General features: G+C 36.2%; 4 protein-coding genes across 9 annotated transcripts in view; 2 read left to right on the top strand and 2 right to left on the bottom strand.

Annotated features, from left to right (window-relative positions):
* The window catches only part of LOC122299105 (THO complex subunit 5B), a 4,076-nt gene extending 2,586 nt beyond the window's left edge, over positions 1–1,490 (bottom strand). Inside the window, exons 1-2 of one of the 2 annotated variants that reach the window (XM_043109038.1) lie at positions 1,187–1,490; positions 552–842 (exon numbers count right to left, since the gene is read on the bottom strand). In XM_043109038.1, the coding sequence (XP_042964972.1) occupies positions 552–842; positions 1,187–1,405 (510 nt within the window). In that variant the 5' untranslated portion in view covers positions 1,406–1,490. The remainder of the gene's footprint in view (positions 1–551; positions 843–1,186) is intronic. The other variant, XM_043109037.1, reaches the window with a different exon arrangement.
* Positions 1,491–13,451: 11,961 nt separating this feature from the next.
* On the top strand, positions 13,452–38,859 carry LOC122299179. 5 transcript variants are annotated; one of them, XM_043109213.1, is made up of 12 exons: positions 13,453–13,625; positions 13,757–13,808; positions 13,960–14,014; positions 14,159–14,244; positions 14,599–15,686; positions 15,817–16,005; positions 16,127–16,296; positions 17,326–17,557; positions 35,903–36,038; positions 37,789–37,883; positions 37,969–38,092; positions 38,509–38,859. In XM_043109213.1, the coding sequence occupies exons 1-12, from the start codon at positions 13,543–13,545 to the stop codon at positions 38,590–38,592; spliced, it is 2,394 nt and encodes a 797-aa protein (XP_042965147.1). In that variant the 5' UTR covers positions 13,453–13,542; the 3' UTR covers positions 38,593–38,859. The 5 variants fall into 5 exon arrangements, 4 of the variants coding, with proteins under 4 accessions (XP_042965147.1, XP_042965148.1, XP_042965146.1 ...); XM_043109214.1 differs by having other exon boundaries at positions 13,957–14,014; positions 14,602–15,686; XM_043109212.1 differs by having other exon boundaries at positions 13,957–14,014.
* Positions 38,860–43,223: 4,364 nt separating this feature from the next.
* Positions 43,224–48,333, top strand: LOC122299900. Its single transcript, XM_043110382.1, has 8 exons — positions 43,224–43,600; positions 43,779–43,899; positions 43,981–44,067; positions 44,175–44,843; positions 45,469–45,820; positions 47,025–47,106; positions 47,249–47,500; positions 47,983–48,333. Exons 1-7 carry the CDS (start codon positions 43,400–43,402, stop codon positions 47,453–47,455), a joined length of 1,719 nt encoding a protein of 572 aa, XP_042966316.1. The 5' UTR covers positions 43,224–43,399; the 3' UTR covers positions 47,456–47,500; positions 47,983–48,333.
* Positions 48,334–58,348: 10,015 nt separating this feature from the next.
* On the bottom strand, positions 58,349–62,995 carry LOC122298557 (triacylglycerol lipase OBL1-like). Its single transcript, XM_043108363.1, has 5 exons — positions 62,634–62,995; positions 62,313–62,506; positions 62,168–62,201; positions 59,286–59,902; positions 58,349–58,837 (listed from the first exon to the last, which is right to left on the bottom strand). The coding sequence occupies exons 1-5, from the start codon at positions 62,947–62,949 to the stop codon at positions 58,538–58,540; spliced, it is 1,461 nt and encodes a 486-aa protein (XP_042964297.1). The 5' UTR covers positions 62,950–62,995; the 3' UTR covers positions 58,349–58,537.
* Positions 62,996–72,089: the final 9,094 nt, after the last annotated feature.

Here is a 72,089-nt window from a genome sequence, read left to right as displayed (position 1 = left end):
TAAATTGAGCAATAGAGAGCCACACTTTTAGTACCAACTAGCCTTTAGCCAAAGATGATATTCAAGTGGGACCCACATCGTACTATGACCACTTGATGGCACTTCAACCTCCTTCATATAATTCCCTAACATCCACCAAAAGAAGAAAGAGAAATGATCCTTTAAACAAGATCAATGCTTAATGGGCTTCCAGCTTCTAATCACTATGTAGTGCACTTTCTTGGTGCCCTTCAAGAAAGTGCAAAACTGAGTTCAAGTATAGAGCTTCAAATATTAGTATTATAATAATGGATAGCATAGATTTTGTGATACACCACAAAACCTATATTAATGCTAAAATACAGAAAAAACTGTAGTCTTGTAAAGCTATGGCCATGGTTTTTATTCCTAACAGAGATATTGTATGCAATGGTCAAAATCACTTCTAAGTATTAAATACCAACTTTTCAATGATTCCTAACCCAATCACTGAGTACCCTAATAGCATATTGTTGTGGTGCAAAAACATATAATATTCTTGGCAACAGAGACCAAAGATAATGCGTAGACACCTGAAACAGCTCAAAATGTAGCCTTTTCATCATCAGATCGTGCGCACTGTCACTGGAAAATGTCGTGGTTTTAATGTCTCCAGGTGCATCACGGATAAAACCGTCCTCGGATACCATTTCAATATTAGGATATTTTGACCTGAAATCTTTGCAAGCCTTGATTGCTTTAACATAGTGGTTTCTTTCATACGTCAAATTATGAAGCTGAAGTGTTGCGAAGTCCACCGGTGCCTTTGCATGCTCTGTCTCAGCTTTTGCATGATCTTCTTCTAGCAAGATGGAACGGTTCACCTGTGAGAGAACAACGCAAACAATAATTTTTCACAACATAATTCAGCAATTAAAAAAAAGGAAGCAAAAGCTTTTTCAATCATATCCACAGAAACTACAGCTACAAAAGAAGTTGCCAGTGCACTTTAACAATTTCCGTTTCAGACTTATTTAAGAGACACACAGACACACGCACCACCTACGATTAATGAACTCATGAAAAATATCAACCGGCACAGGCAAAAGAAATTACATTTTATCCCGGTGACATTGTGTTCTCAATTAAATTTAAGGAATTTTGTTATAATAAATCATAAACCCTAGCGAGCGAGTGAGAGAGAAAGATAAAGGAGAAAGGAAAGGACCTGGCGGAGGGTGATGAAGTGAAGGAACATCTGAGTGACGAGCTCTCTGAGTAGAGATTTTGGGTGGCCTTGTGTCTTGATGGAGAGCATCTTGGCCACTATTTCCTCCACCGCGTCCCTGCTTCCTCGCAAAATTTCGTGCGGCGAGCTCCCCGTCCTGCGATGCGCACCTCCCTCGTCCACCACCATCGCCGCCTCCTCCATCATCCCTTCGTCCATTTCCTGCCCCTTCTCTTTTCCACTGCTCCCTTCGCCTGAACAAAAAGTAATCTAAACGACACCGGTTAGAGCATCTCACTGGCTTGGCCCAGGAGGTTTTACAAAATTTGAATAATATATGTCAAAAAAATTTCACATTGAGTTCAGTTGGATATATCTAAATTAATTTAGACTTCAGCTATAATTCTTGATCAAATATAAATAAGTACTATTTATTCATTAAATATTAAAAATATTAATTTCTCATTCTAAATAAATAAATTAAATAAATTAGAATGTATTTAACATTTAGAATATAATTATTATTATCATTTAATAATATTTTATTATAATATTAATTTAATTAGAATATAATTATTATTAACATTTAATAATACTTTTTTAATATTAATTTAATTAGAATATAATTATTATTAACATTTAATTGATAAAACTACAAAATGTGATAAAATAAATTAAATAAAAAATTATTAATTTAATAATATTTTATTATTATATAGAGAATAAATGGCTAATTTAATGTAGAGATTGAATTTAGATAAAATAGACAAATGGAAATAAGTGTAATATTAACTAAATTTGAAGATGAATTTGACCAAACTAATGATAATGCTCTTAGAAGGCAAAAGGAATAATTTATTTTATTTTATTTTTTAGTTTTAACTTAAATCTCAAAAAATGATTCAATGAAAATTTAAAAAAAATTAAAAATAGAAAAATTTTAAGGTTTTCTTTTTGGATAGAAGTTAAAATATATTTTCAAAAATATATTTTTTATTAAGTTTTGTGATAGTGAATGGAAAAAGTTATTTAAATATAATCTTTCTAGAATATATAGATTATTGTAAGAATTATTTTGATTTTCATGTTTTTAATTTTTTTCCAAAATTCAGGAATGGGATTTAGGATTGTATTTGAGCTCAATCGAACTAGTTTTTAGATTGTCGAGCTCGACTTTGCTAAAAAACTAGAGTTGAAACCTAGGTTCGAGCTTGAGATTTTATCTAATCTTAACTCAATAAAATAAAAAGGTCAACTTGAGTCGACTGAATTTGAGTTGTTTATTTTTTGAATAAAATTTAATAAATAAAAAATTCAAGAAATTGCAAAAAAAAGTCTAAATTTAATAAATATATAAAATTATAAAAAATTGTAAATAAATGATATGTAACTAATTGATATTTATCCATAATAACTATATATTATATGTCTACATAAATTACTAATACGATACACATAATATAATAATACATATCAACATGACGGAAGTTAAAATTTTAGTGAGAGAAACTATTCCTTCTCTCTAGGAAAAAGCTCAAGAAAATGTTAGAGGGAGGAGGGAGCCTCCTCCACTCTCTCCGTTTCCGATTACTCTAGGATGGTTTTTTCAAGGTTTTTTATGTTTTCAGTTTGCTAATAAAAGTTGTGGCCGTGTCTCTGATGGGATGAATGGCCATCACCAGGCCTGGTTCCCGAGTCCTCAACCTCCACTAAACACGCTGTTGGGCGGGGAGAAGCTTATACGACGGCAGTGGGGGATATCGGGTGCGTACGGCAATGGTTGGTTTACTGAGGGGTGTCCCTGACCGGTTGTTCTTGGGTGGTTTACACGATGGGGAGGCGCTAGTTCCAGACTTATTAAATGAAGACATGCATGCTTAAAGAGGTGCATGTGGGGATGAGGATGGTTTGGGGTTTGCTGCCGAAATATTGGTCTACTGAGGGGACGGTTGTGGAGGATCTACGACGGGAGCAGAGTTACGACTTGCTCTCGGAGGCGAAGATTTGCGTGCTAAGTTTGGGATGCATTCCGGCTAGTTTTAAGGACTCTGTTTCGTCCATGGAAAATAGAGGAGGTCTCGGTTTGCACGTAAACGTGCATGAGGGGATAAGGTGGATTTTCTAGGGTAGAGCCCGGCCGTAGCTCTTGGAGGTTTCTTCATGGATGGTGGTCGGAGAAAGGGATCGGCGACGGCGGTTTTTATGTTTACAGTTAGGTTATAGTCTGGTTTTTATAGTCGGTTTTAGTCTGTTTAGTCTTTTCGGGTGGCTCGTTTTTTTAGTCTTTCTGTTTAGTCTGGTTCTTTTATTCGGTTTTAGTCTTTCTTTTGGTTTTTGTCTAGTATGTTTTAAGCGTTAAGGAGGCAGTGAAGCCTGCCGTTGGGTTGTTTAGTCTCGGTTTTATGTTTTCCTGGTGTTTATTTTGTATGTAATAAGGGCTTATGGTGAAGGTTCTTTTGTTGCCTGCATGCTTGTCCGGTTGTGCTTTGAGGATGGCTCGTAGGTTGCACTTTGGAGCTGTTTGTTGCTTACCTGCAGGTTGCAGGATGTGGCAGGATGCAGGCTGGAGGCAGTTACGGGTAGCAGGATAGTGGGGGACAAAGTGGGGCAGTCAGTCTATGAGCTTTTGGCATGGACCGCATAGTTTCCTTGTTAGTTTGTTTTGTCTGTTAGGGTTAAAATAAAAATTTGAAATAGACAATTCCCTTTCCACTTGGAGGATAAGGGTAGTTTATTCCCTATCCTTTTTTGGAGGACGAGGGTGAAAAATTCCCCTCCTCTTTTGGAGGATGGGGGTTATGAGGTGTGTTTTTCTCCTAGACAAGTTGAGATGGATATCTCTGTTTTTACAGAGTCTCGCATCTCAGAACGGCTGTGTCTTTAGAGAGTTTTTTCTGAAGTTTTTTAGACAATGCTCGGCACAATGAAAGTTGTGGGCGGGGGAGCGTATAACCGATGTGTAGTTGACTTGTAATCAGGGTTTATACCTGAACTTATTGGTCACAGCTGTAACTTCCTTCATTCATGAATTGAATTGAAGTCTATTTCAAAAAAAAAAAAAAATAATACATATCAACATTTCATATATAGTTATTATATACTAGTAAATAAACTATTAAATTTTACCGACTAATTATTGTATAAATTATAAAATATAGTTATAAAGTATATTTAGTATACATGTATAAGTAATTAGGTTAATACTATATATTTAAGGGTCGCACTACAGCAACCGTTGGCTATTCTCACTTAACGTGAAAAAGCCTCGTTGTTTTTCTATATATATATATACGTATTTAAATTTACCGCTTCCCTCCTTCCTTTCTAGATGAAGAAATAACCCCAATCCCCTGCCCTTGCAACACCCCCTTTTCCCCTCCCCGATAGATCTCATCCACACAAGAGTTTATTTTCGATGTTCTTCGTTTTGGCGTTCATTTTCGTTCGACCTCCATCCTCAACGTAGATTTCTTTCCTTCTCTCCTCTATTTTTTTTGGATTTTGCATGGTTTGTTTGGATGGGTAGAAAGCAAAGTAATAAAAAACTTTTTGGACCGAAGCAGAGATATATTTCATCGACCCATTTCAGGGCTATCGAGCACCCATTTCATCGACCCTATGCACATCCCATTTCCAAAATAATCTATCATAATTATTCATAAATAAATTTCCATTTGGTTTTTTTATATAACATAGTTGAAGAGAAAAGAGGGTGAGGTTTGGGTGAAGATAGTTTTGTACGTTTACTCACTGATTTGAACTGTAATTAGCAGCTGTCACTTGATTCATAGACTACAAAAGTTGGTCTGTAGTTGATCAATTTTAAGTTTTTACTAATTACAAAAAGGACTTACACATTTCATCATCTTTTATAACATTGAGAGATCAATACTTGAGTTTGTGAAAAAAGCGGGGGTAAGAAGTAAGAACTCTAGTAGTGGATGGAGTAGCAAGAAAGGTTTGTGAATGACGAGGTGATATTTGTTGATGATACTTTCTCATGAACTAGTTGGTCAAAATTGCTTGTATTTTATTTATTTTTTGTTAGTTTTATTATGTTTAATAAATTGCAAGATTTTTTTTCAAACTATTTCGGTATTTTTTTTTTTTTTGCTTGTTCTTTCATATACACTATGAATCTCCATTGTTCTCAAACATGTTGTATATTTGTAGATAATTTGAACGTTGCAATGGATGCCGATATAAAATATTCAAATAATGAGTGTAATGATGTAGGAATTGATAAGGAGATTGGAAGTGATGAAACTATTGGCAAACGGTTGATTCTCTTTTCACCATACGAGTTGTTTGAATATCCATTGATAGTTGTATCTTTTGAATCTTGGTTTTTAAACGGTTAATTATCTTCTCACCATATAGTAATATTTTCATGTCATACCAGCAAAAAAGTTTTTAAGAATGCCCAGCCTACAAAATCAATCAACACATTAGCAAGCAAAGATTACCATTCACTTCTTAGCAAACAAGAGTGAAATAATATACCTCAAAATTTTGACAGCTAAAAAATTGGTGCCCCTCATTATCCTTTATATGTGTAGTCTGTCGAAATGCTTTAATACCACAAAAGCATATTGGGTATTTATTTTGCCAAGAGTTTTTTGAGCATGAGATATTGCTAACGCTACTACATGCTTAAGACATTGTGTCAATATTTACAGTCTCTGTAATGCAATAGATTTATTAATGATCAATTTTTGTTTCAAGCATGACCATCCAAAAATTTAGCAAACTAGAAAATGTGAAAAGAAAGATCTTATGAATGAACAAGCGCTAACAATGGCTAATTGAGTCCAAATGTTGAGTTAAATAGCCAGAAAGATGCTTCACAGTTTATTGCATGTCACCAAGGGAGAACTAGATTTGTGCAACTAAATTGATCAACTTGAGTATATTGTTATTGACCAAACTCGAACTGTGAATGTAAACAGAAAGATATTACTGAAGCTTTCTCGAGTTGGCTTTTTAGATTAAAATTTTTAGAATTCTAGGTTTCTAGCCTTTAAAAATTGCAACATTGCTTGTAAGGACTAAATTTCAATCCAAAAAATCCAAACTAGCTGTTGTGGATTTGTAGTACATTAGATTGGCAAATGCTTTTTTCTTTTTCTTTCTTTTGTTTCTGAGGAGACATAATTCAGAAGTGTTGAACTACAATTGAAAATTCTAATGAACATTAAAGGAAAACAAGATAATTTGATAAGCCGTCATGACGTTCAACTAGAGGTTTCAAACCAAATCCCAAATATTTGGGAGGAGGTTGATGGAAGACGCAAATGGGGCGTAACGAAGTAGTGCATGAGAAGTGTAGTGCATACGTGCATGGACTGGTACGTTGGAGAAATTTATGCTTGATGTTATCTTTCTGTTGCATTTTTATTTTAGTTAGTTGTGGAGCCTATTTCTATTATTTCATTTGTTAGGCATTGGCTACTGGTAGTGGCCTTAGGATGTTCCTCTATTTTCGGCTTATTAGTTTTTCAGTTTCATGAATGTGGTCTGCTATTTAAGCAGCCATGGGTTATCAATGAAAGCAAGAAAAATTATTCCAGTTATATTGCAGTACATCCTCACTCGAAGAGGATATTTGCACGAGTTATTTTCTTTACGTGTACATTGGACCTATTATTGGCATCACAGCTAGGTTACCTATGGGCACTAACAAGGAGCAAATTGAGCACCTGGAGCTAGGACTCGGGACAATTCAAGAAAGTCTACAACGGATGGAGGAAGCTCTCCATCATATTTCAAGTGTGGTGATCACAAATCAGGAGAACCCAAACCACGGCAACCCTCATTGAGAAGGCAACGATGGAGGTCGGCAGATCTTCTCATCCAAACCAGCCAAGCTCAAATTTCCATGCTTCTCTGGAGGCGATTCGACGGAGTGGTTCAATAGGGTGGAACAATTCTTTGAATACTAGGGCACTGCAGAGAACCAAAAGGTTCCCATGGCTGCTTACCATCTTGAAGGGGAGGCCAACCAGTGGTGGCAATGGCTTTACAGGACATTATAGGAAGAAGGACAAGTGATTTCATAGGAAAAATTCGAAGAAGAATTATGGGCTCGCTTCGAACCATCAGGCAGCGAAGATTTTGATGAAGCCCTCTCAAGAATCAGGCAGCTAGGAACGTTGAGAGACTATCAACGGGAGTTTGAGAAGCTCGATAACAAGGTACGTGGATGGACGCAAAGGGGATTGGTAGGGATGTTCATGGGAGGCTTGAAAGTTGAGATTTCTGATGGGATACAGATGTTTAAGCTGCAATCCCTTAACGAAGCCATTAATTTGGCACGGATGAGAGACGAGCAGCTTACACGACAATAACGGTCACGCCACCACAGACCACAAGAGCTCCCCTAGCTCTTCCACCAGCTACGCGTGTAGCTCCCGCTATGCCTGCTGTTCCAATCAGGCACTTAACATGCAATTAAATGCAAAGGATAAGGGCTCAAGGTCTTTACTTTAACTGCAATGAACGCTTCACAGTTGGGCATAGATGTCAAAAACCGCAGCTTTTACTCTTGGAGGGGCACGCGAGTACCGTGGTATGTGAAGACATTACGAATCAGCCAACGTTGGAGGAAGACCAAGGTGGAGATATAGGGGAAGTATAGGAACCTGAATTGGAACCAGAAATTACGTTGCATGCATTAACGGGATGGACGGGTCCAAGAACAATGCGCCTAACAGCAAAAATGGGCCCTCACGAAGTGGTAGTTTTGGTTGACAGCAGGTCGACACATAATTTCATCAACAATCGTTTGGCAAATGTGCTCAGGTTGCCAGTAGTTCCTATGGAAGCATTTTCTATCCGAGTGGCAATGGAGAAAAACTAAAGTGTCAGGGGTGATACGACAGGGTATGAGTGGAGTTGCAAGGCACTGAGTTTTACCTCACCCTTTTTTCTCTGCCTTTAACAAGTATTAACCTTGTCCTTGGTGTGTAATGGCTTGAAATGCTGGGCTACGTGGTTTGTAACTGGAAACAAATGATTATGGATTTTATCTGGGAAAATCAAAATAGGAGGCTACAAGGTGTCGACGTGTAAGCAATTCAAGTTGCTTCACCAGACGAGTTATCGAAGGAGTTTCACCAAGGCCATGTGATATTTGCAGTATACTTCCAACCAACCTTGGGAATAGCATCCAATGGTGCGCCACCTGATGATAAGCAATAAGATATGCAGAGGTTGTTGAAAGCTTATGTGGACTTGTTCTAGGAGCCTTCAAGTCTGCCACCTGTGCTTGAGGTAGAGCATTGCATTATGCTCAAAGAAGGGACCGAGCCTAATAATGTGCTCGTATCGATACGCCCATTTCTAGAAGGAAGAAATCGAAAAACAAGTTTAAGAGATGCTGAACTTCGGCCTCATTCGACCTAGCACCAGTCCGTTTTCGTCACCTGTAAGAAAAAGGATGGAAGTTGGCAATTTTGCACAAACTACCGCGCACTCAATACTGCCACCATCAAGGATCGATTTCCCATTCCAACAGTAGACAACATGTTGGATGAATTACATGGTGCATCATACTTTTCCAAGTTCGACCTAAGGGTCGGATATCACCAAGTAGGAGTAAATCCTTTTGACGTACTCAAAACTGCTTTTCGTACTCACAACGGTTATTACGAATATATAGTAATGCCATTTGGCCTATGTAATGCACCCTCTATATTCCAAGCCATTATGAACTCTATATTCCGACCTTATCTTTGAAAGATTATTTTGGTTTTCTTCGATGATATTCTCGTATATAGTTCTACTTAGGATAGGTATGTGGTGCATGTTAAACAAACCTTGGAGATTTTGAGACGGCATCAATTTTTTACCAAGGCTAGCAAGTGTGCATTCAGCTAGTAGGAGTTAGAATATTTGTGGCACATTATTACGCCTCAAGGAGTGAAGGTCGATAATTACAAAATTGCCGCCATGGTGGCTTGGCCACGGCCAACCAATATTTTTGAATTACGTGATTTTTTAGGCTTGACAGGGTATTACAGGAAATTTGTTCGGAATTATGGCATCATTGCTCAACCCCTTACCAACCTCCTCAAGAAAGGGCAGTTCGGATGGAACGAGGAAACTGAAGTCGCCTTCGTAACTCTTAAGCAAGCAATGACCACCACCCCTATTTTGGTGATGCCCAACTTCAATGAGTCCTTCACCATAGAAACAGATGCTGCAGGGGAGGGAATCGGCACGGTCTTAACTCAACAAGGCAAGCCTGTCACTTTTATGAGCCGTGCACTCGGAGTTACAAAAAAATCATGGTCAACCTATGCCAAAGAAATGCTCACCATTGTGGAGGCATTACGCGTAGGGCGACCATATTTATTGGGGAGGAAGTTCTTCATCCAAACCGATCAACGCAGCTTAAAATATTTCTTGGAACAACATTTGGCAACACCAGAGTAGCAAAAATGGGTAGCCAAATGGCTAGGCTACGATAATGAGATCACTTATTGCCCAGGCCGTGAAAATTCAACTGCAGATGCCCTCTCACGCAAGCCCAACAATCAAGTCCTTAATCACCTCCATGTTCCCACTGTATTAGTGTGGGATGACATCCGAAAGGCATACGAAGAAGATCCAAACATTCAGTCGGTCGCCCAGTTGGCCAAAACTCAAACTGAAGGGCCATATACACAACGACAGGGGTTGTTCTATTTCAGAGGCAGGGTACTCATTCCTTCCCAAGGAGAGTTACAGAAGAGGCTGCTACATGAGGCTCACGACACAAAAATCAGGGGGCATTCAAGAGTGTTGCGGACGTTCAAAAGGTTGCTCAACAGTTTTATTGGGGTAAAATGTATCGAGACGTCCATGAATATGTCTAGCGCTATGAAGTCTGCCAGAAAGTGAAATCCGAAACACTCTCACCTGCAGGACTTCTCCAACCGTTGCCGATTCCGTGCCAAGTATGGGGTGATATCACCCTTCACTTCATTGAAGGACTGCACCCTTCCCACGACAAGGATACAATATTGGTAGTAGTGGATAGATTAAGTAAATATGCCCATTTCGTAACCTTAGCTCATCCGTTTACTACTAAGGGAGTAGCTGAAAAATTTGTGGAAGGAATTATCAAGTTGCATGGCCTGCCAAAATCTATTATCAGTAATTGAGATCCAGCTTTCATTAGTAGGTTTTGGCAAGAATTTTTTCACATGTCAGGCACCAAACTACAACTTAGCATCGCTTATCATCTAGAAACCGACGGCCAAATGGAAGTGGTCAACTGCTGTGTGGAGAAGTATCTTCGGTCCTTTGTGCATCAATGGCTGTGCAAGTGGAGTACCTATCTTCCTTGGGCTGAGTAATGGTATAATACAACATACCATGCCTCAACAGGAATGACTCCATTTCAGGCGTTATACGGACGTTCGCCCCCCTCATTCCCATTTTATCATAATGGTTTTTCTTCCGTCAACGAAGTGGATGAGCAATTGATAACTAGAGATGAGGTCATACGGTAGCTCAAAGCTAATCTGGAAGCCTCCATCAATCGCATGAAGCAAACAGCTAACCAAAAGAGGAGGGATGTCACATTCGAAGTAGGAGAAATGGTGTTACTCAAGTTGCATTCCTATTGGCAGCAATCAGTTTTTAGACGTGCCCACCAAAAGCTTGCAAGTAGATTTTAAGGGCCATATCCTATGATACAAAAAATTGGTGCGGTTGCTTACAAACTTTAGCTACCAACGGGAGCACGCATCCACCCAGTTTTTCACATTTCCCTCTTAAAGAAATTTATTGGCGAGCACACACTGCCCTCTACTGAGTTGCCTCCTGTAACTGATGAAGGAGCAATCATACTTGAGCCCCAGCACATTCTAGATACCCATTGGATCAAGCGGGGCAAAAAGTTTGAAGAAGAACACTTGGTTCAATGGAAACATTTACCAGCTAAAGAAGCCACATGGGAGACGCACCAATCATTGCTTGAGTAATTTTCGGATGTGGACCTTGCAGACAAGAGTTCACGAGGTGGGGGGAGTATTGATAAGCCTAAGCTGCCACGACGTTCAATTAAAGGTTTCAAACCAAATTCCAAATATTTGGGAGGAGGTTGACGGAAGACGCAAATGGGGCGTAATGACGTAGTGCAAGAGGAGTGTAGTGCATACGTGCATGGACTGGGACGTTGGAGAAATTTATGCTTGATTTTATCTTTCTGTTGCATTTTTATTTTAGTTAGTTGTGGGGCCTATTTCTATTATTTCATTTGTTAAGCGTCAGCTACTGGTAGTGGCCTTAGGATGTTCCTTTGTTTTCGGCTTATTAGTTTTTCAGTTTCATGAATGTGGTTTGCTATTTAAGCAGCCATGTATTATCAATGAAAGCAAGAAAAATTATTCCAGTTATATTGCGGTACATCCTCACCCAAAGAGGATATTTGCGTGAGTTATTTTCTTTACATGTACATGAGACCTATTATAATCTGGATCATCCTCTTGTATCAAATGGCTACACACTCCAAATGTCACTCACATAGTCCTGTCAAATGGCTATACAACCCAAATGTCAAGCACTTGATGATCTGCAAATGAGTTCATTGAACTCTTCTGTGAATTAGTTGTGGCCGTATCTCAAAGAAACAAATTCTCAACAACTATGAACCACGTACTCTCATCTCAACCACAACAAGTCTCAACCACAACAACTATGAACTACATTTATTTCAATAAAATAATAAAAATCAAAATTAGATAGATAGACGTACTTGTAGAACACAAACTGCAAGGAAATATTTTGAGGGATCTGGCTTCTATTTCAACTAGTGGTGAGCTTCAATTTCAGTTGGGAAATGCAGGGACATGGCGGGTTGGTGGTGAGCTTTGAGCTTGAAGAAGTTAGGGTTTTTGAGCTTCAAGCTTGCAGGGAAATGCGGGGAAACCGTTTTCTGGAGACCGATTCGAGCTTGAAGAAGTTAGGGTTTTTGAAGCAGGGAGAGGAGAATGAGGTCGCGTGAAAGTGGGTTTCCAGGAGAGGAGAAGAAGGCTTCTTGTTTTCAAGAGGTAGAAAAAGGTGGGTTTTGGATATTAAAAAAATAAAAAATAAAAAAAAAGAAGAAGGTGTTTTCAGGAGATAGAAGGAGTTTTTGGGAAAAAGGGAGAGAAAAGGGAGAGAAGAAGGTATGGCATTTTTTATTCTATTAAGTTACACCTGTATGCCACATCAAGCGGGTGCTAAAAATGGAAAACAAGTAACGGTTGGCCTAGCATTTTCCAATATTTAATTATAAAAGGTACTATAGTTATATTATTGATTAATATAATATAATAATGGAGCTTTAGATGAATTGAGTTGAGTTTAATCAGATATGTGTCATTTATTAATAAAGCGAGTATTTGTTTTCACAAGCGAGTTTTTTCTTCAAGAGTTGAGTTTGATTCGAGTTTAATTAAACAAGTCTCGAACAAATTATCAAATAGACTGGTTCATTTATATTACTAATGGGATTGAATAAAAATTGAAATAGTAAATTTTTTATTTTTAAAATTAAAAAAATTAAAAGATGCTTAGTTTAAAAAAAAATTAAAAAAAATGGAGAGAAAATTGGAATGACTGGATAAAGCACTTCTGCTGTGTAGTATGCGAGTTAGCGACACACATCCTATGTAGTAGATCCCCTGGCTTGGATTGAAATTGGAAACAAACCTCGGCCCGACAACGCTGTGGTTCCCACTTCCCATAAGAAAAAACAACGTTGTGGTTGGCTGGCGTTTTAGCAAAGCAAAGAGAATGGCTGCTTTTTAAAGGAGAAATGCTAGGTAGACCGATGGTCTACCGAAGCATTTGCACGTATGGGTATTTTTATATATATTTTTTCTTAATTGTTAAGAAATGTATTAAATTATTATGATTTTTTTTAAATTAAGAAATATTTTGCTTAATATTTAAAATTTCTTAATATTTAAAAATAAAAAAGAGAAAAATAATCATAATCTATCCATTTTATCGGTATACTTCGATTTCTATTGAATAAAAAATGCTAAGTCGACAGGTTTATCGAAACATTTGCACTTATGGGTATTTATATATATATACACACATTTTTTTCTTAATAGTTAAGAAATATATTCCATTATTTTTATATTTTTAATTTTTTTTAAAAAAATTAAGAAATATTTTACTTAACGTTTAAGAAAAAATTAACAAAAAAAATGGTAATCCGTCAGTTCTCGGTAGACTTTCGGTATCGTAGAACTGCCCTTTTAAAGGTCACAGTCACAAAAAAACAGGAGCGAGTACATAGGGTATAAAGGGCGTCTCCCTGTGAATCCGATCAACTCTCGTCAAGTCCGTTTCCAAGATTTTTCAGTCCAAAACAAATGGGTGTCGTCGACCCCCAACCCCAAGGCCCTGCCATTAGAGCTCTCGGCTCTCTCTTTAAGCTCACTCATGTCTACCTTTGGTCTCTCTCTCTCTCTCTCTGTGTGTGTGTGTGTGTGTGTGTGTTTTACGTTAAAAAATCATAATAGACTTCGGATGTTGAATTTCACACTCTTGTTCAACCTTTTTTTATTTGTTTGTTTGTTTTTGCAGGGACGATGGTTCGGCGGGGACACCACAATTCTCATCCTTCTCCGGACGCTCTGTAAGTATTTGTTTTTTTTTATTCCATCTCTGATTGTGTCTTACTGCACTTGGAATTTCTGGTTTGAAGTTAGAACCACACGTCTTTTGAATTTATATGATTTTATTTGTTTTTTTAATTTAAATTATTTATCTTTTCATTGAATTAGCAGAAATCGGCTGAAGATGATAATGGTAATGGCTCAAATATTCTTTCTTCTACCATAGGCAAGTGAATCTCTCTCTCTCTCTCTCTCTCTCTCTCTCTCTCTCTCTCGCATTTTTTCTTTTAATTTTGAATTATTTCTGTACTAAATGTTCATGCAGAATTAAATTCCTTTTTCCTGTTGCTTGTTTTTGTTGCTTGTTCAGATTATAGCCCTTTACCTGAAGAAATGGAGCTCACCGAACAGATGAATGCATTGGGGCTTCCTCTTTCCTTTCACACAAACAAGGAGGTAGGTTCACCTCTATGTTTTAGTAGTCAATGCCTATTACAATCGATGCCCTCTAGCCAAGAGGCGATAGAGATTTGGCTATTGGTAGAGCGATGATAGTTGCATTTCATATTTTATACCAAAAGAATACAAAAGCTATATAGGCTTTTAGAGTTCTAATCAGATTACTATATCCATGTCACTAAATTTTTGAGTATCAAAATGAAGCAATAGGACTTGCTCGTGGTCAATCCAGGAGTTGTTGGAGGCTGCCCTCATCACTCTTACTTTGCACTTGCACGCTTTTCCCTATAATTCTTGCTTCTATTATTCCTGTTTGTGATAATGAACCTTTTTTTTTGTTTAATGCGAAAGAAGACGGGATTGGGTAAAGGCAAAAGAAAGGGCACACGCAAGAAGCAGTCAAACAGTCATACAAATGTTGTGGATGGAGCAATTGAAATATGCGAAGTGAGTGAGGGGGAGATTGTATCTCCTACCATTTTTCATGATAATATGAGCAGTTCTTTATGTTCTATGTCAATGCTGGGGCAAAGTGAATCATCTAATTATGATGTTGCAGTGGATGTCAAAATATCCCATTGGCCTGCTGATGAAGGAGATAATTCAGGAAGTTCAACTATGATCACTTGTGACAATGATAAGGAACAAGTTTTTGAGGGAATATCCAACATTTTGCCCAATGATGGCTTGGATTCTGGCTCTGTACCCAGTTCTATACTGTTCAAGGATGACGTAAAAAATTCAGTTAATATGGTTAACTTGGATAAGGTACTTTCTAGGGGGAGCTATTCGACAGATGCTAGCTTTGACAACGATAAGAAAGAATATAATGGAAGATTACCGGATTATGAATATATAGAAAGGTTATCGGCTACTTACCATGATAAAGAAAAAGAGGATAATTCAAACGATAACAGCAATGGGCAGCCATATCTTCCTGATTCAGTTGCATGTACTCCTGTTCCAAAAATGCTTGAGGAGGATGGAACTGATAGCATGAACTGCAATGATGATTATGGGGATTGGCTGGAGTATTGGGACACTTTCTACAATAGAAACTATTTTTACAATATCAAAACGCATGCTTCTACATGGTACTTGCCTGTGGGCCTGGACTATTTAGCATATGGTGACGTTAATAATGAGTCAAATGAAGTGACTACTGAGGTAACAAAACTGGATGTTAACCCTGCTGAAGATGCAAGTCATGTGTATAATTTGCAAACTAGAGTTGAGTCATTTCACGAACACAACAATAATGATAAACTTGGGAATTGGCCACCAGATGAGCTCTTAGTGGGGATCGAACTTGGTGTAGACAACTCTCTGTCTGGTGTGGCTGTAACTTCGGTGAGCAGTCTTGAGCATGCAGATGCTCTTTTTGAGATCAATACAAGTACTAATGAAAGAACATTTTGCTTGATACCAGAGACTAACAGGTAGTCTGTCTTCCCTTAGTGTATATGTACCTGCCTGCCTGTTTTCCTACTCCGATCTCTTTTATATTTATGTTTTTTTATGAATGTTCTATTTTAGATGACCCTGAACTTGGATTTTATCCAATTTTAGTTGCAGTTCAGAAATTAAAATCAAGCCACCAGTTAATGATGAGGTCTGCAGTGGTGAGTTGCAACAGACACATGCTGATATACCCAATGAACTGGATTATGTTGATCTCCTTGATAGACCTAGTAAAATCATCTCTTGCGATGCAAGTTATGAAGATGATGAAGCCTCTCAAGTTCTAGATACCAGCAGGTAGAATATAAAAACATATTATTATTGTGTTGATTTATTTATCAAAATAAGATTGTGTCTGGTTCAGCCTTTATTTAAAAAGACGCTCACTTGGGCCTTTGACATCTTGTCTTCATTGCAGCTTGACCAATACAAATACTGAAGCAGTTTCTGAGGGTAGTGATATAACTCTGGAAAATGTGGATACATTAACAGATAAGATAGATACCCGTGATGATCATATTATGAAAAAAAAGAAAAAGAAAGTGAGAAAAACACAAAGACAGAGAAAATCCTTCAATGACAATGAAGGTTCGTGACTTAACCTCCCTCTCTCTCTTGGTTCTGTTGAGGTTGCTTGGTCCTATGACCTACAAAGGGAAGGTAGCCTCTCGCATTTTCTTAAACAGAACATTTCTGGGGAAGGTGTTTACTCTGTCTTTTATTCGAGACCATGAGACTTCACCAAGCCAGCTGGCACCCTTTGCTCCCTGTATTTGTTTGTCAATTTTCAAATTTTCATTTTTCTTTTTGCAGAAATCTTGTAGGCGGGCGAATCATCCTTTTCATATTGTTCTATTCTTTTGTCAAATTCACCCTTGGACTGGCGTGATTTTGTGTTATTCCACCTAATATTGCTTGTGTTACTTCACCTTAATACTTTTAACCTCAATGACAAAAAATTAAAAAAAATAAAGAACTCAGGCATCTTGACCAGAATGTAGCATGTAGATTCTAATGATCTTGATCACTCTACTTCAATATTTGAAGCAAGAAAGAGAAATTTATAATTTTACTATTACAACTCTATCTAATATGAACATGTGTATTTTTTTCCACAACAATCGAAGCCTTTTGATTTACAGTGTGAACTGATGCATGGAAGTGACGAGGGCTATAAAGATAATTTATATCCTCTCATATCCATTATAACTTGAAGGACTGCAGCAAGTTATTTTAGAAATGAGAGAAAAAAACAGAACTTTCTCTAGATTCAAGTCTATCTTAGGTGTAAAAACTTATAGTTGATCAAGAAAGAGTTTCAGAAAGCAAAATATATTTTGCCTTTTTAAAAGAATAAATGAAGAGTTAATTCCATATCATAATGTAGATTATGTTTTTTGGTCAAACTAGTTAAAGATGGGTTGGACACTTGATCATAGCAAAACCTACAAAAATAGAAGGTATGCGTATGCTTTTTTTTTTTTTTTTTTTTTAGTGTCCTGTTCGTTTTGCCCAGACAATTAACTGTGTTGTGCCATTACTGCCAACAGTAGTTTCTGATACTCTGAGATGTTATTACACTGGTTGAATTGTGATAAACCATTTTGCATACCGCAGAACTTGAGTCTGAAGGAATTCTCAGAGAATGTTCTGCTAGTATTAGCAAATACTGGAGGCAGAGATACCTGCTCTTCTCTAAATTTGACAATGGTATAAAAATGGATGAAGAGGGATGGTTTTCTGTCACTCCAGAGTCTATAGCTAGACATCATGCATCCCGTTGTGGCCGTGGCATCATAGTTGACTGTTTTACTGGGGTTGGCGGGAATGCTATACAATTTGCTCTAAGGTTAGTATTATTCTGACTCCATTTTGTAATTTTTTAGTTTTGAATCTTTTATGATGAAATTTGCTGATGAATTCTCCATCTGGTGTTGTCATCAAACAATCTTGACTTCCCCCTAAATTTCCTAATCACATGTTAATGATAATAAATTTTTTCCTTAGTTGATAGCTAAATCTGGATTTCCAAGACTTTGGGTGTGTTAAAAGATGTAAAATTGGGATCATAAATAGGACTGATGAACCGGTCGTAAGTCGAAACTTAGGATTGAATTGAGATCTGAATCAACTTCCACTGTAGTACCTGCATATGCATCCTGCCTAATTTGGATTGGATTTTGACGTTTGTGACCAATAAAATTTAGGTTCAAAACTATGGCTGAACAGCTGAGGGAGGCTCCACTGCATGTGAGATCAATATTATAATGTTCATTACCCTATGTAAATCTAATGGTAATGTTACATTGATAGTCCTGACATTTTAGCGGTGGTAAGATCTTTCTAGATGTAGTAATAGTGAAAGACTGTTTTCTCTTCATACACTCTCTTATTGAGGATGAGTGTTGGTGTTTAACAACGAGATCATCATGGTGTATTCAAGAGAGATTCGTATAGAATCTAAGGTTTTCAAATTTTCTGATGAAGGTAGACGATGGATTTGCTTAATAGAGAGAAGTTGGAAGGTTACAAAAACTCTGATCTTGGAGATGTTCATGGTAAGCTGGTTTATTAGAGCCCTTGAGGAATGCTTGATTGGAGATAAAAAGGAATTCTTTGCAACCTCATGCGATGGTAATAGAAGCTACATTGTGGAGAGATGTTCCAATGCTCAAGGTCGATACACGGCGGTGGTGGCAGAAGGAATTTTGTCTTCATACCTGAAGGAATGGAGGGGAAAGGGTGGAAAAAAATGGCAGAAGCAATGAAGGAAGCTTACAGTAGCTTGGATAAGGGGAGCAAGGATGGTTTTTTAAGATCTCACTATCCAACACAGAAAGTGTTAATGAATGCTCTGCCTAAGTCCTACACAAAGGTGGTTCGATCATTGGGGTTTACTGCTAGCAGTGATGAAACAGAAACAAGTGCTCAAGGAGAAGCAACAACTGTTATACCAAAGGTGAAGGGCAATTATGGAATTTGAAGGCAAAGAAGGCAGTCGTATTGTCATTTGTAGTTGCTTTTGTTATGCAATAACATGTTGAGCCCACTAGGTTCCTTTTTCGAGAGTTATGAGGCATTGAAATTCTCTCCGTACACATGCAAGTTTTTTTGCCGGCTGGCGTAAACAACATTTGACGGTGTTGCAGTTATACGGAGGAGGATGTTTCTGTTGAGAGAGTTAGTGGTAGAATAAAAAAGGATCGCGTTTGTGAGAGGAGGAGTTAACTTACGCATATTTGAAAGGGGGTGGAAGGAAAAATACGAGGTGGTAGTGTGCCGTAACACAGTGTTATGGCTCATACGCGTGCTGGAGGAATGCCTGAGCGGGGGGAGCAAGGAGGTGTACTCCGTGGTAAGGGAGGGCTATAGGAGTTTCGTTGCACAAACCATTGTGGCCGTTATCTGTCGGTTGCAGAGTACAGACGTGAGGGAAGAGTTTCTCTACTTTGTTTTTCGGAAGGTTCAGGTGGATGGGGTTGGAAAAGTCTAAAGGAGATGGCTGAGGAGATGACCCAGTCGAGGGAGCTGGTACTAAAAGTTGCTAGGGCTAAGGCGTATAGAAAGACAGTGAGACCATCCAACCTAACGTATGTAGAGGCCCTCAAGGTGGCGAGACCAGTGCACGGCGAGAAGAAATCAGGTGACTATGGGCGGGATGGGGGTGCGTTCCGAGCCACTCAAGCTGTACGGGGGTCAGGATATGGTAGGCCTAAGGTTGGACAGGAGACGTGGGTGAGTAGTAGGCATCTGTTGGATTTGCAGGGGCAGTTTAGAAAAGTGCAGAGGGAAATGGAGGAGTTACGTGCATATGTCGGGATGAGAAAGGATATTAAAGGGAATGGGGAGATGAAGCTGGCTGAAGGTGAAGTGGACTCGGGGCCTTGTGATCAAGGGCCAAAAGGGCCCAAATGTGGGCCTCAGCCACTTTCAGCTATGTTGGATATAGAAAGGCTGGGCTCTGTGGATAATGCCTGGCCCAGTGTTTCATTTAAAGAATGGGGCCCAGGGCCTAGGCCTGGGTCTTCCCAGCCCACACTTATCTTGAGCCCTGTGGTTGACTACCCCGGTACCCCAATCGAATGACCCGGTCCCCATCAACGTGAGTTCGACAACGCTCGAGCTCGTGTTATGCTCGCCGGCGACTGACTTGCCAACGACGACTCCATAGAAGGTGCTGAAGGGAGCAGGGGGAGATTCCAGCAAGGTGTCGGCGGCCATGGGTGCACAATACCCTAGGCCGATTTTAAGCGTCTCAACTTCGGCGACTAGAGAATTTTTTCCCTCTCTGTGGTGGCCAGATGACGCTGTTTAATGCAGGAGACAAAGAAGCAGGTGGGTTGGAACTCTCAATCCTTTCAGAGAGTGATTCGGAGATGGAAGACTTGGAGGGGGAGGGGCCCAATGACTGTAACCTTTCGGTGGAGGGGGTTTTTGAGGTTCCTAATGATGGTGGACATATGGGGTTGGAAGATATAACTCTGGATGGAGTATTTCAAGGAAACCAGATAAACAGAATGGAGGAACCCACTCCGTTGAATTTCTGCCTCCCATATTTGTCAACGTACAAACAGTCGATCTCTTATTTGTAATAGTTCAGATTATATATATAGGTAGGCTAAATAGAGGGAGGCTACATACGGCGCCGCATACGGCGCTGCTCTTCCCGCTCAAACTAGATAGTACATAGACATGTAAATATGTTCTATATAAGGGGGATAAATCCTCTGAAAGATGTATTAAATTGAATCCATTTGACATGGTATCAGAGCTTTCTTAATTTTTTTCCGATCTATTTCTTGTGTTTCAGTCTTTCTCTACAGACACTTTCTTCTCGGTTGGATTCTTCTCAGCATTTCTCTACAAAAGTGGTCTGTTCTTTTTATTTTCTTTTCTTGGTTTCTCGGCTCCTCTGTTCTCGGTTTCTCGGCACATCTATGAATTGGTAGCTGTCGGTGCTACCTCCCCTTGATGGTGCTGGTCTCTTGCTGGCTTGGGTGTTCTTGGCACAGTGGTGTTCTTCTCGGCTTCTTGGTGTAAAATCTGGTCTGGCCCTTCTGTTTAATTTTCGGTCAAGTGTCCATCTTTCTGGTTTTGATTTTCTCGGTTTCTCGGCACTTTCTTCTGGTCTAGTAACATTTCAGCTTCTATTTCTTTCAGACTTTCAGTTTTTGTCAAGTGTAACATTTCAACTTCTTTTTTTTTTCTCAGAACTTTCTTGGCAATTTCCGCTTGGTCACCTCGGTCCTTCTGTTTTTCAGTCAGCAATTGTTTTCTTGATCCACTGTTTTCTGGTTTCTCGGTCAGTTCTTGGAATTATTAGTTACTGCAAGTGGAATTATTTAAAGTTAAAGTTTGCCGTGGGTTTGCCGTGGGCTATGTGGGCTATTAACTAAAGTTAAAGTTTCTTGGTCAATTGTTTTCAGCAAGTGGAATTACTTTTTTGTGGGTTTGCCGTGGGCCATGTGGGCTATTAATTATAGCTAAAGTTTCTTGGTCAATTGTTTTCTTGGTCAATTATTTTCGGCTGTTTGTTTTTTTTCTGTCATTTTCAGTTGTGTTTTTTTTCCTGGTTGGCCACAATTGCTTTATTTCATTTAATTATTAGTCTGTCATTTAGCTATTTGCCTGTCATTTAGCTATTTGCCTTCTTTTTGCCTGTCATTTAGCTCTTCGGTCTTTAGCTATTTTCGGCTGTTTGTTCTTTCTGTCATTTTACAGTTGTGTTTTTTTTTTTTTTTTTTTTTTTTTTTTTTTTTTGGTCGGCCACAATTGCCATGGGATATAATTTATTAATCTTGTCTCAGGTTCCATTTAACCTTTTTTTCGGATTTAATTTTTTTTTATATTTTTCGGCTTTTAACATGGACTCCGTACCTGTATGTACTAAGTTTTCGGAAAATAATTATTCTACGTGGGCATTTCAGTTTGAACTTTTTCTTAAAGGAAAAGATCTTTGGGGGCATATTGATGGCACTGATTGTGCATCTAATCCTGATAAATCCAAGGATTGGGATGTACTTGATGCTCGAATTATGTCTTGGCTTCTTGGCTCAGTTGAGCCACATATTATCACCCACTTACGGCCTCATTGTACCGCTCAATTCATGTGGACTTACTTAAAGAAAGTATATCATCAAGATAATGGTGCTCGTCGTTTTCAGTTAGAACATACGATTGCCCTGTTTTCACATGACAATCGTTCCATCCAAGATTATTATTCAGCGTTTCTGACTCTTTGGAACGAATATTCTGATTTGGTTATTGCGGATGTTCCTGTTGCCTCTCTTTCCACTATTCAAAGTCTTCACGAGACTCGTCGTCGTGATCAGTTTCTTATGAAACTCCGCCCCGAGTATGAATCTGTTCGATCTTCTCTGCTGAATCGCTCGCCTGTTCCTTCTCTTGATGTTTGTTTTGGTGAGTTACTTCGTGAAGAACAAAGGCTCAGTACTCAAGCTTCTCTGGAACATTCTCCTGGAAGTTCCGGATTCCCTCCTGTGGCTTATGCTGCTCAACGACGAGGACCGCCTGTTCATTCTCGCACCTTACAGTGTTTCTGTTGCAAGGAATACGGGCATATTGCTGCTAATTGTCCTAAGAAATACTGTTCTTATTGCAAGAAGAAGGGTCACATTATCAAAGACTGTCGTATACGTCCCCAGAATCGTCAGGCTCAAGCATTTCAAACTTCTGTAGCACATGGCTCTTCCTCAGGTGCTTCCTCCGATCTTGCACCTCCTGCAACAAACTACTGCACACCAGAAATGGTGCAACAAATGCTAATTTCGGCATTATCTGCAATGGGGTTTCAAGGTAAAACTACAACTAAACTCTGGTATGTAGACTCGGGTGCTTCTAATCATATGACGAATACTCCTACTGCTCTATGTCATGTTCGGCCCTATGCTGGTCAATCTGCCATTCAGACTGCCAATGGTAGTGCCTTGCCAATAGCTGCTATTGGAGATGCCTCTTCTCAATTTACTGATGTGTTTCTTGCTCCTCAACTTTCCACATCTTATTTCTGTTGGTCAATTAGTTGATAACAATTGTGCTGTTCACTTTTCTGGTGATGGATGTGTTGTGCAGGACCAGGTAACGGGGAAGCCGATCGCGAACGGACCTAAAGTGGGGCGTTTATTTCCACTATTTTTACCTGTTCCACTACTTTCTTCAGTTTCGTCTATTAAGTCCTTTACTTGTCATAATGTTCCAGCTCTGAGTATGATGTGGCATCGTCGTTTAGGTCATCCCAATGCTCAGATTTTATCTCATGTATTGCACTCGGGTTTTCTTGATAATGAAGAATGTTCTTCTTTATCTCTTCAATGTGATTCTTGTAAACTTGGTAAAAGTAAAATTCTTCCATTTCCGTTACATGCTAGTAGAGCTTCTCACTGCTTTGATCTTATCCATAGTGATGTTTGGGGACCTTCCCCGGTTAGTTCATGTGAAAAATTTAAATATTATGTGACTTTCATTGATGATTATAGCAGATTCACTTGGGTTTATTTTCTTCGCTCTAAATCTGAAGTTTTTCGTACTTTCACTGAGTTTTTTGCGTATATTGACAATCAATTCTCTGCGACTATTAAGACATTACGCACAGATTCTGGTGGTGAATATTTGTCTGCTGAGTTTCAGGCATTCTTGGCTTCTAAAGGTATTATTCATCAACGTTCATGTCCTGCTACTCCCCAACAAAATGGAGTAGCCCGAACGCAAAAATCGTCATCTTCTTGATGTAGTACGTACACTCTTGTTAAAATCATTTGTTCCATCCATGTTCTGGGTCGAGGCTCTGAAAACTGCTACTCACTTGATTAATCGTTTACCTTCCCAAGTCTTACACATGGAGTCTCCCTATTTCCGCTTGTTTGCTAAACAACCTAATTATGATAATCTTCGTATCTTTGGTTGTGTATGTTTTGTCCATTTACCTCCTCATGAGCGACATAAATTATCTGCTCAATCTGTTAGATGTGCATTCTTGGGATATAATGTGTGTCAAAAAGGATTTGTTTGCTATGATCCCACTTTACATCGTACGCGCATTTCTCGGAATGTTATTTTCTTTGAAAATCAACATTTCTTTCCTGTGTCTTCTATACCTTCTTCTTCTACTGTGGTCCTCCCATCTTTTGAACAGCAGTTCTCAGATCTTCATCCAGTCAGCTCCCGTTTTAAACCAGGTATTGTGTATACAAGACGCTCTCACTCACAGTCTCTTCCGGTGGCTCAACCAATATCTGATCCTACCATGCTCCAGGATCAATCAGTTGCAGCACCTTTAGAGCACTTGGTACGTCGCTCTTCTCGAGTATCAGTACCTCCGGATAGGTATGGGTGGTTTGCTTCTGCTCTTACTACTACATTATCCAATTTTGATATTCCCACCTGCTACTCACAAGCTGTCAAGCATGATTGTTGGCGACAAGCTATGCAGGAAGAAATTGACGCTTTAGAGGCCAACCACACCTGGGACATTGAGCCATGTCCTTCCACCATTGTTCCTCTGGGTTGCAAATGGGTTTATTCAGTCAAAATCCAATCTGATGGAAGTTTAGATCGTTACAAAGCTCGGCTTGTTGCACTCGGGAATAATCAAGAATATGGTGTCAATTATGAAGAGACCTTTGCTCCTGTGGCTAAAATGACTACTGTTCGTATGATTCTAGCTCTTGCTGCTTCCAGTGATTGGCCACTACATCAGATGGATGTTAAGAATGCTTTCCTTCACGGGGATCTTAAAGAGTGTATTTATATGAAGCCACCCCCGGGATTGTTCAGCTCTCCAACTTCACATGTGTGTAAGCTTCGTCGCTCTCTTTATGGTCTCAAACAGGCTCCGAGGGCTTGGTTTGATAAATTCCGCACAACTTTATTACAATTTTCATTCAAGCAGAGCAAGTATGATACTTCATTGTTTCTTCGGAAATCAGACATGGGTATTGTTGTTCTTTTAGTCTATGTTGATGATATTGTGATCACTGGTTCCGATTCTGTCTTACTTGGTCAGCTCAAGACTCATCTCTTAGAGTCCTTTCATATGAAGGATCTTGGATCTCTTACATATTTTCTTGGTCTTGAGGTGCATCGTAGTCCCTCTGGTATTTCACTCAATCAACATAAGTATGCTAGTGACTTGGTGGCTACAACTGGTCTACAGGAGGCTCCTTCTGTGGATACTCCTATGGAATTAAATGTCAAGCTTCGCAAAGAGGAGGGTGACTTACTTTCTGATCCCAGTTTATATCGAAAGTTGGTGGGTAGCCTTGTTTATCTCACTATTACTCGACCCGACATTTCGTTTGCTGTACAGCAAGTCAGTCAGTTTCTTCAGACTCCTCGTCATCTTCATTTGGCTGCTGTTCGTAGGATCATATGATATGTTAATGGCACTTCTGCTCGTGGTTTATTCTTCCCAGCCGACAACTCGACTCGTCTGGCTGCTTATAGCGATGCTGATTGGGCTGGTTGTGCGGATACACGCCGCTCCATAACTGGTTGGTGTGTGTTCTTAGGTAATGCATTGGTCTTTTGGAAGAGTAAGAAGCAAGACCGAGTTTCTAAGTCATCTACAGAATCTGAATACCGAGCGATGTCTTTAGCTTGTTCTGAAATTATTTGGCTTCGAGGTATGCTTGCTGAGCTAGATTTTTCTGAGATCGATCCCACACCTCTACATGCCGATAATACGAGTGCTATTCAGATCACGGCCAATCCTGTCTATCATGAGCGCACGAAGCATATTGAAGTCGATTGTCACTCTATCCGTGAAGCATTTGAAGCTCGTATTATCACTCTTCCACATGTTTCTACTGAACTACAAATTGCTGATATTTTCACCAAGGCTCTCACTCGTCATCGACATTGCTTCCTAAGTAGCAAATTGATGCTTGTTGATCTACGGGCATCAATTTGAGGGGGGCTGTCAACGTACAAACAGTCGATCTCTTATTTGTAATAGTTCAGATTATATATATAGGTAGGCTAAATAGAGGGAGGCTACATACGGCGCCGCATACGGCGCTGCTCTTCCCGCTCAAACTAGATAGTACATAGACATGTAAATATGTTCTATATAAGGGGGATAAATCCTCTGAAAGATGTATTAAATTGAATCCATTTGACAATATTAACCGAATGTCTCGAATTGGATATTTCACAAGGTGAAAGAAATACAGAAAATAGTGGGGCTTGAATGTGATGGGTATGAGGAGCAGTTCATGGCCTTGTTCACAGCAATTGAGGCGGGGCATAAACAAAAAAATAAGGGAGAATCAAAGAAGCACCGGGAGCTCAAAAGACTGTCTTGGTCAATGAATGTGGAGGGCAGCGCTAGTAGGAGTAGAGTACAAGGGAAGGGGCAGATCGTTCCTCCATGAAACCAAAAATAGTGACTTGGAACGTCCGTGGGCTTAATGATGTGGATAAGCACTTGCGGATAAGAAATATGATCAGGGAATGGAAAGTGGATATTGTTTGTTTGCAAGAAACTAAATTGAATTATATTGATAGAGGTATTGTGCGAAGTTTATGGAGGGGGGTTCATGTAGATTGGGCTCATTTGGCATCAAATGGGGCGTTAGGAGGTATTGTGGTATTGTGGGATAGACGTGTTATAGAAAGGGTGGAGGAGTTTATTCGAAATTATACGGTGGCTTGCTCTTTTAAGAGTGTAGCCGATAACTATCTTTGGACTTTTGCAGGTGTTTATGGCGCCAATTTAGACAAAGATAGAACTTATTGGGATTCACAACTGGTGGGATCTCCCTTGGTGTATAGGGGGAGATTTCAACATTGTGAGATTCCCAAGCGAAGTGTCGGGAAGTAGAAGATTATGGCCAGCAATGGAAGCTTTCTCGGAATGCATTTTTGACTGGATCAGTTTTTAATTTCACCGGAATGTGAATGCCATTTTCCAGAGGTTTGGCAGAAGCGATTGCCCCGTATTGGTTCGGATCATTGGCCGATTTGCTCGATTGTGGAGGCATTCGTAAGGGTCGTCGGTCGTTTAAATTTGAGAATATGTAGCTGAAATCGGAAGGGTTTGTGGATAGGGTAAAACGGTGGTGGTCTTCCTACCAGTTCCAAGGCACTCCTAGTTTCATTTTTGCGGCAAAATTGAAAGCTCTCAAAAAAGATTTGCAAGTATGGAACGTGGAATCTTTTGGCAACGTAGGGGAAATGAAAAAAGCAAAGTTGTTAGAAATACAAGAGATTGAGAGACTGCAAGAGGTACAACACCTCACTCAGGCGGAACAAGGGAGGAAGTTTGAGCTGGTTGCATAAGTTGAAAGGTTGATTCTATTAGAAGAGATATCTTGGCGTCAAAAATCAAGGGCTCTATGGTTGAGGGAAGGGGATCGGAGCACGGGTTCCTTCCACAGAAGTGCGAACTCACATAGGAGAAATAATAATATTGAGATGTTGAAGGTGGATGGAGAGGAATGCAGAGATGAACATGTAATCCACAATCATGTTGTGGAATTCTATGAGAACCTTCTAAAGGAGTAGGCGGGATGGCGGCCTCCACTGAATGGGCTGGATTTTAACACCATAGGCGTGAGTGATGCATCACGCCTAGAAAGGGACTTCGAAGAGAGGGAGGTTTATGAAGTTGTGAGGAAAATGGCAAAGGACAAGGCACCAGGATCGGATGGCTTCTCTATGGGTTTCTTTCAGGGTTGTTGGGAAGTTATTAAGGAAGACCTATTGAAGGTCTTTCAGGAGTTTTTCAGCAAAGGAAGATTTGAAAAAAGCCTTAATACAATGTTTCTTACTTTGATACCTAAGAAGGTGGGGGCGGTGGAAATTAAGGATTTCAGGCTTATTAGTTTAGTGAGTGGGGTGTATAAGATAATTTCCAAGGTTCTTACGAATAGACTGAGCTAGGTGATGGGGAAGATTGTCTGTCAACCCCAAAATGCTTTTGTAAAAGGAAGACAGATCCTGGATGCGGTGTTAATTGCTAATGAATGTCTTGATAGCCGAATGAAAGCCCAAAAAACAGGAATAATGTGCAAACTTGATATGGAAAAGGCGTATGATCATGTCAACTGGGATTTCCTTCTTCATTTACTAAGGATGTGTGGTTTTGGAGAGCGGTGGAGAACATGGATCCATTGGTGCATTTCCTCGGCAAAATTCTCTGTATTGTTGAATGGAGTGTCAATGAGTTTCTTCCAGAGCTCTCATGGATTGAGACAAGGGGACCCATTATCCCCCTTGTTATTTGTCATAATCATGGAGGCGCCAAGTAGGATGCTATCGGCTTTGGTTGTGAATGGTGTTATAACAGGCTTCCCGATCGGAATCCTGAATAGGGGTATTATTAATATTTCTTACTTATTATTTGCAGATGATACTCTGATTATGTGCGAAGCAGACCAAAGGCAGGTTCAAGCGTTAAAGGCCCTACTTTTCTACTTTGAGGCAGTTTCTGGATTGAAGGTAAATCTGGACAAATCAGAACTGGTGCCAATCGGGCTTGTTCCTAATATTCGCCTCTTGGCAAGAACGTTGGTTTGCAAGATAGCGTCCTTCCCTTTAACTTACTTGGGACTTCCGCTGGGGAGTGCTTCGAGGGCTTCTTCGATATGGGATACAGTGATCGAGAAAATAGAGTGGCGTTTGGCGGCGTGGAAAAGAATGTACTTGTCCAAAGGCGGTAGAATCACTTTGATAAAAAGTACATTATCTAACCTACCCACATATTTCTTATCTCTATTCCCGATACCAGCAAGTGTGGCAACCCGTATTGACAAGCTCTAACGAGATTTTGTGGGGGGGGGGGGTTTGGGGGATGAATTCAAGTTTCATTTGGTTAAGTGGAAACATGTGTGCCGCTCTATCCCGGGAGGAGGATTGGGAGTTAGGAACCTAAGGGTGTTTAATCGGACATTATTAGGCAAATGATTATGGAGATTTGCGAGGGAACCAGACTCTACGGAAATTGGTCATTGAAAAGAAATATGGAGGCTTATGGGGAGATTGGTGCACTAGGGAAGTTAGTGGGGCTTATGGAGTTGGATTGTGGAAACAAATTAGAAGAGGCTGGGAGATGTTTAATCGTTTTGTTAAGATCCAGGTGGGTACAGCAACCAGGATTAACTTCTGGAGCGACGTGTGGTGTGATAGCGGGGCTTTAAAAGATTTATTTCAATTGGCGAGTGTAAAGGATTTATCAGTGGTGGATGCTATGGAGATGTCGGGGGGACGGAGTACTTGGAATATTAATTTCGGTAGAGCATTTCAGGATTGGGAAAAAAGCAGCATTGCAGATTTTTACAGTTTTATTTATTCTATAAGAGTAAACAGCCAGCAAGAAGATGTCATGTGGTGGATTCCAACAAGAAAAAGGTATCTTCTTGGTTAAGTCTTTCTATAAGGCTCTCACCCCAGAGTCCAACTCTCATTTCCCTTGGAGAAAGATCTGGAGTCACAAGGCACCTCCAAAAACCTCATTCTTTGTCTAGACAGCCTCCCTGGATAAGATTCTTACCACTGATAATCTAAGGAAAAGAATGATCATTATTGCAGACTGGTGTTGTATGTGTAAATGAGTGGGAGAGTCGGTAAATCATCTTCTGTTACATTGCAATGTAGCAAGGACTTTATGGAACAAAGTGTTTGTTTGTTTGGCAATGGTTTGGGTGATGCCAAAAACGGTGGAGGCAGCGTTGGTCAGTTGGCCTAGCATAAGAGGCAGGCAACCGATTAAAGCTATGTGGAAGATGATCCCTATTTGCATCTTGTGGAGCTTGTGGAGGGAGCGCAACGAGCGGACTTTCGAAGACAAGGAAAGATCTGTAGAGGAGCTTAAAGTCTAATTTTTTAGAACTCTTTGTAGTTGGGCCATAGCTGTAGATTTTAATGGCATGGCCCTTCGAGATTTCCTTGCCTCTAATGTGCCCACTTAGGTGGGGCATCAGAGTTGTAATACAGGCTTTTTGCCATTCTTTGATCAATATAATTATTTATTTATAAAAAAAAAAAAAAAAAAGAAGGCAGTCGTTGTGGATGTAGGACGAAGACATGCATAGCTTGAGCAAGTCTGCAAAAATAACACTGAAATGGTAAAAGGCCCCCTGACCGAGAGAGGACACGTGGAAAGTTCTGAATATCTCTTCATCTTCTTAAACAAGATTTGCTACAGTTGAAGGGTTTGGTCAATGTAATGTTAAAGAGGATGGATAAGGCCATGGACAAGGGTCTAGGCAGCCTGCCACACTTAAGCTTGGACCAACGTGGGCCGAGATAAAGAAAATTTACTTGGGTTGAGAAAGACAAGGCACCAGCCCAAACTCTGGCAGGCTAAGCAACACATGCCTCCTGTAATGGGCCCGGTTGCCCATTATTGGAAAAGACACACCGACAACCTCCAATCATCAGCTGATGACCACACAGAAAGCATCATTGGAAGCAGGTGACATGGTGGGAGGAACCCTCAACGGTGGGTTGTTGGAGTTGAGGCCGCCAATGGAAATTGAAGCTGAGAATGGCCTTTGGGCAATGGAAGGGGTTAGAAGGAGCTGATGGTCACATAGAACCCACCACCGGGAGTGGGTGACAGGGCGGGTGGGCTGTTGGATGCCGGCTTGCCAGAGTTGACATTGCTGAAAGGTGTTAGAAGCCATGACAACCCATTTCCAACATGTAATTGGCTCTTGGGCAGAGGAAGAGAGGCAAAACGAGGTGATAACCGAGGGAAGTCCCATTGATACCTTGTCTGCACCAAAACCTCAAAGGTTCATTGAGATGTTGATGGAGGACAACACTGAGACATTGGGAATTCAGGATACCCAAACCAAGATTGGCACTTTGGTAATATTCACATCTAGAGTCTTTGAACACAAAAACTAGGAGGTGGCGGTAGCAGATGGGTTGAATATTGAATTCAAGGATTGGGATGAGCCTACCTGTTTGAATTCAATCATTCTGCAGAAAAACCAGACTTTAGCTTCAGCTTGGGTCTTACTTAAAGCCAAGGAGATTCAAATGTGTGTAGGACTCCCATGCATTTGCTTTCAAGATAAGTTTTTGGCTCTACTTGATGCAATCGAAGCTGGACAATCCAATTCGGCCATGAAATGCCGCTCAGACAAGAAGAGGAGCCAATTTGAGCAGCTCGTTTGGCTCTACCTATTGGAGGGCTTGCTCATCCCAGACTTCCTCTTCTATTGTGTTGAAGCCGGGAGAAGGCTTGATGCAGTCATAGTTCTTGTACATAACACTCTTGTGGCAAGACTTGCTCGCTGCAGATCTTGCCCACTCCCATGGGGGTCGGGAACTTTATTCTTAGGCGGTGAGTCGATGCTACCACCTTCAAATTGTTGATTGAAGTGACTTACTTGTTTGGTGAATTATGAAGGAAGTGCAAGTTGTGGTGGGACTAAGGGTAGGGCAAAATCGGTGGTTTTATGAAGCTAAAATAGTCTCATGGAATGTGAGGGGGTTGAACAAGATAGAGAAGCACACCAAGTCAAAAACAGCTGCGTGGCTGAAAAGTGGATGTGGTATGTTTACAAGAGACAAAAATGGAACTCATCTGCCTTACCATAATACGGAGTTTGTGGAATTGTTGTCATGTGGGGTGGTTGTATTTGCCGTCGAAGGGGGCTTCCGGAGGTATTTTGGTAATGTGGGATAAAGGGTGGTGGAAAAGACGGATGAGTGTGTGGGGAAATAATATATGGTGGCCACTTCTTACAAGAATGTTGAAAATGGTTATCAATGGTCTTTCGCCGGTGTTTATGGTCCTAATTTTATTACCTAGAGAAGAAGCTTGTGGGATGAATTGGCTGGACTTTGTAGCCTATGGAGCTTTCCTTGGTGTATAGGGGGAGATTTTAATATCATATGCTTCCCAAGCGAACGAGTAGGAGGTTCTAGCTCTATTTCAACAACGGCAGATTTTTCCAACTTTATCTATGGGCAAGGACTTCTAGACATCCCTCTAGTTGGTGGCAATTTCACATGGTCCAGCAATAGAGAATATCCAGCATGGTCAAGACTTGATAGATTCCTCATTTTGCCTTAGTGGGAAGCACACTTTCCGGAGCTAATCTAGAAATTGCTCCCAAGGTTGTGTTCGGATCGCTTCCCCATTCTCATTGATTGTGGAGGCATTTAGGGAGGTAAAATATATTTTAAGTTTGTAAATACGTGGCTGAAATCATAAGGATTTGTTGTGGGAGTTAGGCAATGGTGGCCGCTCTATCTTATATAGGGCAACCCTAGTTATGTGCTGGCCGGCAAGCTAAAATCTCTTAAGGAGGACTTGAAAAAGTGGAATGAGCAGATTTTTGGAAATGTGGAAGACCGAAAAAAGTCACTCTTCAATGAATTACAAGTTTTGGAGGACATGGAAGAGGATAGGGGTCTCATAGAAGAAGGGAAGAATCACAAACAGCAGGTGACATTGGATATTGAGAGGATGGCTTGAATGGAAGAGACTTCATGGCGACAAAAATCGAGGCTTTATGGCTAAAAGAAGGGGATAAATGCACCAAATTCTTCTATTGCATTGCTAACTCACATAGAAGGTACAATGTCATCGAGTCATTATCAATATATGGGAGGATTACATCGAGTCCGTCTGAGATTGCGGATCATATTACCAACTTCTATCGGAACAATTCTCTTGGAGACCACGCCTGGATGGTGTTATATTTTAGTTGTTTGATCACCATGAAGCAAGTTGGCTAGAGAGACCATTTGAGGAGGGGGAGGTTTGCAAGGTAGTGCGAAGTATGGCAAGTGATAAATTTCCAGGTCCGGATGGGTTCACTATGGCTTTCTTTAAGGCATGCCGAGAAGTAGTTAAAGATGACGTCATGAGCTTCTTCCATGAGTTTCATGAATGAGATGCTTTAAGAAAAGCCTTAATGCTACATATATTGCTCTTATTTCTAAGAAGTCGGGAGTGGTGGAGATTAAGGATTTTCGCCCTATTAGCTAAGTGAATGGAATGTTCAACATTCTTTCTAAGGTTTTGGCTAATAGATTGAGTATGGTATTGGAGATCATTTTCAAGCCCCAGAATGCCTTCATAAGAAGTCAGCAAATCCTTGATTATGTCCTCATTGCCAATGAATGCTTGAAGAGTCGCATCAAGTCTAGTGTTCCAGGGTTATTATGCAAACTTGACATGGAGAATGCATATAATCGAGTAAACTGGAATTTATTGTTACACATGTTTGAGAGGTGTGGCCTTGGAGGGAGATGATGCTCTTGGATCAAATTTTGTATATCCACAGCACGCTTCTCCATTTTGGTGAATGTTACTCCAAGGGGCTTTTTTGGAAGCTCAAGGGGATTGAGGCAAGGTGATCCCCTGTCTCCACCACCTTTTTTTTTTTGTTATAATGGAAGCTTTTAGTAAAACTGTAGGTCTTGTGGAAGGTAGAATTCTATCTGGCTTTGTAGTAAGGGATGCAAGAATTGGCACAATTGAGATGACCCACCTCTTATTTGCAGATGATACTCTTGTATCTTGTGCTGCTAGTCGCAATCACATTCAAGCTTTGCAGGCTCTTCTACTTTGTTTTGAAGCAACATCGGGATTGAAAGTGAATCTCACCAAGCCAGAATTAGTTCCAGTTGGAAATGTTCCAGGTGTTTTGAGCTTTGCCAACATTTTGGGGTGCAAAGTCTTCACCTTGCCAGTGAAGTATCTTAGTCTTCCCTCGGTTGCCTCCTTCAAGTCGCTGTCCATTTGGGACGGGATGTTGGAAAAAATGGAGTGGAAACTAGCGAGTTGGAAGATGATTTATTTGTCCAAAGGTAGTAGAGTTACGTTGATAAAATGTACTCTTTCCAATCTACCTATCTACTTCTTATCTCTTTTTTCCAATACCATGCAAGGTGGTTAATCGGTTAGAGAAGTTGCAATGAGATTTCCTAGGGAGGGAATAGATGAAGAATTCAAGTTTCACTTGGTGAATTGGAGTATAGTTTGTACCCCAATACGTGAAGATGGGCTGGGAATTCGTAATTTGTTGGTTTCCAACAGGCTTTATTGGGCAAATGGCTATGGAGATACCATGAGGAGAGGGGAGCTTTGTGGAGAGTTATCATAGATTTAAAATATGGTGGATTGTGGGGAGGATGGTGCTTGAATGAGGTGAGCGGACCTCATGGGGTGGGGCTTTGGAAACAAATCCGATGAGGCTGGACAAACATCCATTGATACACTCGTTTGGCAGTTGGGGATGGTTCCAGAATTAAATTCTTGACTGATTTATTGTGTGGAGATTGAGTCCTTGAGGAAGCTTATCCAACAATATACAGCAGTGCACAAAGACAGGAGGCTTTAGTAGCAAACCTCATGGATCTTTCTAGTAGCTCTCCCCATGGAATATCATGTTCCTTAGGCCTAAGGCTGGGAAATTGACACTTTTACAATTTTTTTAATCTGGTGTATAATTGTAGAGTAAACGGAGGAGCTAATATGATTTTCTGGTCACCATCCAAGAAGGGAGGATTTACTGCAGAGTCATATATTATAAGTCCCTCATGAAACATTCTACAAGTCCATTCCCATGGAAGAGCAAATGAAGGACCAAGGGCCCCCTAAAAACCTTTTTTTTTTTTTTTTTTTTGGTATGGACAGCTTCATTAGGGAAAATTCTCACCTTAGACCATCTACGGAAACATCAAATCATTGTGTTTAATTGGTATTATATGTGCAAAAACAGTGGGGAGTCGGACAATAATTTGTTACTGCATTGTGATGTAGCCATGAGTTTGTGGAATGATGTATTTGTTGGAGCGGGGCTCCATTGGGTGATGCCACTGAGGGTTGTGGAATTTTTGGCCAGCTGGCAAGGCATCCAAGGTACCACTCAAATTGCAGCTGTGGAAGATGATACCGATATGTCTATGGTGGTGCATATGGATGGAGAGGAATGGTTGAAGTTTTGAGATTCGTGAATGGACGATGGATGGTATTAGAACTTTATTTTTTCATACTCTACTCCATTGGTTGATTGTAATAGACTTTAATGGCATGAACGTACATGATTTCCTCGTATCTTTAGACACTCATGCGTAGGTGTCACTCTTGTATATGTTCAGTGTACTTAGCTTCGCCTATTTTAATAAAATTCTTATTTACTGATAAAAAAAAGAAAGAGCAGTGGTAAGATAAACACGGAGTATACTTCAAGTTCAAACTCACCCAATGATAGAGGGAAAAGAGATCAAAAGAATTCTGGAAACTAAAGTTAGGAAGACATAGTTGGGCTGCCATCCAATGGTAAAGTGAATCAAAGAATAAAGCCTTGGGTCTTCCACGCTAATATATCAATTCTATCATTTGCATTCATTTTCTTGCTGCAACGGCTTTTGCGGACTTTCAAACCGCCCTTTCCAACACCAAATGCTGACAGATCCACAATCCATTTAGGCATCATATTAGCCCAAATGGGCTAAGCACCGTTTGCCACAGAGGGCTGGCTACCTTGCAGTGAAGTATGAGATGATCCACTGATTCCCCATTCTGCTTGCACATATAACACCATTAAATGACCACAAAATGTCATTTCCTCAAATTGGGTTAAGGATCTGTCCCAGTACAAACATCCAGACAAAGAAAGCTGCTCTCAAGGGAGCCTTACTCCTCCAAATGGGCCTCCATGGAAAGGAAATGTTATTGTAAGGGAATAATGCATTATGTAATGACTTAACTTCAAACAGCCCTCGCTTGGATTCGCTCCAATGCAGTTTGTTTGCACGCCTTAAATCTTTTTAAAAGCATACAGCTGGGCATGTAAACTCCACTTCTCATTGAAGACAGCCATTGAAGAGCACTGAACCAGCAATTCATTTACTCTAGTTGAAGGGCCCACCAATTGTTTCAAGTGGATAAAGTGATGCTGACATATAAACAACTAAAACATGACGTCCTTCTTAGATGTGGAATGTTATTATACGTAGTTTTTTAACCCGGGGTTCCTGTTGAAGTTTGAAACTATACGGTTTGATCTTTACCCAGGTTACTGATTGCAAGTACCTGTGGATATTTATCTATTTACCTTGGATGGATTCAGTTTTCACATTTCCTATTTGTTTTATTCATTATATGAACGGGGATAGGGTGGAAATTCATGGCACTTCTTTCTTATCTTCTGCTTTGCATTTTAAAAGCATTTATTTATGCGTACTCTTATTTATCAATTTTCAGGAGCAAACATGTAACTGCAGTTGATATTGACGAAAAGAAGATTGATTATGCTCATCATAATGCTGCCATCTATGGAGTTGATGACCACATAGATTTCATAAAGGGTGACTTTTTCAGTTTGGCACCAAAGTTGAAGGTATTAAAGCTATCTTTTAATATATTAACATTTAGGGGATATACTATTTTGCACCTGTGAACTGCCACCATTTTTCAATTTGCTCCCCAAACTACCAAAGCTGGCAATTGACACTCTGAACTACTAAAATATGGCAATTTGCATGCTTGGTTAAGATCTGACTGTTAAAATTATTACATGTGCTAACCCCTTGGGTTTGGCTCAAGTGGTAATGACCTTGGTCTTGGTGGTATGCTTCCTTTAGGTCTAGGGAACTTACTCTTGAATTATCTAAGGTGCACTTGCAGGAAACTCCTTGCCTAGGGCCTGTGCAACCCTGGATTAGTCTGGACTTTGTTCTCATACACCCAGTGCCAATTAAAAAAAAAAAAAGGATTGCTACATGTGCTATTTTTCATCAATTTTGACACTTGGATCTTAACCGAACATGCAAAATCAAAATGTAATTTTCTCTGACCTTTAACAGTGTGATGTTCTGTGTGGAAGCTGCATGGAGGATTGCCCTCCTCCCCCCATATTAATGACATTATTAGTTTTGCCCGATGTATATGGGGAGAGTTTTCTCCTAATTGATCAAGAGTATATGGTACCCCTTAAATTTTAAATGAAAACCGCATGAACTATCACGGAATTGTTACAATTTTGAGGTGTTTCAAGGAAATGACAAAATAATTCTGAAGGAACTAAGAGAGATATGGTGCAGATGTTCTCTTTGATTTCATGTACTAAAATATTGATTCTCTACGTGGTTGCTATTAATTTTTTGGCCGAGGTAGCAATTTAAATTGCCAAACTGTAAGAGGAACCAAACCCCACTAAATTTAACCCAAACTTCATTCATGAACGCCTTACAATTTAAATCCTGCTCTTTTTATCTCATGAGATTGAAGATAATTTTTTATCCTTTAAATTTGAAATATTAAAAGAAAAAGATCAAAATTTTCTTGAAAAAAAAATGCTTATCATTACGTATGTTTTACTTTTATTCAGTGGCCTAAACAGCTTGAAAATAAAAACAGTGCAAATGCAAAATGAAAAAAGGAGAAACTGTTTTTGCTAATGAAAATACAAAGGGCAATGTATTGATTACCAAGAACGATTATATGTTTGAGAAATCTGGTGAAAATGGTGAAAATGAGTAAATAGAATATGCTGTACATATAATAGGGACGAAATATGAAGCCAAATGCCCTTGTATTTATAGGATTCATTCCCCAGAATATGGTGTACACATAATAGTGCTGAAATACTATTAGTTGGATTGGTTTATTCTCTTCATTATTTTTAACCATAAATTTTAATTTGGAGAAAATAACATTATAAGTTAGGATACCATTTTTTATGCTCAAGGACAGTTCTATGGTTATTATGTATCATTGGGTAGGAGTGGTTTTAAAGTTAATATCATTACTGTGGTTTATGGAATGGCTGTCACCCAAAAAATGTAATTGTACGTTCTGATATAGATAGAATGGAATTTAAAAGTGAAGAACTAGTGCCTAAGAAATGGTCGAATTTAGAGGACGTTGAGGAGCGTCCTTTAAGATAATAATGTTCCAAGTTATTAAGTTTCAAGCAGTTCTGCTGTTTTGTGAGATGAACTTTTAATACCACCGATTGGTATCGGAATGGACTTGTCATACTCTTCTGAAATGCAAAACATATACTTGTATGCTCTACAATGCATGCATACGATTGAGATGTTTTCAATATTCTAATTGTTTTCAGCACTCATGACGTGGTACTTCAGGCGGACACAGTTTTTCTATCGCCTCCTTGGGGGGGACCTGATTATGGTAAAGTGGAGACATATGATATCAAGACAATGCTAAAGCCACGTGATGGGTGAGTTTTTTTTTTTTTTTTCAGTTGGAATTACACTAACATGAAGGCTACTGTTAACCTCATGCTGCTCTAATTTGTAATGCAGATATTTTCTCTTTAACACTGCAAAGAAAATTGCTTCCAGGCTTGTTATGTTTCTCCCAAGAAATGTTGATATCAACCAATTAGCAGAGTTGTGTCTATCGGCTCATCCTCCATGGGCAGTAGAGGTACTTTTCTCAACGTAGATTAGTCAGTGAGCTTTTCTCTTGTAAGTTTATCTTAGACTCTAGTGCAATCTTTTCTCAACGTAAATAATGATAATGAGGCTGAGTTTGCATTAACCTGATGATAAATTTAAAAGTTGAAACTCATTTTCCTTCAGCTCTTGTGATGACAATGAATGTTTGAGTAGCAATTGTGCAGTAAAATCATGAAAGAATTTACTGTGGCATCTTGTAACAGTGGCCCCACACTTTCTGAGAGATTGGATACTATTAAATTTGGCTTTATGCTCATTGTTTGGTTTGTTAATATTCTCAGTTCAAGAATTATGTCTTTCTCATGCTATAAATATTAAATGTGTGCCATATTCTTCATTTTGTTTTAGTAACTTTTTTGCTAAAGCTGGTGTCCATGGTCTCAGGTTGAGAAGAATCATTTAAATGGAAAGTTGAAGGCAATAACTGCTTACTTCAATGCTCCAGCAGTTGATAATGAATCAGCCTGATTCACAGCTGGGGAGAGTAGATAGTTGAAATGACGAAGTAGTTGCGGCCATTGAGTATTGTACAGTTTCGTAAGTTATTCTGTGGACCATCTATGTCTGGGCATTTTAATTGTTAAATAGTGCCAGGATTAGCCAGTCTTGTAAAGATTTTATGATATTAACTGTAGTTAATTGAAGTATCTGCTTTTCTTGTAAACTGATGATCAAACTGTAGAAAAAAATGTGTTTATTTCCAGAACAAAATTCCAATCCATTGAGCTTGAGACTTGCATTGTTATTGGGTAGAAGTTAGTTATATTAGCAGTGGTTAGTTCAGCAACTGGTGGAGTTTGCCATTGGCTTTTCTTCTGCAGTTGACTTCATGTTATCTAAAAACAGAAGCCTGGTCTTAAACTTTTAACAGGTTGAAAGGCAGCATCAGTATAATGGGATAGAAGTAGGATGAGAGTATAGTATTTGTGCATGCTTAACGAAATCAAATGTATTTTTACAGGTTTGTGTATTTGTGGCCTCAACCTTTTCTTACAGTATGGAAGATAAAATAGACTTAGGAGTTGTCTTTATTTTTTATGTTTTTGCAAGTAAAAATAGATTTTTAGGGAATGTTTTTCATTCCAGTCTATCTCATCTCATCTATTTCCCAAACATTATTCAAACATAAATACTTTAAAACTAATTATTATAATTTTTTCAAACTAATCCTTGCAACTTTTTCAAAATTTCAAACAAAATATAAAAAACAATTCAACTTTTTTAAATACCTAAACAATATAATATTTAAAAGTTATATTCAAACAATATTTTAACTTTATAATATTTTTATTCAATTTTTTCTTTCTTATTTTTCAAAACTCAATAAAACACCATTATTCAAATTATTTTATAACCATTCACAAACCATGTCATTACTATTTACAAATTTTTCATCTCATTTCATTCTCCACGCATCCATTCAATAAGAGAGCATTATGTCATCTAACTCATTTGAAGACGGTGGCTCACCCAATCACAAGTTATAAATTAGAAAAGGAAACAAGAAAATTACGAAAACTAGGTCAAAAAAATAAAGTAGGGAAGAAAAAACATCTAAACTTTCTCGAGAAAATCACTAAAACTAGGTCAAAAAAGATAAAGTAGGGGAGGAAAAACATCAAGAAAATCATGAAAACTAGGTCAAAAAAATAAAGGTAGGAAGAAAAAACATCTAAGCTTTCTCAAGGAGCATTCTCTTCCGGTCGTAAAAAATTTGGCTATTTCTTTCAAGTCAAATACACATGAAAAAATTATTTTTCATACTGATGCAATTTGGGGTTATCTTGGAATCTCTCCAACAAGTCGAAACATTCATCAATCTCTTAGACATCATCCATGCATACTAGTTCTATTAAAAATATAGTCCCATCATCTCATCTCATGCATGAAAATAATGACAGAAAAAAAATGTAGAAAGGTTTAGCACTCTTGATGTTGAAAATTTTTTGTAAATTACATTTTCTTTGAAAAATCAAGTTTTTTCAAGAACAAATTAGGTTGAAATGAAATTACAAATTATGATCACTATATAGGATGAGTAATTATCAAATACTTTTGAAATAGAAATTATCTGGTACTCTTTTCTATTACAACATTCATATTTCAAAATTAATGAAAATAAATAAATAATTTTGATTATATGGCACTTCTATCTATGGTAGATTTACCTAATAATTTGTCTTATAATTGACAAGAAGAGTTACCTAATAAGGACAGAAAGATATGGTCACAGTTCCTCAGCTCCCAGTGGAGACAGAAACAATGCATAAAAAAAGTCAAAAAAAGAAGAAGAAGAAGAAGAAGACGACAAAGATTCCTAGGGTTCTTTTGACTGAATATTATTTATGGGTAGAAGTCAGTTTGTCAATCGAGGTACAATGAATCGGGGTTGTGGACCCTATGACGACTAATAATTGTGATGAATAATATTAGATACAATATATTTATTCTTTTTTTACTATCATTTTATTACTTTTAATACATTTAAAATTTTTATTAATTTCTTTTAAATATTTTTTTAATATCCTTAATAATTAAAAAAATAGAAAAAAATATAACTTCATTAATAGTCATTTTCTTAACCATTAAGTAAAATCAAAAATTAAAAAAAATAATAAAAGGGTAGTAAAAGAATAATAAACCTATCATTATTTTACAGTTATAGATTATGTAAACGTTGTGCATTCTTTTTGAAAAATAATAAAGTCTATTAATAAAAAATTAATTTTTTTTATATAATTATCATATGTACTCACTTTTTCAAAAGAAATATATAACGCTTACGCTCTCTATTACTGTAAATATAATTTTTCAATTAATATTAGTTAAGATATTGTTTTGGAAAGTCTAACAAATGGTTTGTTTTTTATAAAAAAAAGGTGGTGCTATTTTTTCGTCTGAAATTTTATCATTTTAATTATATTTATTAATAATTTTATATATTACAACCACTTATATAGACAACTATTTAAAATTTTTACATTAATAACTGTTATGATAACAAAATATAAAATACAAAAGTAGTATTGTGAAATTAGTAAATGTCAAAGGACAGAAATACGTTTCAAACTTTGTATAATCTTGAGAGAACATATCCGAATCTTCGCATCAATCTCATTTTAAAGACTCATAATATAATTTATAACTCTTTTATAATAACCTTACAACTTTATTTCATATAGAAAATAACCATATAATGTTAAGATTATTTATAATCAAATGATATAAGATTTTAGTTAATTAATAAAAATTAATTATAAAATAAGTATAAAACATTTGTAGTATTACTTCGAAGAGCTATCCAACAAGAAATGATATAAATAAGGTGTAAAGAACACTATAAATTGTGACTTGTGAGATTTTCTAACTTATATTTTTACCATTAAAACAAAATGCAGTCAAAGGTAATGAGGAATAAACTTACAGCTATAAATAAATTATATAAAAATAATTTTACAAATTATCATTACTTCACGTAATTTGTTAGATTTAAATTATTAAAAATAACTTTATAATCTAACGAATCATATCATATCATATTATTTATAGAGTTACTTTTACATAAACTATAACCTTTTCAAACAAAAGATTGTTTGGATTCAGAAATTATCTCATCTCATTATTATAATTTTTTAAAATTTAACATAAAATATGATAAATAATTTAATTTTTTTAAATCTTAAAAAATAATATTAAAAAAATTAATATTTTAATAATATTTTATTTAATTTTTAATTTTTATTTAAAATTATCTATCTTATCTCTACATTTAAATAGATTATAAAAAGAAGCAAACCGCCCCCCCCCCCCCCCCCCCACTAACCGCCAACACTTTGATTAAAAAGACAAAGCTCTCATTATTAAAAATTGCCAGTTGTCTTTTCTTTCGTCCAGTAATCCTTGCTCAATTTTGAACCGGCGAAAAGAGACTTTATGCCAACGCAAAACCGGGATTTCATGATGGGCAAGAGAGGTATCGTTGCACCATTAAAAGGATTAGAGTCAATAACTATCCTTCTTTTTCCTTTGTTTTTTCAATATTAGCTTTAAGCTTTCATTGGGATTGAGATCATTAAGAGTAGGTTTGGGATTAAGTTTGAAAGTTTAAAAAGTTTTTTTAATTATTTAAAAATTCTTTTAAAGAAAAAATAATATATTTGATAAATTTGTAAAAGATATTTTAATCACTTAAAAAAGTTAAAAGTCTATTTTTTTTAAAAGTATCAAATTGAAACTTTTTTTGAAAAGCTCTAATAAATAACTGTATATTTTTTAAAAATTAATATAACTAACTTTAAAAGTATTTTAGATACATATTTATCAAACAGTAAATAATTTTTAAAATATAAAGCTTATTATTTAAATTATAAACTATAAACCATAAAAATATAAGCCATATGTTTTTGAGTAGTAGCTTTAAGCTTTCATTGGGATTGAGATTATTAAAAAAGAAAAGAAAGTACTTTAACCATAAAAGGATTATACAATAATAATTTTATAAACTGATCTAATTTAAAGTAGTTCATCAGATTATAAAATTATTTTATTATAAATCAGATCTAATAAATTAGATAAAACTACATCAACTTATGAGATTATTTTTATATGATTTATTTGTAGATGCAACAATACTCGTTATCTTGATATTTTTTACTAAGTATACGAGATTTACACATTTGGTTTTACCTAAACTTTTAATAGCAACTCATTAAAGGAAAAGTCTAGTTGTAAATATATTTATGTACTAATATGTACACTAATTTATTGTGATTGGTAAAAAAGTAAAATTTATTGAAAACAATACTAATTTAACTTTTAAGTATAAAAGAATCAGTATTGATATGCAGATTAATATGCGACTTTGCTTGTATGTGACAAAACTACTCATTAAATACATTCTATTCTCGATCACACAATTAGGTATTCCATTCTTATTCTTTTACAGTTTTACTCGAATATCAACCAAACTGTAACAAAAATTATGAATTCAAAGGCAGGACTTTCAAAGGTTTCTTCATAAAGTCATGGTCAGCATTTTCTTTTTGTTTCTCGCCACACAAACAACTTTTGTATTCTAAAAGCAGAATTTTAAATTTAGAACGTCAATGACTCTGACATACATACACGTGACAGTTGTAGTTCTATTGAATTTCCCCTCTCCCTCAATATATATTTTTGTATACTCTTTCCCGCATTCTGTATATATAAATATATCGGATTGTCTGTTGGTCTCATGTCCGTGTGAAAGTGATGCGAAGAAGCTATTGACTTGACCATGCCGGAGGTGGGCTTTCAGGAGCGGACGTCGTCGACAGGCGCCGGCTCGAGAGGCCGCGAAGCTAGCCCTGACTCCGTCATCTTCAACCTCGAATCCAACTTCTTCAGCCTCTTCTCCTCTGCTTCAGCCAGCGTCGACCGCTGCTCTTTTACTTCCGACGCCCACGATCACGATTCCGTCCCCTCTGAAATCTCCCTTGTAAATCCTGGTCCTCTCTATGAGCTTGGTTCTGCAATTCATTTGGTTTACTTGCATTGCGCGTTTTTTATCCAAGACTCCTCTTTTTTTTTTTTTTTTTTTGTTTTCTACATGAACTCTCCAAATTCAAGTGGATAAATTCGTGTCAGTAAGGCTTAAAATCCTTGATTTGATGCAGTGTTTGGTAGGACCCGACCATGGCGATCGCCACGAGAGCTCGAGTCATCCAGATCCTAATAAACGCACAGGACACAACAAGAAGCACAGTCGCTTCTTTAGAAAAGGAGAAAAAGCCAAAGGTAGTATATAATTACCATATATAAGTTACAAATTTCAGTGACCAACGCGCAGACTTACTGTTTCCTTGGATTTGTACGCAGTCGAAAAGGAAGACAGCGACGCAGATTTTGAAGACGAAAGTCCGCCTCTTGATTCTGCAAGGAGCTCCTTCTCTCTAGCTCTCAAAGGTACCCCCTTACCTTCACAAACCGAACTAGAAGCTTGTGTTTTTGCTTAGTTTATGAGAAAGCATTTGATTTATTTGACTTCTTTTTTGTTTTTTGGCTCTCTAAAGAATGCCAGGATCGGAGATCCAGATCTGAATCTCTATCCGAGAAGCTAGATAGACGAAGACCCGCTTCGTTGGATCTGAACAATGTTACCGCCGCTTACTCCTCCTCTCCGCGGCTGGCAACCTTGAAGAAAAGCTCAGTGGTTGCGTCTCGCAAGTGTGGTATGTTTCCGAGTCCCGGGACACCGAATTATCGGCAGGCGAGCATCGGAATGCAAAAGGGTTGGAGCTCGGAGCGCGTTCCTTCACATACAAGTGCTAACCGGAGGCATGCGGCCAATGCGGCATTGCTGCCTTTCAACAATGGAAGGTCGACGTTGCCTTCGAAATGGGAAGACGCAGAAAGGTGGATTTTCAGTCCGGTTTCGGGAGATGGTGTTGCAAGGCCTTCGTTTCAGCCACCGCAGAGGCGGCCCAAGTCTAAGAGTGGTCCACTCGGTCAGCCTGGGATTGCGTATTACTCGATGTATTCTCCGGCGACGCCGATGTTCTATGGGGGTAATGTTGCGGCTTCTCCGTTTTCGGCCGGTGTGGTAGCAGCGGACGGATTGGCGATACATTCTAATGGCAATGCTGGAGTTCCTGGGGGAACAGAGCCTTTCATTGCACGTTCAGTTAGTGTGCACGGCTACTCTGAGATGCTGAGCCAAGCATCATTGCCTGGATTACAAGGTAATACTAAATTAGCTCCTTTAAGCCTCACTTTCTTTGATTAGTATCGATTAGAATTAGGATTTGCAGGTCATTTAAACTTCGTTAGTTTAACATCATTCATGAATGTAATTGTCAGCGTGAAGGACTGATTGAGTCAAAGACTGGATGCCAGTTCCTTTTAATTGATGTTTTAGTTAAGGAAAATGACAGTCTCACTACTAAATATACCCACCAAATGTGCCCCCTCATATATATATTTTTTCTTAATGGTTAAAGAAGTGAGTATTAGTGAATTTTTATATATATATATATATATATTTTTTTTTCTAAACGGTTAAGGATGTTTAAAAACTACTTTAAGGAAAAAAAAAAAAACTTATTTGTACTAGTGTGCACATTTGGTGGGCACATTTGGTAGTCATCCTAGAATTGTCCTTTAGCTAACTGGTTGGTGAAAGTTGATTAGAATTCTCATAGCATCTGAATAAAAGAGGAGTTCAATGTGGGTAATAGTACTGGATTTTAAATTGTTAAGCTTAAACCTCTACTAATCTCTCAAGACCCATCTTTTATGAAAAAAATGCGAGGCATGATATATTTTCACATATCTGATCTTTACCTGTTTCCCTTGTTTCAAACACAGATGAAAAGCTCGATAGGCTCAAGGATACAGGGACTGACATATCCTTGGGTGTTTCAAGAAGGGACATGGCAACCCAGATGAGTCCACAGGGTAGCAGTCACTCATCTCCACACAGGAGGCTTTCTTTCTCTGCCTCCACTCCCTACTCCCCTCCTATTGTGCAGTTGCATAGCCAACCATCATCTAAAATGGAAGTTAGGGATGTCCCGGTAGATGAACGTGTCACTGTGACCAGGTGGTCCAAAAAACATAGAGCTCGGCTCCCTGGGAAGAGCTCAGCTAATGTCGATGACTGGAAAAAGAAAGGTGTGGGTACTCAACCTTCCATGTTGGATATAAAGAGCATTTCCAGGTATGAATATTTGACTACTTTATTATTTAAATTTCCTTCAGTTCTGTTGGGACATTTAACTACAATATGATGATATCTTAATGGGGTCATGCAATATTATGAGATCCTCTAACAAGAATTCCTTGTGTTGCCCTTCTTGTTAAACTTGTACCATAGTACATTGAATACTTTCTGTTTATCCATGTATAGTGAAATAAAAAAAGGTGGGGAGCAAAATGTGTGGTTCAGAATCCACCTCTTCGCATTTGATGGGAGCAAATGCACATTTAGAGAGTCTAAGAAAAGATTTCGGAGACGTCAAAATGGTTTTTCAAAGATGATGAGATTCTTTAAAAAGAAATCCTTAAGTTGCCCTTGTTAATATTGTACCATAGTTCATTGTTTATTCGTGTGTGGTGGAGTAAAATGGTGGGTGTTTGATGCTGCAACCCTTTGGTATTGTAAACTTTTGGATAGATCTTACTAAGAAACAGTTGGGAAGACGATGGTTGGTAATCATCTGAAAATTGATCTTCATTAACCTTTTAACCATCATCCTTTCACCATCCCTTAACGTGATGTGGCATCAAATAATTGGCCAATATGCCACTGATCAAAAAAAAAAAAAAGGCCAATAAGTTAGAAAATGACAGTTTTCAAGTCATTTCGATGTTATATCATAGGATAATGAAAAGGATGGTGCAAGGATGATGGTTTACAAGGTAATGCATCAATTAGGTACTCTGAAATGCTGAGCCAGTCATCATTGTGAATAGCATTTTTCTTAATCATCTGAGCTTCAGCTGGCTAACTGCATCAAAAGTGGAGCACGGATTTCTTAATGAGTTGAATTGTTACCTTTGAACTCAAACAAGTTTTCCAAATGTAAGTCAGTTCCAGGTAATGGCTGTTGGTTGGTTAGTTTAGTGAATATCAAGGAATTCATGCCACTTTTTGTCAGGTGCTAGACCCTTTTTTTCCCGAGTTGAACTCTCCCTTTTCCTTCTTGACTATGATACCAGCATCCAATGTAGGATAAGAATATAAAAGAAAGCGCCTATACTGCCCGAAGATATTTAGGCTACAAATTCCAGTATTTATAATTCTTAGTTCTTGGCCATATTATGAGATCAGAAGATAAATCCCACTTGGTGCCAGCCATGAAATGAATGCAGAAACGTAACTATTCTATGTCAATGAGCCTATGTCTTTTGACTTGTTCCAGGTCAAAAAGAGAGGAAGCCAAAATCACAGCATGGGAGAACCTGCAGAAGGCAAAAGCTGAGGCAGCAATACGAAAACTGGAGGTTATTTCCTAATGTTATGTTTCTTAATGCATCGTTTTATATTTTTTGAAACATTCACTTAATAATCAACCCTCTGTGGTGAGATATGTTTCCTTTATTTTCTCCAATGCGACTAGATTCTATATTTATTTATCACTTTCAGATGAAGCTGGAAAAGAAGAGATCGTCATCCATGGATAAGATAATGAACAAGTTGATATCAGCTCAGAAGAGAGCTCAAGTTATGAGGAGCTCAGTGTTGGCCAGTCAGGCCAATCAAGTTACTAGGACTTCCCATAAGGCTCTCTCATTCCGCAGAACCCGTCAGATAGGCTCCTTGAGTGGCTGTTTCACCTGCCATGCTTTCTAAGGCCCCATCCAGCCATCTATTATTACATTTTACCAATAATAGCAGGTACCCTTCTCTGTAGAACTCTCTGGTTCATAATTTGATCCCATTAAATTTCTCATGTACACTTCCTTTCTGCTGGAGTTTCTTCTATGGAATACTTTTCATGAGACTTATCTATACTAAAAGCTAAAAATTGATCTAGATGATTACTTTTCTTTTATTCATCAGTGTACAACTGATCACCACAGAGTCACTAGATAGTGGAGGGTGCTTACATCCCATATTACTTTTCTGTAGCTTTGTTATTTGAAATGCATCTGAACATGGCAATTGAAAGTAGAAGCATTTGAATGCACTATTTCATTCTCCAAATTCACCAATAATGGTTCAACAGTATGAAATGTGTCTTGAGTTAGAGTTGAATAATCTTGGGAATAATCTTGCAGAAAAGACTGCTATTTGATGTTACACTATTTTATATGAAGGGAAAATTGTCCCTGTACATTGTCCCATGCTCTCCAATTTATGTTCTGTTTTTTTACCAGATTTAGAGTTGAATGGGAAATGAGGGGGGCAAGAACATGATTGATGCTGTACAGCAGAGCAAAAAAGAAAAGTATATATTATTTTGACACTGATTTGGTGTCAACTTAGTATTTGTGGTGCACTAAAGCACCAGTTCTTCCACCAGGCACCAAGTTCCTGATAACATTTGAGAATCCAATTACTGTATTATTGTGGATTCAATGGTTAGGAACACATATGTAATGTATGTAAATCAATCAACCTTTAGATTTTTCCTTTTGGGGGTTACCCTTTCACCTTGATAGGTTGTGGGACCAATGGAGATGTTGCATTATTATGATCTATACTTTAATTTTTGAAGTTCGTCCAAATGCTGAGGTTTAATCTGCCTTTTATTTTTGTATAAAAAAGGGCAATGTTGCCATAGTGTACTTTCTTACTTTTCGTCAATTGGATTCGGGTCCAGTTTGGTTATCAGTTTTTCCTATTTCAACATGCTATATTTATTTTTAAATTTAAAAGATTCACTTAAATAAACGGTAATAAACAGTAAAATTAACAGTAAACATTATATGAACAGTACAAAATTGATATAAACAGCGTGTAAAGTTTACAATTCGGCTCTTTATAAAACAGTGACACATTTTTTTCAAATTTTAAAAATTAAAAATTATCTTATTTCATCTTATTATTTAAATATATATTTTTTATAAAATATTTTATCTTATCTTAATTTAAAAATTTTATTATTATTTAAAATATCTCGTATCATTTCATCTGAATGGTGTATCAAATACGAATTTTCGATGATTTGGTCCCATCTATGATGATGTGATTGTAATGCAGAGGGAAAAAAAAAAAGACTGCCCATTTCAACCCCATTGTGAGATCCTTTCACTCCTAGAGTACTGAGCCACCCCATTTGGGCTGTTCTCATCCCCATTAGTTGATACTTTCGATTACAAAGATTGATATATCACTAATGCCTTAAATATTACTCTGACAAGCTTTTTGGTTTTAACGTTTTATTAGTGACATATGGGTTTGTAATTAATGGCCTTTCCGAATGACACAATCCATGGTCCTTGGGTCCACGGTTGGGGGTTCAAACTTCCAATGCTAGGACTGATATCCCCTAAAATGATTGTCTAGGTCAAAAAAATAAGACATGGATTTTTAAAGCTTATGGGGGTAAAATTTATAGTACCCAACACAACGAAAATGGCTAATAAGCTTACACTGGGGGTGTAAAAAAATGTGAAAAACCAGTTGAACTAGATTGAATTGGTGGGTTTGGTCTGGTACTGGTTTTTAAAAATCGAAATTGGTCCTAAACTGGTTTGATACCGATTTTCATATTTTAAAAAATGATTTAAACCGAACTATATAGGGGTGTATATTTTTTTATATTATACTATATGCTAAATCTATAATTAATATAACATAAAATTTTAATCTTATCATTCAAGTTTATTAATATTATAACATAAAATTAATACAACATTTTATTTAAGTTAACACTACTTATACATAAAATTAATATAACATTTTATTTAAGTTAACACTACTTATACAATTAGACATTAATAAATTAGTAATTGTTAATAATAAAAACTAAATTCTAGCAATAACTATAAGTTTGGTGTTGAAAAAATTATAATATTAAACTTATGTAGTGTCATATGTGTAAACTGTAAATTGAGAAAATAAGACCAGACTAGACCAAAATTGAAAAAATCGAAAGCTTTGATTTCAATGATGAATTGGTCTGTAACGACTCTTAAATTTTCAAAATCGGTATATATTTGTTTGGTTGCAAAATTTATCCAAAACTGGACTAGTTACACCATTCATTGAGACATAGGGTATGGAAGTAGGCGTTCAATGGAAGGGAAGAATTCAACTAGTGATGCATTTAGCTTTAGTTTGTGGTCTGCTACACCATAAGCCACCATGCATATGGTGACATCCAAATGATGAGTGTGTCACGTCATCTACACATCTCGCTTCCAGTGCACGTGGATCTCACGCTCCAGCTCCCTTCTCACAAAAAAAACCACTATGCCACCATACGCTTTTAAATAGCCCCCATGCGCCTATGCAACTAACTCCCCACTCCATCGCCTCCCCAACACCCATTCACTAGCAATCATCTATTGGTGCTTATGCACACACAACCACATGAATTGGCTCAAACACTTGTGTTTACCAGATGTTGCCAGCTTCTTTCCCCTAGAACAACCACCCACCACCATTTACCCCTGCAAACATTCCCACCTCCACTTAGGCATCAAATTTTGGGTATTTTAGTTGTTTTATTTGCTTACACGTTTGTTTATTTATGTGATTCATTATTTTTTTTTTCATAGTTATAGGAGGCTTGATTTGCTATATTTTGTCTACAACTTCAAGCATGCTTTTTATCCATCACTCCCTTCCATCATGGCCATCTTATACTATCACTTTTAGCAGCTTGTTCGTGCCTCTATAGCTTCAAACCCCACTATTAGGGGAGTAAAAAAAAAAATCAAAAAATTGGTTGAACCAAACTTGTGGGTTTAGTCCGATACCTGTTCTTAAGAATTAGAACTGGTCCTAAACCGGTTCGGTATCGATTTTCATATTTTGAAAACCGTTTTAAACCAAACCGGATTGGTATATATTTTAAATTTTTTAGATTATAGATAAGTTTTTATATTATATTCATATACTCAATTGCTAATTAATACAATATAAAATTTTAATTTTATTATTCAAGTCTATTAATCTTATAACATAAACTTAATATAACATTTTATATAAGTTAGACACTACTTATACCATACCAGTATATTTAGACACTAATTATACTATTTTAATCTTATTATTCAAGTCTATTAATCTCACTAGTATAATTAGACATAATGAGTTAGTATAATAAATATTAAATTCTAGCAATTAATTTTAGTGTTGAAAAAATTATAATACTAAACTTATGTAGAGTCACATGTGTAAACGATAAACTAAAAAAAGGGGGACCAGACCGGACCGAAATCGAAAAAACTGAAAGTTTTGATTTTGACAATGAATCGATCTATAATGATTCTTAAATTTTCAAAACTAGTGTGTACCATTTTAGTCTCAAAATTTGTCTAAAAGCAGACCGAATTTGACTAGTTACACCCCTACTCACTATCACCTTTTGTGTGGAATTAGATGCTTTTCCAAGATGCGGGAGAGGAGACTTCTAGTGACCACCTCAAGTTGGACTATTTCTGTGCTCACCTTATTGCTTAGGATCATCTTTCACAAAAAGAAAAAAAAAAAAACATATTCAAGCTAGCCTTTTCCTCGACTGCGAATTGAGAAATATGAGACTGAAACCATTTGGTTCCATTTCCCCTTTGTTTTTCTATTTCATGCACTATAACGTTTGTTTTTTAGGCATTTGTTAGGGTCTCTTGCCCAATCCTATTGCACATTTAATGTTAACAAAAGAAAAAAGATACAAGGGAAGAATTTGTTCCTTTGGAATAATATATCATTCTCAATATAATCTAATGTGATAAGTGTTAATATGCTTGACTAATATGGTATCTATTTTGCTAAAAACACAAATTGGACAATGAAACAAATCCTCGCCAGACCTCATGCCTACTTGCCCCCATTGACTGGGTGGATGTTTTTCCCATCCCACCATCTAATTAATTTCTATCAATAAAATCAATCTAAAGCCTCTTTTGCAAACATTCAAATCCTTCCAAGCTTCTAGGCCATTAAATAATTCAAAAGGCCATAATAACCAAATCATTAAAACCCACTTGCTCATAGATAAAATATTTAAGTTCACAATCTTGATCATGAACCTCTGTGTGGGGAGATCCACATTTGTGGCAATGTGTCTCTAGCACTCTATTGAGGCTCAACATCACGTTGTGCAGTTGGTTTTTGCAGAGCTCATGGCTATGCCATTGATCTCAATATACACTCGTATCGTCATGCCTTGGGTCTATGCATGAAGAACAAGTAGAAGACGATGAAAGGACGAGATGAAGAAGAAGAGATTTAGAGAAGGAGAGAGAGGCATGAAGAAGAAAAGGAAGGAAAGGAAAGATGTAACTAGGGCTAAGCAGAAATCCGAAAATCCGACTTCCACCTCCGGGAGTCGAAGTCGGAGGTGGAAGTGTGCCGACTCCGCTCCGCTCCAACTTTGATACATCGACTCCGACTTCCCATTCCAACTCTGACTCCGCTCTGATATTGTGCATATTTTATAAAAATATATGTGTTTTCAATATATTAACATCTAATAATAATGTATAAACACTAAAATGCATAAAAACATGTAACATTATAATACTAATGTATAATAACATGTAAAACTAATGGATAAACACAACTATATAAATAAAAAATTTATAATAACATGTAAAACTAATGTATAATAAGTTAATAACTAAATTATTGATGATATAGATTTTATATAACTATATTTATATAGTTAGATAAACTCAATAATACACTAACATGACCCTTATACTTTACATGTTTTTATAAAAATATATGTATTTTTTATACATTAGCATGGCCCTTATATTTTACATGTTTTTATAAAAATATATGTATTTTTTATAAATTAATTATATGTATTGAAATATTTTATATAATTATACCTTATATAGTGAGTTAAATACTAGTATGAACAAATGTACCTAAAATAATACACTTATACTATAATAACATGTAACACTAATGTATCTAGTATACCATGTAGTAGTAATGTATAGTAATCAATCTGTAGAGTATAATAACTTGTAATACTAATAATGTGTTAAGCAATAAGCCACTAATGCATAATAACATATTAACATGTAATACTAATATATAATAATTAATGTATAATAACATTTAATACTATTGTATAACATGTACTAGTAATGTATAATAATCAATGTATAATAACATATAACACTAATATATAAATATTAAAGTATAATAATATTTAATAGTAATGTACAGTAATCAATCTATAATAACATGTAATACTAATATATAATAATTAATATATAATATTATAATAAGAATAAGTTAAACATTACTAATTTACTATAAGTTAAATATTATAATATTTTAATAACATGTAATAATAAATACTAAGAATATTTAAACATAACTATAGTATAATAGCATATCATTAGATATGAGTTAAATAGTAATTGTTAATAATCAATATAAGAATTACATTTAGTAATAAAAAAGATTATAAAAACCATAAATAAAGAAATTTATGATTAAAACAAAGATTAAAATTTGATTTAGTGTTTACAAAAAAAAAGGGTTGAAAATGGTTAAAATAGAGTCTAACCGTCGTTGGACTCTGTTTTGGTCACAAAAAAATTGAAATCATAGTAAAACGGTGCCCTTTTTTGAGGTTAAACGGCGTCGTTTTACTTCAAAATGTCATTTCCTAGCGTCATTTAGATGTATGCCAGGCTTAATCCACCGATTCCACCCACCGACCCTAAGATTAACAAATTCATCACTTTGACTCTTAGGCCTTCAATTTCGACTCTTCAGGAACCCTAGCCCCAACCCCCACGATCTCAACCATAGCCCAGCCCCAACCAGTGGTCGACGTTCAGCCTCCGATCTCTTATCATGTCTCGGCGTCGTCTCTTCTCCGTTCAGTGAGATTCCATTTCCAGGTATTGCCAATTTGCCCACGCGATTTTTCTTTTCCTGTCACAGCGTCGTCTCTTCTCTCTCTCTGTCTCTCTTTGTCTCTCTCTCTCTAACGATTCATTGAATCATTGATATTCAATTGAATCGATTGCCTATAGCTATTAGCTGCTGCGGTTTACAGAACCCAAGATAAAACTTCTTCTAAAGGTCATGGGGTAGAAAAGTAGGCACATAATTGAAGTCCTCCAATAGTTTTTGTGCAAACTCTTCTTATTCATTAGCATCTATTTCAACCTTAAGAGAACCCACATAAAGTACCTCTGTTTCAGAAGAGAAACCATCCTTTAACTGTAATAGAATTGAATCCTCATCCAAAATGAAGCACCATTTATTATTTTCTATATCCCTTTTGACATGCAAAGGTAGCATATTAATGCCATTATAGTTAAAGGCCCAGTCTAAGAAATTGGCACCTGATCTTAATGCCATTAATGACAACTGAAAATTATTTCCACCTAATCATAGAGGAACACTTCCAAACAGAATCTTTAGCTATCCAAAAACCTAGAGAAATAAAATGGATTACCCACATCATTAAGTTGTTGACAATAGAGCTCCAAAATCCACATAAAAACATATTTATACAAATAGATCAACTTGCATCAATATATATATATATATATATATATATATATATATAATAGAATGTTCTCTGATTGCTCAAATGTAGGATTAAGTAGGTCATTCCCTACAGACATTTTTCATAATTCCACAAAAAAGTCCATTATATTCTTTGTATGTGGTGTCCCCATCTTATTAATATATATATATATATATATATACACATATACTAATTACATGCATGCTTTTGATCTTCAAGGAATTGGAATTGTATATATACATATACTAATTAATATATATACATATACTAATTATATTCAAGGATTGCAGCGTTTGTTGCTTAGTATGGATGGATGTTGATGTGTTTGAATTGGAATTGGAATTGTGCTATTTTCTTATTATCATTATCATTATTATTATTTCTTCTAATAAAAGACAGCTTCAATGTCCTAAAGAGGGTCACTTATCAGATTTATTCCAATTGATGTACCTAGTAGTTTTGTTTTATTGGTCGGCCAAAAGGCAAAATTGATATATTGATAAATTTTTCTGTATTGTTTTGCATGTTCTTAGTGTGTTCTACAGTTCTAGTTCTTAAATCATGAATATAGAAAGCACAAACACTTCTACATCCATAGCTGGATCTTGTCCTAGCATCTCAGCCCCAGAACAGCCGATTGATGCTCCCAGTCTAATAGTCAATGAGTCTAGCAGACCAATAAAATCTTCGATAGGCACTCCTAGTGCCTTCCGTTCTACCTCACGCCCTCCACCTAGTAGTAGAAATCTTAAGAATAGGTCTGAGGTATGGGCCTACTTCACAAGAGTGCCTGATTATGATCTTGAAGAGCATGTAGCTATTTGTAATCATTGTCATAGGCAATAAAAATGTCATCCCAAAAGGTAAGGCACTTTGGTTATGAAAACACACATCCAACTTTGCCCCCAAAAATCATAAGAGTAATTTAGACAAGAGTCAAACATTATTAGTTTCGGAAGCAAGAAGTGAAGAAGGGGAAGGAGAGAAGACCTTAGGGATGACTAAATACAATGAGAAAAAAATCTAGGCTGCTCTTGCTAGGATGGTGATAGTGAACGAGCTACCCTTTAGATGTGTTGAGGGAGAAGGGTTTCAGGAATTTTTTAAATCCCTTAATCTTAGGTTTCCTATTCTTTCTCGATTCACCGTAATGCATGATTGTATAAGACTATTTTTGAGAGAGAATGATAGCTTGAAGAAAATGTTTTTGACCACCAAAGAAAGAGTGTGCCTAACCACCAACATTTGGACTTCTATCTAAAATATTAATTACATGTGTGTGACCGCTCACTTCATTGATAGTAGTTGGAAGTTGCATAAGCAAACCATTTCATTTGTTCGAATTAGTGACCACAAGTAGACAACGATTGGGAGGAAGTTGGAGGAGTTTATGCTTGATTGGGGCATTGAAAAAATTCTCATAATTACGGTGGATAATGCTACTTTTAACGATTTCGCTATTGATTGGTTGAGAACAAGGGAAATAGGAAGTACGGATTGTGTTGCAGCTCACCATTTTATTCACATGAGGTGTACGACATACATCTTAAACCTTGTTATGAGTGAAGGTTTGAAAGAGGTTGATGAGTCAAGTATAAGGGTCTAGAATTTGATTAAGTATGTGAAGTCTTCTCCTCAAAGACTTGCCACTTTCAAGTCTTGTGTTGATAGGTCAAAAGTTCAATGTTTTAGTTTTTTGAATCTTGACGTGTCTACTAGATGGAATTTAACTTTTCTTATGTTGGACATGGTTGAGAAGTATTAAAAAGTCTTCCAACTTTTACTTGATGAGGATCCTTACTCATGAGTTTATTTTTCTGAGGATGAGCATGGGAAAAAGGGTCTTGGAGCTCCTGGGCTTGATAATTGGGAGACCATAAGAAATTTTTTGAAGTTTCTTCAAATATTTTATAGTACCACTTTGCATATTTCTGGTACATTATATGTCACATCAAATATTTATGTCCAAGAGCTTATTGCCATTCATAAACACTTGAATAGTTTTTGTGACAACAATAATAAACAACGTTTGAGTTCAATGGCTTTCAGAATGAAGACAAAGTATAATAAATATTTGTGTGATATTGAAAAAATAAACCGGTTGTTGTTTATTGCTGCCATTCTTGATCCATGGTTCAAATTAGTTACTCAAGCATATTAGTTCAAGAAAATATTGGGCGAGGAGAGGGATGAGGAATTTGTTGCAGTTTTCAAGAGGGATATGAAATATTTGTATGAACAATGTATAGAGTTTGGTGGTGGGTGTGTAACTAGGTCTAACAAAACTCGGAGTGATGAAGGTAGTGTATCAATGAGAAGTAGTAGTAGTACCGTTATAGAATATGATCCATTGGAATTTTTGATAGAGTTCCATAAAGAGTATATAGTATTCTTGATGTATTGTAAGTTAGAACGGTGTTTGTTGGAGAGTATTGAGATTTCTACAGAGAGTTTCGAAATTTTAATTTGGTGGAAAGTCAACTCCATCAAGTATCCAGTTTTTACTCTAATGACAAAAGATGTCTTAGACATTTCGATCACCACCGTTGCATCTGAGTCAGCATTTAGCACATGAGGTCATGTCCTGGATCCGTTTAGGAGTTCTTTGGCTTCTAGAACTGTAGAGGCTCTTGTATGCTTGCAAAACTGGTTGAAGTCCACCCCTATATGCTTGAGTCAAAATTATTCGGAAGCTATTGATGATGTAGAGAGTTATAAGCTAGATTCAAGTAATGTATTTAGAGATTTTTTTTAGTTGTTATATAAGTTGATTTTGACATTTTGTGATACTAATCTACTATACTTTAACATCTCAATGTAGAATTAGCCACTTCTATGGCCAGCATACTTCGTGAAGATGATTGACAATTTTGTTTATGGTATCTGATTTCAATTTTGTTTTCTTTATTTTTATAAATTTATATGGTATCTTATTTTTTCACTAATTTTGTTCTTTTTTCTTCAGGCACAAGTTGGAATGACATTCATTGTAATTTGTATTGGCTTTTTTGTTGTAAGTTGTAACTTGTTGATGGAATTAGAACTTGTTGATAGATGATGAGACATGAGTTGGTTGGATAATTGGAAGGATAGATGATAATGGAATCTGAATGGGTTAAATGATGGTAGACCATATGTTGTTGGCTTTGTGTTATTTTTTTTATTGTTATTAAAATGAAAATAGCATGGGGATGCTAGATTTGGTTATTTGTTTTTAACTTGTAATTTTGTATTAATGATTTTAGTTTGTAATTTTGGTTATGTATTTTTAATTTGTAATTTTGAATAAATGAATTTAGTTTGTAATTTTGGTTATTTATTTTTAATTTTTAATTTTGAATGAATGATTTTAGTTTGTAATTTTGGTTATGTATTTTTAATGTGTATCATAGTTGGAAAATTTCTTGTTGCAAGTTTGAATATAGTTTTATTTTATAGTGTCCAGGATTTTAACGTGTGTATCAGGTTCTAAGGATGAAGGATCCTAGTGTGAATGATTTTTTTTTACAACAAATTTGGTTAAATAAATTAAAAAATTGAAATTATATATTTTTTTAAAAAGTTGACATAGAAGCTCAAATCCGATTAAAGTCTAAAATTATGAGTTTAAAATGTCAAATGGGTTACGGAAAAAAATCTAATAAAAAAGCCAAACTCCGACTTCGTTCCGACTCTGCTAGACAAGTCGGAGTTGAAGCAGAGTCTATAGCAGTCGAAGTCGGATTCGGCCTTCAACAAAGTCGGAGTTGGAGTCGGAGGGTTACGATACCGACTCCAATCAGTCGGTGATCAGCCCTAAACATAACTAGGGGGAAAATGAGGGTAAGAGAAAAAACATATAGAGTTTTTTGTTTATATTATTGTAGGGCAGGTGGGTAGGATACTCCCAGCCACCCATATGCTTTTCGAAAAGTTAATTAATAATTCTTTCGCTTATTTTATTGGGCAGGTAGGGCATGGAAGTTTGGGTGATCCATTGCCTAGCCCTATATTTCTTGAGTTATAAGTACAATGACTCGTCTATGATCTATAATATCATTCTTGCAAGCGATAGAGATGGTGACTATATATAATGCATGACTTGATTCATTAAATGCTCCTAAAGGAAAATATGTAGTTTACAAGTCAAATTTTTTGATAAATGTATTTCTTGTCTCTTTAAACTGAATGGAAAAAAACAATGACCTTGCAATTTAAATCCTTAAAAAGAGTTGTTAGTTGCACTCAAAGAAACTCTAAAGCCTTTACATAAGCTATTGTGATTTCTTTGGTAAACCAACTTTAGAATTTCTATGCCGAAGTGAGTTTTGGAGGTCCATAGGTAAGGATCCCAATCGGGTGATGTTAACATAATCTTGAAGACTATGTTCCGCTAATCCAGGAATTATCAATCCGAGCACTCTATACATTTTCATCAACCAATTTTCTTTGTAGTCTGAACCTCCGATATATGGGATTATGAAACTTCGGATCAGCTCCAAAACTGCATTTAGGTACTTAGGTATTACCCATAATGGTGAGAAGTAGTTCTTATTTGGCTCCTCCCCTAAAACCTGGATTCCAACATTAAGGATGCAGTGTGTTAGTGCTATTGTTCCACATCTAAAATTTTATTGTTTTATATGCTTGAAAGAGAGTGAAAGAGACAATGATCTCCTAGAAAACCTAATTATGCTACCTTATTTTGTAATTACATTCCCAATTACTTTCAAACTAAATGTTTAAGATGTTATCACATCAGCACATTTACTTTTACTAACTTTTCATATTTCAGTATATGATATGTGAGAAAGTCTCAACTATTTAAATGAAAAAAATTGTTAAATATTATATATATATATATATATATATATATATATATGATTAGTTGTGCACCTGCACAATACTCAATTGATTCTAAAGTAATTTTGAATATAATATTTTTCGGTTTCTAGTTGCAAAGAATAATATGACTATTTCAAAGAGTTATATGATCAAGAAAGAGAGAGTAGTAGTACTGACCTTCCCATTGTAGTACATATTGTAGTAGAGGCAGGGAGAGAAGTGCTCAAAGAAAATACTGTCATCGTCATAAGGGACCCTAGGCACTATGTCATTGCAGTAAACATATCTTAGATACCTCACATCATTCTCTTTCAACTTTTCCTTCATGTAATACCCAAACTGCTTGTTTCCAACCCTTGGTTGCCCAAATGTATACACTCCCTCCAACTTATCCAACAACCATGCCTCCTCATGCATGGCTAGAATGGTCACAAACAGAATTGCCAATGCCCCACCCAAGCTGTGTCCTGTTACTATAAATTTAGCTCTCTCGTTCTTCTGCAATATTTCTCTTAGCTTACTTCTTATTTCATAGTAAGCATATTGTTGTTGGGGATCACTTCTTTTCTCTATTTCTTTTGGCCAACCTTTGTCCTTCTGCAAGCCTAGGGCTTTCATAAAGCCACTATGGGCCATTCCCACGCCTTCAAGTTCAATCCACGACAAGTCCACATCTATCCCTAATGCAATTGGATCGAATGGATCGGTGCCTCTAAACCCAACCACGATTAGGTTAGGGTTATTTTTTGTATCTTGGAACATGATAGCTTGAGTTGAAGGTTGTCCCTGAAAATCTGTCAACCAATTTGTTTTTAGACCTGTATGGTTTCTAAACTCCCCAAATAGAAGAGAAATACTATTGTATTATTTCATCAAAACTAATGTTTTTCGGTTTAAATTAGACAATAAGTTTGTCATAGTTGTTATTTGATTGTCCCAAAACACATAATTTAAGCACAAAATTTCAAGTTTGAGCCCTACATTTCACATGGGGAGGTAACAGAAAGCATACTTATAATACTAATTGAGATCTTTTTCAATTGTTTGATCGAATTAGAGAGTCCATTGCATAAGAAAATAGACACTATTAAATGCCTATTTGGGGTCCATGTTGTCCAAAAATCATATATGAATAAAATTAAATGTTGTAAAACTTGATGTATCTAATTCTATCTATAATTGGAGAGGATTTCTATTTTCTTGGTACAAAGTATTTTCTAACTTCCCAAAACTTGTTTTTCCAACTATTTGTACCAATTGGCTCATACAACTCATAAACTTACTTCAAGGGATAAAGGGCAAGTGATTCCTTGACTAGGGAGAACTCTTAGATAAAATTTAAAATTAGATGAATAAGGATTTATGTAATAATATACTTACAACCTTTTTCACAACTCAAATGAAGCGCGTTCATATACAATTTAAAATGAGTAATGCTAGATACAGTCTTAGGATGTGAAACTGTAATATTTTAAATTTCATTTTGGTGATCATTACGATTTAAGTGCTAGAATATAATATTTCGATACCAGTGCATTCCTGTGTTTTGTTTCAGGATTAACTATATTATATATATATATATATATATATATATTTATATGTATATACAAACTAACTTCTAAAAAAATAAATACTTGTATATGTAAGTGTGTACCATGCATATGTGTCTATATATGGAAGAATTGGCGATTTATAAAATGAATATATGTTGAAAAAATATAAACTTGAGTTGAGACACTAAAAAAAAAAAAAGAATAGAGAATTTAATAAAAATAATGATATTTAAAAAAAGAGAGAATAATAGGACATAATTATAGTAAAAAAAACTAAAATTATATAAATGCCTTTTATATTCTAAAATTAATTAAATACCATTTAGATTTAAAATTTACAAAATTGACATCCAAGCATAAGATTTATAAAACTGTCATTAAAATATTTCAGAAGGCCTGAAAAATGGTTGGAATTTGACCAGAATGGACGAAACGACCTAGAATTTAGAGCGACACATAACGAGAAGGTATGGTATACCGGATACTATACTGGAGCAAAAAATTCCTTCCGAAATGGATGGAACGGAACGAACTTTAAAATCATGTGTACAAATCTCGCACACTCCCTTTAAAAAATGTGGGGTCTATTGTTAAAAAAATAATCTTTTTATGTGTTCTAGATTTACACATTTTTTTAAAAGAGAATACACGGAGCTTACACAACTTAAAATTCAAATATCATTTCTCATTAGATTATTCTAAGGATTTTGAAATGAAGAAAGATGTCCTAATTGTCTTGTAATTTGACAAGTCAGGTAGGAATCCTTCCGGTTGTTGGCAAGTTAGACGCGCAAGTTGTGTGATTCTATATGTTTCCCATCTTCTCCGCAACTAAATTTCTTCTTAGTCATCATCAATTTAATGCCTTCATTATTTAGTACTCTCATTATTAGTTAAAGAAAAATTAATTATCAACCCTAATTGCTTACATCAGCTGACTTATATTGTAGTAATTTTAACTTCAAAACCCCAAATTAACTTCAAATTGCCATATTATTATAATGTCAGCTGATAGGACTGCTTAGCCAGATATACACTATGGGTAGAATCATGCATGATTGATAATGCATATCACGTGTACACATCATCCAAAGAGAATATATATCCCATTACATGCTATGATAATATGATATACATATATGTATGTATGTATAAAACATGAGCATGTGAATTATGATCATCATCATGAGATCCATGATGATAAGCTAGAATATTGGGTGGTCATCGTTGAGATAGAGTACCCGAATAATAATATGTAATGGGTTGCAGCCCTCCATTAATTCAACTCCGATCTGGTTCATATGGAGCAGAAATTTATAGAAAGTACTGTGGATATATCCCAGGTATATGATTATGATCATCATCATTCTATATCTTGTTATTAATCGGATTCAATAGCTTATAACATGGAGATTGAAGGATATATATTGCAGTATCAACTCATAGTTCTATAACATATTCAGGAATTAATTGTACGAGAGATCATCTAGGCTGATTCGTACGTACCGTTCCAGAAGTTGTAGAACCCTAAGTTTTCCATCTGAGCAAAAAAAAAAAAATGGAGAGAGAGAGAGAGAGAGAGTCATCGTCATATAAGGAGAAACTTAAACAGATGTATATTTTTTTCATATTAATATAATATTATACGTACGTTCCAGTGATCTCTGATTATGGTATGAACAAATTCCGCATTTTCGTATGACAATTTGGAAGCCATCATTGCAAGCGAAGCATTATATTTTCTGTCACCTTGTCTAATGCTTTTGTCTAACTCCACTCTTCCATCAAGACATCCCACCACAGATGTGAACGTTGCCGATGATGGATCAGGCCTCACCACCCCTCCTGCATAAATTAATCCAACCCCGTGATCATGAGTTTCAGGTAGTAGTACTGTTAAGAACTACTGATTTGCTAAATGATTCATAGAACTATATATAAAAATGGGAAAAGAATAATTTAAAATTAAAACCTGTAAAGAACTTAAAAAACAGCTTGAGAAATCCTCCGTTTCTTGAGAGAAGATTCAACCACAGCTTCAGCATATTCCCTACCAGAACCAGAGGTTTTCCAAAGAGAAGGAGTAGTTTCTGCACGAGAAGGGAGTTGAAGATGTACCATCGGCGCCAAAAATCTCCCTGTAGATCAGTTTCCGTGTAGTGGAGGAATCCACTTGTTTCTGAGTAGTCGGAGAAAAGGAGAAAGCGAATAAGACCATAGAAACTCCCATCTTCTGGCTTAAGCAGCATAAAATGGTCACAGAATTGTCTCTCGTATGCAGGCGCCATGACTCGAAAGCAATGAAGAAGATGATATACATATATATATATACATATATACATATATATGTATATATATATTATATATACACACACAAAATAATTTATTGGGGAGACTTTGTCTCCGACGATGACAAGAAGAAAGAGACGACCGCATGCGCGGGGGCCCACTTTGGCCGTGTCTTACTTCTTGATTTTTTTCTAATGATTTATTTTAAGTTGAAAATTTTAATAAAATATTTTATTTAAATATTATTTTTATTTAAAAATTTCAAAAAATTAAATTATTAATTATATTTTATATAAAAATTTATAAAAATCTTAATAATTAAATAAAATAATTTAAGTTAGAATTGAATTTTGAATCTAAACCTCCCTAGCTGAAACAAGAACGAGTATCCGTCGTTGCTGGAAACTGTGAAGGAGGCTAGGGCTAGCTAGATTTGAGTACACCCAATGGGAAGTTGCCACCCAATGGGCTAGCTAGATTTGGTTTGAGGAAAAACACGAGAAAAACCAACTTGTTCAAAAAAATGTGTTTAGTGCTTTTAGAAGATCGGGTACATCATGCTGCCCACGCTTAACATGAAAACACTCCTCGTGGCTCATTTAGTCCAGTTTCTTTGCGTAAAGAAATGCTTCATCTATTACATTTTAATCTTAAAATAAACTGCAGTACTATATACTACACTACCATCTCATTTCCATCTCACTATATATGATATTATACATTTATTACAATTTGATGATAAAGAAGTATACAATAAATGATCATTTAATAATAATAAATGTATCACATCTTATTTAGTGGGATGCAAATAAGATAATAATATGACATATAGAATTTTTCTAAAACCTACAAATTTACAAAGCTTAACTTAGTATTAGGTGTCACAGATTATAAATTTATTTTTATTTTTATTATAAAATAAATTTAATATTATATGTCAAATTATAAAATTATTTTTATTATAAAATAGTTTAACAAATCCTATCAATTTATAAATATTTTTGAGACTCCTATGAGATCTATTACTTATCTTTGTGAAATCATCCGTGTGGAGATTCCATTACACTGAATAAACACAAAACAAAGCTTAGAGAAGGTTCAAACTTGGCATGCCAAAGAAAAATTATGAAGGGGGTCATGATCATGGTGGTCATGATCATGGTGGAAGGAGCTAGACATGGTCCAAGGTCTCTCCACCAAAGTCTTTCCACGTGATATTGGTGATAGATAAAATGTTAAAGGGTCAATTTTGGCTCAACAAAAGGCTAGAGATGAAAGTTTCTACAAATGTTTTAATCGTCATTTTATATATTTATCTCTCTTACCCGAAATTCCAAACTTTTAACATATTATCACATTAGCATTTAATATATGGTCGAAAGTATAGAAGAAAGCCGATAATCCGATAATAAAACTAAATGTCGATCTAATATGGATTAAATGATTTAAAATCACAACCTCTCTTGTTCCTAAATTAATTGTGTTATTATATTCTTAAGCAGGTTTGAAGAGTACACCATCTACATAATTTAAATGAGACTCATATTTAATTTGTTTTATTCGAATTTTAACATTTTTCTTCCAAATCAAATTACGTCATGTAAGCATTTTATTTAGTGTTCTTTACACACAAATTTAAAAATAGAATTTTTTTTTTTAAAATTAATTATCCTCCGAATCTTTCATGTTTTAAATGTCATGACACCTATTTTAGAATTCTCACAAATTCAAATCCCAAATTCTTAACTAAAAAAAATCTCTATCAAGCCACCAAAAATTTGAGAAAAAAAAAATTGCTAGAACTTCTAAGTTGATTTCTTTATATGTAGAAACATAAATTTTAAGGATATATATTTTTAATTATTATGTTAAAACTGGTATTAAACATTTGTGAATTCAACTAAATTCCATAAATTTCAATCTTAAATTTCTCCTTCAACATATCCTATAATCACCTAGGATTAAATAATTGATAGACGGCCGCCAGGTTTGATTAACAAAAATCAAACTATCTTATCTAATCTTATATAATATTTATATATTTTTTAAAATTTCTTCATAAAATATAATAAATAATTTAACTTCTTTAAATTTTAAAATAAAATTAATATTAAAAAAATTATATTATAATATTTTATCTAACTTTTAATAAAATATTTTATTTTATTTTATTTTATATATACTTATAACCAAACGAGGCAAGGAAAGATCTAGATCAAACAGTTTTTGGAAAGTTACGTACCAGATCAATTGAGCACTCTTTTTTCATCGAGTCCGTAGGCACGATGGTGAGTCTCATGACCAATCGGATCATGTGGATTTGGTTTTGACTTTCTGAAAGCAGAAAACGTTGTCGAAAAAATTAACCATCCTAAAATTCAACTGAAATGAATTGATTAACCTTAAATTGTTAGGTGGCTGGTGCTTTAAAATTAAAACGTGCTTCATATCTATGAAAAACTTACACGCAAATATACCTACATATATATATATATATATAATATATATACTAGTTTAGAACAACGTGTAAAATACGTTTACTTAATTAAATAATAATAATTTAGTAAAGTATAATAATTACATGTTTAATAACTTAGAAATAAAAAAGATTAGTCCATTACCAAAAAGATTAATTCATTACGCATACCATATATTGTTTTAATGAAAGTTTAGCAAATTGATCATACAAAACTGGTAAATGCCACAAGAGAGAAGATATTTGAAATCGTGAATTGTGTAATTGCTATGTAATTGTTTTAAAAAAAAAAAAAAGAATAAAACATGAGATTCAAATAAAAAATTAATTTTTTAATAATAGATCTCACTTTTTTCAAATCAATTATACGACGGTTACACTCTTTATGATTATATGTAGAATTGCTTATGGTATAAAACATATCTCATATCTATGACCCACTCAGAATGACTTATTCATCTAATCAAATCCATAGTTTTACCCATCATGTGTGTCGAATATAATTTTTGTTTTTTTTTTATGAGTAATATGCAATAAGTAAATTATTAGTAACGTACAATACAATACAATTGGAAATATCTATTGAAAAAAGAGCATATCCTCATTGTCCTAGCTCTAGGAGTTCAATCAACACATGATCCTTCAACTGTTAGTACCTAATTAGCATATGATCATAAGAGTTAAGACTAGTATCCTTTTTAGTTATGTGATGTTGGATAATATTGTTGAGAAATAAATCTGATATTGTCTATGGATAAGGTTTTGGGTATGTTTATAAGATTGGAGCAAATCTCTATCTTTGAACCGATTTTATGAGTTAAGTTAGGCTTATGAATTTTTTCTAATATCATCATGGTAGTGTTGACAAACCTTATTCTAAGCCAGCTATAATTAAAGAAAGGTATAAATCCATATAGAAGAATTCATCAATTCACTCTCAACTTGCTCAAAGATTATTATCATTAAAATATAAATACCAGCCTCAAAACCAGCAAAAGTTAAATAGAAATATACAAAAACAAAAAGGTCCATGAACATAGTTTGAACTATATATCTCATTCAAATCTAACATAATAAGCATAAGGGAGTAGCAATCTCTGTTATCAAAGTAGCCCATACAGATTTCTCAACCACATTACTCAATAAATCCTTACTGTCCACCAAAAAAATTTTCTCTACGTTATAGGATTTGGCCTAGGATCTAGAAAATTCATCATAGCTTTCTTTCCAAGTGCTGGTCATAACCCTTCATTTCTTACAAATCTTGATGCTTTGAAGGAGCAAAACTATGCATGAAAAACAAAAAAGATTGAGCATACAGTTATAAAGAATGAAGAAATTTATGGACCTAACTTATCTCATAAAACCTGTTCAACAAGAGAGGATTACTTATTGCTTATAAATATGTACAAGATCTTGTCTACGGGCAATGTGAGATTTATCCTTCAATACCCTTCCTCAGGTACAGACCAATATTTTTTCAGGTTCTTGTCACGGGATAAATAGTGTGGGCTTCCTTTCGTCTTGTGATAGGCTTTAATATTATGAAAAAAATTCATGGGCCTAACTCATCTTATAAAACCGGTTTAATAAGAGATGGTTGCTTATTACTTATAAACATATCCAAAACCTTGTTCGCAGACAATGTGAGATTTATTTCTTAACATAAAAAAAAAAAAAAAAAAAAAAAAAAAAAAAAAAAAAAAGAGTATTACAAGCTCAACAAAAGTGATAACGAGTGTAATGCTTGTAGTCTCCTAGGAGCCTCCATGATAAACTTGCATTTGAAAAGAAAAGGGTTATCCCCATTAGTGCATTTCTTGCAAATGCTAATCTAACTATCCAAGCATCAACAAGAAATAATATTTCAGAATTATATCATAGAGATGATCATAGACTTCTCTATAGACTGATTCAAAAAAGAGTTTGACATCGGCTTGAGAAACCTATGTAAAAGGAGCCAAAAAAGTTCTGACAAAGATGATCTAGTAGGCATGCCACAGACCATATAAACTTGTTAATCCAAATGGTATAAATCCATTTAGTGATATTTCATTAATTCCAACTCATTAATACAAAAATTTTGGATTCAGCCAAAAGCTCTCTCTCCCTTTTCTCTCTAGAGTCTTGCCTCTAGCAAAAACTAGGCCCCAAGAGAGAGAAGGGGGGGGAGGGTGGAGCTTCGACTCCTCTCTCCTTCCAAAGCTCCATCCTCTCCTCCTCCCATTTGTTTAGACCAGATAGTGTATAGTGATTTTTTTTTTTCAGTTTTTTGTTATATTTCAGTCCAAAGTGTGGCGAAATGCCAATTTGCTGTTCTCTAGAGCCCAATGACCAGTACACGTCCCACCACAAGATTCCTAAGCCATCGATCCTTAATTTTGGTAAAACATTTGTCGAACAGAGTGAAGTGTAAGTCACAAGCGTAGGCCAAAGTGCGCACGAGTTCCACACGCCGCCTCACATGGGGAAGCTCCTATTGCAGCCATGCACGGCATATCTGGGATCAGGGCCCTCGGTTTCTTTAAACCCGACCGTTTGCTACACTTTTAGGGTGGCGCGTGAGGGCTTTGCTTTTGTATTTTTTCCTACAAGGCTGAAAATGTGGATTTACATTTTTCTAAGCTGTAATTCATCATTTTCACATCTATCTTTCTTATTTTTGTTATTTGCTTTTGTTTAGGTAAAAATAAAAAAAGAAATAGCTTCTTTGACATTTTTTCCATAGAGTGAAAGTCCTCTCCTCCTCTAGAGGGTGGGTTTGAAAGCTCTCTTCTCCACTAGAGGATGGGGGATGAAATCTCTACTTTAGATAGATTGTTATCTCTAAAATGTTTTGTCTATAGAGAATTATAGAAGTTAAGACCATACTAGTCATAAAGGAATTTGTGTACTGGAGGAGCTCCAATTGTGAGTAGTTGGCTTATAATTGTATTAGTTTATAGTTATAATTTCGCTTCATAAATGAATGAAGTCTAATTCTAAAAATAAAATAAAAAACTCATTAATACAAACTCATTAATCCAAATAGCATAAATTGGTTTACTCATTTAAAAAACAAAATGCACATGAGAGAGCCCAACAATAGAAAATGCACATAAATAAAAATAAAAAACTCATTAATCCAAACAATATAGAATGGTTTAGTGATTTTTTTGTTTTTCTTCAAACATTTTTTAAATCCCTTAAACATTTTTAAAAGATAAATAAAAATTACAAACTCATTAATCTAGATAGCATAAAATCGGTTTACTCATTTTAAAAAAACTGCAGATGACCCGATAATAGAAATTAAGATAAACAAAACCAAGAAACAGAATCAATGACAAAATATACAAAATAAAATATATAAAACAAAGATACCTATAATCACATCAAACGACCAAAAAAAAAATAGAACTCGATTGACACATCCGACATCGTAATAACAAAAAAGACAAACAAACCAATAAACCCAAATGATTAATGCCAAAAACAAAACAAAAAATTAAATCAGACAAACATAAACCTTGAATCAGCATAAACTTCAAGCCAAACAAATTAAAGTAGATTCCCTACAAAAACCAAACCAACAAGTTTAAAAACAAAAAGAAAAACCATAAATTTAAAATTCAAACCATAGAAAGTCGCCAAGTAAATCAAAGAGAAAAACCAAAGGACCACGAATTTAAAAACAAAACATAACAACTTCTATTAATGGAAGGAAAAAAAAAAAAAGTAAAAGCCATCTATCGTTAGCGACCTCACCCCTTTATTTTTCAGCCCCTCTCACGCCGCCATGCATTCTTGTTTTGCGTTGGCACTTGCATGCATGCATGTTTATGTTGTTGGTCCACACGATTAAATTAAAATCCAATAAGAGTAAAAAAAATTAATATGTAACTATATATATATACTTTTATCATAATAATATGATGTATATTAATTGATATAATATGTATATCTATATTTTTATGAATTTAGTACTAATTTTCACATGAAAATATTCATGAAACCTTAGTATATATAACGTCATATTGTTAATCTAATCTCGTATATATCTTTCTTATATATGTACAGGAGGACAAGACCGAGGATTACAATGCCTATTTTGTTCCTAATATTTTTGTGTTCCTTAACAGGGTAATGAATTTATTCAATCAATCTTTGCATTAATATTGGCAAATAAAATCTACCGGTCTCTTTCTTGTCTACTACTTTACTTCCGATCTGTTGAATCGTTGATGAACTTGAACTCAAAATGCATGCAGACCTTCCACCAAGTGACCAAATTTTGAATCATCCATCACATGTCTCTTTACCGCATCTATTACACACTTAGCATCCCCTTCAAACACCACACCCCTTAATCCCAAATCCTCACATAGCACCATAGCTTCCCAAAGAGCAGTACATTCTGCAACAAAAGCATGGCAACTGTATGGCCTTTTAGCACACTTAGCAGCAAAAATATCTTCATTATAGTCCCTTATGACAACCCCAACACCCATACACCAAGAGGCCACACTAATAGCTACATCAAAGTTTGCTTTGAGTTGCAAACCCCTTGGTTTCTTCCATCCCCTCCCTTTCCCACTCCCAACCTTAACTATTTTCTGCTCAGCCTCACCCTCCAACCTTCTTCATGCTAGCTTGAAATTTTCATATCCTACCAATGACATCTGCATCACAGTAGCTGGACCAACACCTGCTTATCAAAAATGGCTTTATTTCTCTGGTGCGATATATTTCTCAGCATCATCACCATTTTCTCAACATTCTCAGTTGTAAGTTTACAAAACATCTCATTCTAAAGCTAAAAAACATCATTTACCCCAACCCTCCATTTCTGAACAGGACTCCCCTCCTCTGCCCACACATCAGAAGTTGTTGGGCACCACCAAAGAGCATGCATTACAGTTTCTTCATCTTGCTTACCAATAGGGCACATTGCATCCTCAACAATCCTTCTCTTTCTTAAGTTCACTCTTGTAGGAAGAATGTTGTTGATTAGTTTCCATAGGAAATGTTTAACTGACCTTGGAACATCTAGATGCCATATTTGTTTCCATGTTTTTTCCTCATTCCCAGCTCTCGATGCCTCACCCTCATTCTGTCTTCTTCTCTCTTGCTCCATATGGTAAGCACTACTAACAGAATACTTTCCATCTTTAGTATGCTCCCATGTCAATCTATCCTCAGCTCCCATTGGCCAAATTGGTAATGATAATATCAAATCAGCTTTCCCTAAATTTGTCTCACAAGCTCCACCTTCCATCCTTTTGTATTTTCATCAATCAATTTAGATACATTGGCCTCTGCTTGTAACACTTTTACTTGAGATTGTACACATCCTGTTACAGGTTTAGGCAACCATTTTTGTCCCCATATTTTTATATTCTTTCCATTTCCCACTCTCCATATCATGCCTCTCCTTACTATCCCCAAAGCTGACCACATACTCCTCCAAATAAAAGAGGGAGACTTTCCCAGTTGAGCTTCAAGCAATTGAGAATTTTTGAAATATTTTTCTTTAAAAACTCTTGCCACCAAAGAACTTGGATCCTTTAATATTCTCCATCCCTGCTTAGCAAGCATAGCCATATTGAAATCTTCAAGTTGTCTGAATCTCAACCCTTCACTTGATTTACTCAGCCCCATGCAGCTCCACTTCCTCCAATGAATCTCATTTTCTCTTTTATATTGAGCCCACCAGAATTTAGCAAATAACTGCTCAATTTCCTTACATAACCTTTGAGACAACTTAAACATACTCATTGTATAAGTTGGAATAGCTTGTAGCACAGCCTTGATCAAAACTTCCTTCCCAGCTTTTGATAGAAATCCACTTTTTCAATTTTGTATCCTACTCCATACCCTATCCTTAAGTCCCCTTAGGGCATTATATTTTGATCTCCCAACAACAGCAGGTAATCCAAGATATTTCTCATATCTGTCACAAACAAAAGACCCAACCTTCATGAATATTCCTTTCCTCACACTTTCCTTTGTATTTGAACTAAAGAAAATCGAAGTTTTTTGCTTATTTAATTTCTGCCTTGATGCCTTTTCAAGCATTCAATTATATTATAAATGCTTCTCCATTCCTCATTAGTAGCCTTGCCAAATATCACACAATCATCTGCAAATAGCTGGTGATTAACCCTTAAACCCTCCCTCACTGCTGCCACCCCTTTTAGAATCCCTTCCCTCTCAGCTTTCAAGAAGAGTTGACTTAATCCTTCTGCACAAATCAAGAATAGATACGGAGAGAGATGATCACCCTACCTCAATCCCCTAGATGGTATTATTTTCTTCCTTAGCCTACCATTCACCACCACTGAGTAGCTGACTGTTTGCACACACTCCATGAGAAGCCTTGTAATTTTCTCCCCAAACCCTAATTTGAGAAGCATAGCTTTCAGAAAAGGCCACTCCACTCTATTATAGGCCTTAGACATATCAATTTTCACAGCCATGTTCCCAGATTTCCCTTTGTGCTTTGATTGCATCGAGTGTAATAACTCAAATGCCACCAAAATATTGTCAGTGATAAGCCTATCTGAGCTAAAAGCACTCTGATTTTAGAAAATTGCCACATTCAGCACCTTTTTAACTCTATTAGCAAGAACTTTTGAGATTAGCTTGTACAATACATTACACAAGCTAATTGGTCTAAAATCC

The sequence above is a fragment of the Carya illinoinensis genome, chromosome 16 (genome assembly GCF_018687715.1).
Source record: "Carya illinoinensis cultivar Pawnee chromosome 16, C.illinoinensisPawnee_v1, whole genome shotgun sequence".
Taxonomy (NCBI): Eukaryota; Viridiplantae; Streptophyta; class Magnoliopsida; order Fagales; family Juglandaceae; genus Carya; species Carya illinoinensis.
Note: the sequence above shows the minus strand (reverse complement) of the source record. Positions and strands in the feature narration are given on the sequence as shown.

Bases quoted from the DNA above. Each gene is read 5' to 3' on its own strand.
- LOC122299179 (XM_043109212.1), top strand. From the start codon at position 13,543: ATGGGTGTCGTCGACCCCCAACCCCAAGGCCCTGCCATTAGAGCTCTC. The intron at 15,687-15,816 runs GTAGTCTGTCTT...ATCCAATTTTAG, and splicing joins TTGATACCAGAGACTAACAG to TTGCAGTTCAGAAATTAAAA. The intron at 37,884-37,968 runs GTGAGTTTTTTT...TTTGTAATGCAG, and splicing joins ATGCTAAAGCCACGTGATGG to ATATTTTCTCTTTAACACTG.
- LOC122299900 (XM_043110382.1), top strand. From the start codon at position 43,400: ATGCCGGAGGTGGGCTTTCAGGAGCGGACGTCGTCGACAGGCGCCGGC. The intron at 44,068-44,174 runs GTACCCCCTTAC...GGCTCTCTAAAG, and splicing joins CTTCTCTCTAGCTCTCAAAG to AATGCCAGGATCGGAGATCC. The intron at 47,107-47,248 runs GTTATTTCCTAA...TATCACTTTCAG, and splicing joins CAGCAATACGAAAACTGGAG to ATGAAGCTGGAAAAGAAGAG.
- LOC122298557 (XM_043108363.1), bottom strand. From the start codon at position 62,949: ATGGCGCCTGCATACGAGAGACAATTCTGTGACCATTTTATGCTGCTT. The intron at 59,903-62,167 runs GTACGTACGAAT...ATTGGTTGACAG, and splicing joins GTTCTACAACTTCTGGAACG to ATTTTCAGGGACAACCTTCA. The intron at 58,838-59,285 runs GTCAGTACTACT...GTTGGAATCCAG, and splicing joins ATATGTACTACAATGGGAAG to GTTTTAGGGGAGGAGCCAAA.